The 72,089-nt window shown below is 38.9% G+C and overlaps 1 protein-coding gene across 1 annotated transcript; it reads left to right on the top strand.

The window, feature by feature from the left end:
• Positions 1-289: 289 nt before the first annotated feature.
• LOC126456564 (uncharacterized) lies at positions 290-26,400 on the top strand. Its single transcript, XM_050092310.1, has 7 exons — positions 290-321; positions 440-520; positions 637-821; positions 17,847-18,044; positions 20,653-20,803; positions 21,955-22,136; positions 26,069-26,400. Exons 1-7 carry the CDS (start codon positions 290-292, stop codon positions 26,185-26,187), a joined length of 948 nt encoding a protein of 315 aa, XP_049948267.1. The 3' UTR covers positions 26,188-26,400.
• Positions 26,401-72,089: the final 45,689 nt, after the last annotated feature.

Here is a 72,089-nt window from a genome sequence, read left to right on the forward strand (position 1 = left end):
ATTTTTTCAAGTGGTTACAGTCACAGCCAAGACATAAAGTACAGTTTTTATAAACAGTCTAGAGATTGTCCTAAAGTTGCTAATGCGATATATATGATTGTCAATCAAAGTTTTTAATCCACTGCTCCTCATCCATTTCAGTTGTTCAAATTTGCAAATGTAGTTAGGTGCCAATAACTCTATACAACTACTATGACACTGAAACATTTAGAGTTCAAATAAGCTAGAGTCCACTAGAGTACCTACTTATAATGAAAACAATTTGATGCAAAGAAAAGTGATAGCAATAATGAAAGTAGCACCACTGATTGAATACAAAGTGTATGATATAGTATAAAGTTATCTTTTTGTTTATTTATTTGAAAAATATGGTGCTACACAGGAGTAGTGTAAGATAGTGCTGTGAAAATTGAAATGAATCTGAATCAACTTGAAACAGTGACTGGCCTATTACCTGTCTGAACTATAGCCCACAACTGTTTGCCAATAATTCAACTGTCAAAATGTGCAACTTTTTTGGGTAAGTTGAGGAATCCATGCTTTTCTGTGTCATGGTTTTTAGCACACCTTTGAGAAACCTCCTCTTATGAAAAGAGACTATACACCAGTTTCATCACTTGGTATTTTCTTTTTCAGGTTAGACTTTGAACATTTTGAGATAGCACAACCAACAGCACATGATACAACATGCTATGGAGGATTGTGTGATCGAAGAGAGGCAGCACAGTGCCATATAGACAGCTTTAAAGTTCTCAGTGGTTTTGGGGGTATTTCCAGTCTTGGATTTACCAGTCTCTGTGGCTTTAATTCAGGACAGCACAGTTAAGTTCCATAATCTATTGTATTTTGTTATTAATGTGATATTGTAATTGCCACCTGAAGACTGAGATGGAGGCTGTTGCAATTTCAAAGAACTGTAATAAGACTTTCTTATGAAACTTTTAAATAGAGAATAATGATATCATCAGTTTATAAGACTGGGGAGCTTCTGATGGTAAATATATAATTCTATGTACAATATTCTCTTACCATGCTGTGACCTCCACGAGATGGAAATGGGCCACATCATGTACAACTGCAGGACAAATACACTACTGGCCATTAAAATTGCTACACCATGAAGGTGACATACTACAGATGCGAAATTTAACCAACCGGAAGAAGATGCTGTGATATGCAAATGATTAGCTTTTCAGAGCATTCACATAAGGTTGGCGCCAGTGGCGTCACCTACAACGTGCTGGCATGAGGAAAGTTCCCAACCAATTTCTCATACACAAACAGCAGTTGCCCGGCATTGCCTGGTGAAACATTGTTGTGATGCCTCGTTCAAGGAGGAGAAATGTGTACCATCACGTTTCCGACTTTGATAAAGGTCGGATTGTAGCCTATCGCATGATCATGACATTGCTGCTCACGTTGGTTGAGATCCAATGAATGTTAGCAGAATGTGTAATTGGTGGGTTCAGGAGGGTAATACGGAACGCCGTGCTGGATCCCAACGGCCTCATATCACTAGTAGTCAAGATGACAGGCATCTTATTCGCATGGTTGTAACGGATCGTACAGCCACATCTCGATCCCTGAGTCAACAGATGGGGCTGTTTTCAAGACAATAACAATCTGCACGAGCAGCTCGATGACATTTGCAACAGCATGGACAATTGGCCCGGCGACCATGGTAGCGGTTACTCTTGATGTTGCACCACAGACAGGAGCGCCTGCGATGGTGTACTCAATGATGAAACTGGGTGTGTGAATGGCAAAACGTCATTTTTTCGGATGAATCCAGGTTCTGTTTACAGCATCATGATGGTCGCATCCGTGTTTGGCGACATCGGGGTGAACGCACATTGGAAGAGTGTGTTTGTCATCGCCATACTGGCATATCACCCGGCGTGATGGTATGGGGCGCCATTGGTTACACGTCTCGGTCACCTCTTGTTCGCATTGACAGCACTTTGAACAGTGGACGTTACATTTCAGATGTGTTATGACCCATGGCTCTACCCTTCATTCGATCCCTGCAAAACCCTACATTTCAGCAGGATAATGCACGACCACGTGTTGCAGGTCCTGTACGGGCCTTTCTGGATACAGAAAATGTTTGACTGCTGCCCTGATCTGCACGTTCTCCAGACCTCTCACCAATTGAAAATGTCTGGTCAATGGTGGCCAAGCAACTGGCTCGTCACAATACGCCAGTCACTACTCTTGATGAACTGTGGTATTGTGTTGAAGCTGCATGGCCAGCTGTACCTGTACACGCCATCTGAACTCTGTTTGACTCAATGCCCAGGCGTATCAAGGCCGTTATTACGGCCAGAGGTGGTTGTTCTGGGTACTGATTTCTCAGGATCTATGCACCCAAATTGCGTGAAAATGTAATAACATGTCAGTTCTAGTATAATATATTTGTCCAATGAATACCCGTTTATCATCTGCATTTCTTCTTCGTGTAGCAATTTTAATGGCCATTAGTGTAGATTATGACTGAAGTTTCATATCCATCTTCATCCACAGGCTGGACCAAGATAAAGTTTTTTTTTTTCTGAATGAAACTGCTCACTGAGGTGAAACTATACCTCTTTCACCATGGAAAAAAGATTGCATTCAAATAACAACTTCTGATTTTATGCATTAACCATGTGCAATACTACAGCCTTGAACTCTTGCAAAATCACGATCTTATATGACTTCAGGTCAAAGTCGTTCAGTATATGTCCATGTGTTGTTTATGGTTCTCTTACATGCTGTGCCAAAACCTGTTGTAAACTTAATGGCTTTTCAACATATGTTTGCCTTGGACCTTTTCAAAAATCTTTACTCACACTTCTTATCGGGCATGGATACCATTGCCTCAAACCACTTCATGAGTTCATGTGTGCATGACTTGGTAAACAAATTACTGTTGACTGTGACATGGAATTCCTCTTTTAATTCTTGAACTCATCTTCCTTGATGATGGAAAGTCTATCCTCTTCTGTAAGCTATAATTATAAGTTTGCACTAGTGATTAGCATTATCTCAATTGAAGCTGCACATTTTCTCAACATATGCGGGTTTATTATGTTCTTCCACAGGTTATCAAAACGAAATGTAGAAAGCTGCAAAACATTTATGGGTCCAAATATACTCTTGAATAATTAAATCTTATAATCTGTTTGTCACAACTTACCAAATGGAAAAGATATTGACCAGGATACACGCAGTTAGAAAATGACAGTTAGTAGCTGAGCTCTCTGGTACTGGCCTTGCTTTGGAGAACAAATAAATAAATGCTAAACACACATACACACTGCAGTACTAAGTCTAAGTGTGTATGTGTGTGTGTGTGTGTGTGTGTGTGTCATCTTTTGCAGATCCATTGCCTAGAGTTTCTGTAACAGTGCTGAAAGGAGCAATCTATCTCATTAGCAAATGTATTTGCATTTAAAATGTCTATATTATGCAATAAAACTGAAGTACTAACCTTTTACATCCCTTTTATAGACAAATTAGCAATAACACTATGTACGAAATCAGGTATTCACACCCTAAGCAAATTACTCATGATGACACTGCATTGATACTAGCATGATGACTGTTCACAATCCTGCCATGTCATAAAAAGAGTGATGCAATAAAGTTAGCATTAGTTAATGTTCTGCAAAGTTAAGTATGAATTACTTTCCTCTGTAATGTAATGTGGTGAAAAATGATTTTTTGTGGTGAAGTTTGGGATGTGTATCATTGCTTAACACAAGAAAACAGAATACCACATCATATTATGGATATCCTCCAACAAATAAATAATACCTATCTTGTGTAATCTGGGATGCTGCTTCTTAATGCTGCCATAGGTTCATCTTGATGTTACTGCATTGTCACTCAGGAATCTCGCAATGGTAGAAATAAGCTTCAGGAATTCATATTCAAAATGAGTTTTATTTTGCACGCTAGATGTTCAGCAGCAAACTGCATGTAAAATTGGCTTAACACTGTCTCATGACTGACATCAAACTGAACTCCAACTGAGATATGGTGGCATATCAATCGCCTCTACTTATATGATTTTAAACAATTACTGACATTGTCACATATTAAATTTTTAGGTTTAACAATTAAAAAACTTTTACATACATCATTCCAGATTACACAGAAATTTATGTGAAATAAAAGTGAATAATTTCATACAAAGACAGGAAAGAATTTGTTTCTATTAAGACTATAAATTACATGTTTTATCATTAAAACAATATATTTAATTAATTTCCATATATCATTTTATTTACTTAAAAGATAATCACCCTATCATTTTCAGATGATCAGAGGGATTAGTTTTTTTGGGAGAAAGGCCTAGATTCAATTATAAATTTTGTATGAGTAAAATTTTACATTTCTGTATAGTCGTAATTACAATTCCATTCATGAGACTCTTAATCTCAGGGTCGTGGGTTCGAGCCCCACGTTGGGCGCCAATTTCGCGTTTTTTTTTGGTAGTAAATATATATATATACTCTTTTCTATTTATTTTGGTTTTGTTTCTGTTATTGCTCGCGTAATAACGCATATACGAAAAGAGCCGCGAAATACCTTTTAGTAATGCTGTGCCAATAATTTCTTTATAATCATTAATTTTCAACAAAACAGAATATATTGGGTTCTTATTGTTCTGTATCTGGCTTTCTATTAAAGGAACATTTTTGGTTACTGTAACTCACTATAAAAAAAACATATCTTCCCTACTTTATAGTTATTGAAAATGAAAATTACTTTGTTATGAAATACTGATGTTACAGTTCGCAAAGATTGTTCAACATTTTGCAGTGGATTTTTGTTAAGCGTAAAACACCAATAATTACCACGACTAGCACAAGAACATGAGACTATTGTCGGAGAAAAATACGTTTTCACTATAAGGTTTGCCAGACCAGAACTAAGCACAACAAAATTCCTATTATGTTACGAAGGTAAATTATCTCTTTTGTACTGTTAGCAATATATTATCAGCAGCCCGCGTCAACCTGCAAAACACATCATAAAATCTGCTGCTCTGCTCTGCAAGTCGGGAAGCTGAAAGAGATGATTTTATTTCACTATTACCTTCCCGCTTCTTTGCGGTATGATCGATTTCTTTTAATGCAGTTTGAATGCGCCGCGGCAGCGGCTTGTTCGTTCATAGCGCAGCTCTGCACCACGGATAATATTTAAATAACTGAAAATGTCTTAAAAGGATGGGATAATAATTTAAGCAAGCTACTACAAATAATAATGCAAGGTTTCATTAAATAACTCTATTCAAAACATTCAAATATGTTAACTTTTCTACAATACACACCTTTTTTAAAAATAAGTCGTAATAGCGTACATCGATTAACCATGACAAAAGAAGACTACGTTAGCATGTACAACTGCGACACAGGCTATCTTACTCCCGTAACTCCAAGAAGAAGACAAAGAAATTACTGTTCGTTCTGTATTATTTATACTAGGGATAATTTTCATCTCTGTATGATATTTATCGTCTGTGCGGTTTCAGTACTCGCTGACACAGATATTATCTAAAATAAATAATAAAAAAAAATACATAATTCCATACAATAACAGAATACAATGCACAATATTTTCTCTTTACTACAAAATATGTCTTTTGCTAAGGGACGTTACAAATTCCATTCACTAACACCAATTAAAACATGAGTATGCATAATTCTGACTGAAAAATTATCATGTCATATTTCTATTATGGATACAATTTGTTTTTTATTTTGAAAATATAAGATTAGGTTCGATGACTAGAAATATCAAAACTTTAATTGTTAATTACTCCATAATTACAATAGCAATTTTATTCCTACCATGTGACTGAGGTTTGTATAATGTACAAATTGTGATGGTACATCAGCTTTTAACCCAACATGTTTCTGTCATTCTGCATGTTGGTCAGGCCCAACGTAAACAACGTCAAAACGATAGCTTAAATTAATGCAAATTATTAATTTGCTGCAAAAGAAAATCTTTAGTGTATTCGAATCCAGATAACCAGAAAAGACAATATCAAAGCAGCATACTGACATTACACATATGCCCTCTTGGGAGAGTGAAGATGAGACTGGTAAAAGGATATAGGGTCCCAAAAGGTTGTGGTATTACACCTCGCATATCGTTACTCTTATTGTTTTATGAATGACACTGCAATTAATGCCTCAGAGGCAGATGAACACAAACAAACTTGCTCAAATCATAAAAATTCTCGAGCGTTGGGCTGCACTCTGCAATCTCTCAGTGAGATGCACTCTATGTCTATGAGCAACTGCTGGCTTTTACATGCCTTCACTGTAATGTGTGGATTCCAGATGCTAGATTTCTTTTATAGCTCTCTTGAGAGCTCCGGTAGCAATGTTCTGCTACTTTTAACTGAGCCAATCAGTGATCAATATATTCTTAGTGGTCTCAATAGAAATGCTGGTAGTGCTATCTTGATGCCAGCTTACCCACACCACCAGCTATGGAGCTACTATAATAATATAATTTTTTGGACTATGTCTTACTTCCCTAAATCCAAAACTGTTTGAGGGTGAACTTTTAGATGCTGTCATGATATGCTTCTTACAGTCTACGAAACATCATTACACCCAAAGTATTTAGTTTACAATAACCACTGCTGGCACAGTGTTCTTCAGTCCTTAGAGCTATACTGCTTGATAACACAAAATCTTAGAATATAATTAGTTCACATAGTTAATCTGCAATTTTTTTGCAAACAATCAGAAAAACTTAAATGCATATCGTTCCAAAATTTCGTTTTTGTAGTTTTATTCTCTAAAGCCTTTAAAATAAAAAATAAATGTATTTTTCATGCAAAATCTTGATATGATTGATCTCAAACTTCAGATTCCTTGATTTCAGAATAGGCTGTAACTGAAACTACAATAAAGTATTACATATTTAACCATCTTTACATTATTCTGGGACTGAGAAGTAGCTACATGTGGATGACTGAGGGATATAACCGAGGTCAGCTGCCACGCCTATTGGTGAAGAAGCACTGAACACAAGTGAGATCCACTGACTGACACTATTGATCAATTTGTTACTTCTCACAGCTAACATTGATGTCCTTTTAACATTGCCCCACAAACAATCATGCAAAGACTTTTTCATTTAGTATGATTACAGGTGCTTTTTGTCCATATCACAGCTGAATCATCTACCTCTCCCTAAATGACTATGATATATGTACAAAGTACCTTCATTTAATAAGAATTCTGAACATAACCTTACTTAAGGTATGGACCAGGTGAAAAGTTTTATTCAAAGCCTTAATTGGCACAGAATAAATCTCCAAAACTAAATTGTGAAAGCTCTATTACAAAATTGTGTAAATTGAATGAAACAACTTGAATATTTAAACTATCGAAAGTACAGGTTGGAATATCAGCAATACTACAAAAAGGATATAATATTATTCACCGTAAAGATGACATATTAAGTTGCAGACAGGAAAAATTAAAGACTGTTATACACTGAGCTTTTGGCCAAAGCCTTCTTTAGAACAGCAAACGCATACACATTCACACAAGAAAGCACACCTTACACACCCATGGATGCTATCTCCTCTGGCCAGAATGCACTGAACAAAAGCAGCAGTGTGAAGTGTGGTGGGGAAGGGTGAGGGACAACAGTGTGCAGGGGGCAGGGGGAGGGGAGAGAAGATAACTGTGTGGTGGAGTGTGCAGGGACTAGAATGCCAATAGACACTGCATCAGGGGGTTGTGGGGGAAGGAAGGGGGAGACAGGACGGGAAGCAGAAAAGGAGAGATAGAGAAGGGGAAAAACTGCTGAGAGTGTTGACAGAGACCGGCGCACAATAAGGATGGGGGGACGTGAATTGGGAGGAGATAATAGGACAGAGGGGACAGAAACTGTTAGATGGAGGGTGTAGGAATGGGAGATTACCATAGGTTGAGGCCATGATAGCTTTTGGAGCAGAGAATGTGTTGTAAGGATTGCTCCTACCCTTGCCATTCAGAAAAGTTAGTGATGGAGGGGAGGATCCAGACCACCAGGGTTGTTAAGCAGCCATTGAAATCAATCACATTATTTTCAGCTGCTTGTAGAGCCCGTTTGCTCTTGGCCACAGTTTGGTGGTAGCCATTCATTCTCGTTGACAGCTAGTTGGTATTCATATCAACATAAAAAGTTGTGCAATGATTGCAGCAGCACTTCTCTGCACACAACACTTGACCGTGTGACTGCGTGGATTGTTGGTACAGTATCTCATGCTACAAATTCTTCCCAATGGCAATAATAATTATTCCTTCCTCATCTTTGCATGTTTTCACATGTTCTTTTCCACACCTACCTGTGCCTCATGAACTTTTGAACCTCATCCTAACAAATCGCCCCCCTCTCCTCTCTCTCTCTCTCTCTCTCTCTCTCTCTCTCTCTCTCTATCTCTCTCTCTCTTTTCCCTAGTCTCAACGGGCCCATACTCCCGTACCTCATCCATTCTGTCCTCTTTTCCAACATTTTTCTGCATTTTTTATGTATTTGTGGGAGTTTGTATTTTTACCTATTTGTGCATATTTTTGCACGTTTGTACATATTTGTGCATATTTTTATGTTTTTGTGTATATTTTTGATTGTCTGTTATCCAGCTATCCTCACAAGCAGCTAACACCTTCATTTACCCACTTCTTGCATCAGTTACCACATCCCCAACACTGTCCCTGTAATGATGGCTGCCTGCTACATCTTTCTGCACCAGATCAGAAAAGTATCTCTTTCCCTGGCTAAAACCTAATCCCACATCCTACTGGTTAAATGCTGCCTAAACCATGGATCCCTCCACTCCATGGTCTGTTGTTGTTATTGAGGTCTTTAGTCCAAAGACTGGTATAACACTGCTCTCCGTGCTACTCTATCCTGAGCAAGTCTCTTCATCTCTGAGTAACTACTCCAACCTACATCTTCTGAATCTGCTTAGTGTATTCATCTCTCGGTTCCCTCTACAATTTTTACCCTCCACGCTTTCCTCCAATACTAAACTGGTGATCCCTTTGTGCCTCGGAATGTGTCCTACCGACCGATCCCTTCTTGTATCCAAGTTGTGACACAAATTCCTCTTCTTCCCAGTTCTATTCATTATCTGCACATTAGTTACTTGATCTACCCATCTAATCTTCAGCATACTTCTGTAGCACCACATTTCAAACGCTTCTATTCCCTTCTTGTCTACACTGTTTATTGTCTGTATTTCATTTCCATATATGGCTACACTCCAAACAAATGCTTTCAGAAAAGACTTTCCCAAATTTAAATCTATACTCAATGTTAACAAATTTCTCTTCTTCAGAGACACTTTCCTTGCCATCGCCAGTCTACATTTTATATCCTTTCTGCTTCAACCATCATCAGTTATTTTGCTGCTTAAATAGCTGAACTCATCTACTACTTTAAATGTTTCATTTCCTAATGTAGTTCCCTCAGCATCACCTGATTTAATTAGATTACATTCCATTATCCTTGTTTTGCTTTTGTCGATGTTTATCTTATATCCTCCTTTCAAGACAATGTCCACTCCATTCTACTGTTCTCCTAAGTCCTTTGCTGTCTCTCACAGAATTGCAATGTCATTGGTGAACCTCAAGATTTTTATTTCTTCTCCCTGTATTTTAATTCCTACTCCAAATTATCATTTTATTCCCTTTATTGCTTGCTCAACATACAGATTAAATAACTTCGGGGATAGGCTACAGCCCTGTCTCACTCCCTTCTCAACAATTGCTTCCTTTTCGTACCCCTCGACTCTTATAACTGCCATCTGGTTTCTGTACAAATTGTAAATAGGCTGCCACTCCCTGTATTTTATCCTTGCCACCTTCAGAATTTGAAAGAGAGTATTCCAGTCAATACTGTCAAAAGCTTTCTCTAAGTCTACAAATGTTATAAACGTAGGTTTGCCTTTCCTTAAACTATCTTCTAAGATAAGTCATAGGGTCAATATTGCCTCGCATGTTCCTACAGTTCTATGGAATCCAAACTGATTTTCCTCGATGTCGGCTTCTACCAGTTTTTCCAGAATTTGTGTTAGTATTTTGCAACTGTTACTTATTAAACTGATAGTTCAATAATTTTCATACCTGTCAGCACCTGCTTTCCTTGGATTTGGAATTATTATATTCTTCTACCTGTCTCATACGTCTTGCTCACCAGATGGAAGAGTTTTGTCATGGCTGGCTCTCCCAAGACTATCAGTAGTTCTAACAGAATGTTGCCTACTCCCGGGGCCGTGTTTTGACCTAAACCTTTCAGGGTTCTGTCAACTTCTTCATACAGTATCATATCTCCCATTTCATATTCATCTAAGTCCTCTTCCATTTCCAAAATTTTGTCCTCAAGTATGATACCCTCGTATAGATGCTATATAAACTCCTTCCACTTTTCTGCTTTCCCTACTTTGCTTAGGATTGGTTTTTCATCTCAGCTCTTGATGTTTGTACAGGTGGTTCTCTTTTTTCCAAAGGTCTCTTTAATTTTCTTGAAGGCAGTATCTATCTTACCCCTAGTGATATATGCTTCTACATCCTTACATTTGTTCTCTAGCCAGTCCCACTAAGCCATTTTGCACTTCCTGTCAATCTCATTTTTGAGACGTTTGTATTATTTTTCAGCTGCTTCATTTACAGATTTCTATATTTTCTCCTTTCATCAATTAAATTCATTATCTCTTCTGTTACCCAAGGACTTCTACCAGCCCTCATCTTTTACCTACTTGATCTCCTGCTGTCTTCACTATTTCATCTCTCAAAGCTACCCATTCTTCTTCCACTGTATTCCTTTCCCCTGCTCTTGTCAATCATTCCCTAATGCTCCCTCCGAAACTCTCGACAACCTCTGGTTCTTTCAGTTTACCCAGATCCCATCTTCTTAAATTCCTACCTTTTTGCAGTTTCTTCAGTTTTAATCTACAGTTCATAATGAATAAATTGTGGTCAGAGTCAACATCTGCCCCTGGAAATGTCTTACAATTTAAAACCGTGTCCCTAAATCTCTGTATCGCCATTACACAATTGCCACTGATCTACATCCCGGTTTTCTTCTTGTCACTGTTGATGCCACTTCCATATACACAACCATAAATCATGAACATGGTCTTGTCAGTATTTGACACTACCTCTTCCAACGTCCTTCAGACTCCAAATCCACTACCTCATTCGCCTCAATAACTCTATCCTAACACACAACAACTTCTCCTTTGAAAGAATGGTATAGAAACAAATCCATGGCACTGTAATGGGCACCAATATGGCACTCTTCTATGTCAACCTGTATATGGCCCATCTAGAGGAAACCTTCCTAGCCTCCCAGAACCACAAACCCCTGGTGGGTTCATTGATGATATCTTCATTTCCTGAAATCAGGGCCAATACCCTATCATCATTCCTCTACAAACTCAAAACCTTCCCCCACATCTGCTTCACCTGGTTCTCTTCATCCCAACATGCACCTTCCTGGACATTGACCTCCTCATCTCTGATGGCTCCATCCATGACTCTGTCCATATTAAACGCACCAACCACCAATATTACCTGCATTGTAACAGTTTCCATCCCTTCCATGGCAAAAAATCCCCCACATACAGCCTGCCCACCTGGGGATGGGGTATCTGCAGTGACAATGACTTCCTTGCCCAGTATGCTGAATGTCTCACAGAGGCCTTCACAAACAGGCACTATCCCCAGACCTAATCCACAAACAGATTTCATGTGCCATATACCCAACCCCAATCCTCCCACCATCCAATTACAAAGTGCCCCCTTTGTCATGCATTACCACCCCCGGAGTGGAACAACTGAACCACACCCTTCATCAGGGCTTTGATTATCTACCATAATGCTCTGAAATGAGGAATATCCCAAAAAATATCCACACCACCCTTCCTTCCATCGCCCAGACAACCAACATGCCAGTCCATCCCTATACTGCTCTCAACCCCAACCCCTCATTGCAGAGATCATATCCTTGTGGAAGACCCAGGTGCATGACTTACACAATCCATCCACCCAGTACTTCCTATTCCAATCCAGTCATTGGCTTAAGCTGTCCTATCAGAGGCAGGGACACCTGCAAAAGCAACCATTTCACATACCAGTTCTGCTGCAATCATTGCACAGCTTTTTATATTGGTGTGTTGTCCACCAGGATGAATGGTCACTTGATGAATGTGGCACTGAGTGTGAAAATAGGCTGCAGTATATAAACACGGCTTGAAGAATAATGACACATACACAACAGGCACAAGAACCAATCAATCAAATCCTTCAGTCACAACACATGCTAGCTGAAGGATATTCATTCAACATTAAAGGGAAAATATGTTATTCAGATTGAGTGGTTTTACTGGCTGGTATACTGAGAGAGGGTATAAGAGCTAGTGATAACCTTGCTAACTGAATGGGAGTGACTTCCACAAGGCATCATGTTGTTGGTAGTGTGCTGAGAGCACACTAATGGGGGTGATTTCCATGAGACACCATGTTGGTGGCAATGTGCTGAGAGCACACCTCACAAAAAGTCAGCTGCTGGACTAGAATCGCATCATGGTGCAAGGACTAGAACCCAGTAATATTCCACTGCTCACCCAATCTGTGCCTGTCTGTTGTAAGTCCTGATAACAATCCCATACTCAACAGGTTATTTCCCTGCAAATGCAACAGCTGGCTCACATGCTCATTCCATGTCTTTAACTGCAGTCCTGTCACAGGCATTTCCTATGCAGAAGAGATCGGATCATATACGAAATACCTTTGTGCTTGAGTAATGTACCGCCTTCAGCACAAGACTTAAGTTTTACTGTCAGTGTACAAGTTGTGTTTCGATCTTGTATCACGATCATGACTTACACTATTGGTTTTATGCATGGAGTTGTTCTTAATTACAAAGCATATAAGGGAAAGTATACACTCTGAGGCTGCAGATAATATTTTATGTTTTTTAAAAAGATTTCTGTACGAATGATTTCTACTAACTCTGCTCAGGATTCAGATTGCACTTTTCTAAGCAACAAATACTTTTTGGTCATTGCCTTGTTACCCCAAAATATAATGCCATAAGGCAACAACAAATGAAAATAACCAAAATAAGCAGCCTCAGCCGCATGGGTTATGCTATGACACATAGTGCATAAGTTCTGTCAAATTCAGAATAAGGCAAGACCAATTTAATTTATAGTGAATGAGAAAGCCTAAAAATTTTGAAGAATATACTAGGTGTACGTCTTGATCACTGTATTTTAATCTTATGTTTTCATGAACTTTCTGAAACACATGAAAATAATTTACTATTTTTTTTTAACATTTAAAGTTAGGCCATTGGAACTGAACCACTTTTGGATATCAGAGAAGACATAACTGACAGATGCTAAAAGGTTGCTGTCTGACATTTTTTAACTAAAAGAGATGTATCATCTGCAAAGATGTATCATCTGCATAGTGGGAGGTCATTAATAAAAATGAGAAAGAGCAAGGGGCCCAGTACAGAACATTGCGGCACTCCTGTACTTACTGTTACCCAGTGGGATGAAGCTATTGTACCCTCTCCGAGATTAAGTGATACGCTCTGTTTTCTGTGAGTCATGTATGATTGAAGCCACATTACTGTGTCAATTAAGCCATAAAAGACTGCTTTTGCAAGGGGGATTTCATGATTTACACAGTTGAAAGCCTTGGTTAGATCACAAAATTTCCCAACTGAAGCTAATCTATTGTTAAGTGCTTTTAAAATATTATTTGTAAAGGAAAATATAGTGTCATCAGTTAATATGCCTGTCTGGAAATTGAACTGATAATGATTAAGTGCCCTGTGGATGTTCAGGTGATCAACAATTATCTTATGCACAAGCTTCACCAGAAATTTGGAGGACCATGGTAAAAGGGAGACAATGTGGTTTGTGTATGAACATTTTGCATTGTGTGTGTGTGTGTGTGTGAGTGTGTGTGTGTGTTTTCAAGCATTTTGTACTTAGTTTGCATACCCAACAGATTTACTTGAGTCAAAGAATTTTCTGACCCTGTATATAGTATTTACTTAATAAAGTCGCCATTCTTTGATCAAGCCAGCACTTCTCAGACTTTTGAAAGCTTCTTTTTTCCTTCTTAGATCTATTAATCAGTTACAGTTTCAAAAGTAGCTCATTAGCTATCATCTTTAGGGTTTTTCTATAACATGCACTTTTCATATTTTGGAAGATCCACATGATGTTAAACGTATTACATTCATTATCATCAATTTTCTGCTATATTAGCAGGTCCTTGCCTTCTCCATTTTCTGCGATCCATTGCTTTCTTCTTAAGGCTGCTGTATGTTGTACTGTCCATCATGTCATCCAGTATCTGAAATCTTTTCCTTCCTTGCTTCCTTTTCTCTTCTACATAACCTTCTGAAACAGTTTTGATCAGTCTGTCATTTTTTCTTAATGTATGCCCAGTCCACTTTCTTTTTCTTCTTTTTATTACATTTAGTAACTGTCTTTTCTCTCCCACTCTTCTCAGTACCTCTCCATTTTTTACTCTGTCCATCTAACTTATTCTTTCCATCCTCTGCCATGTCCACATCTCAAAAGCCTCCAGCCTTTCTCTGTCATTCTTCCTCAAAGTCCATGTTTCAGTGCCATACAGAAGAACACTCCATACAAAACATTTTATGAGTCTTTTCATCAGTTCTCTGTCCAGGCTGCTGCAGAAGATTCTCCTTTTCTTACAAAATGCCTCTTTTGCCATTGCTACCCTTGTTTTAATTTCTGTGCTGCACTTCCAGTTGGTGTCTATCCTGCTTCCACAGTACTTAAAATTTTGCACCTGTTCTAATATATCTCCATTCAGCATAATTTTTATTTCTTTATTTCCCCCTAGTGCCAATACTTTTGTTTTCTTTGTGTTAATTTTCATTCCATAATTTTTTCAGTTAGGTTCTGTAGGGAAGCAGCCTACTCATGCCGTAATAAATTCACATCAGTCTTTCCATTGTGTGCCAGCCTAGTCCGCTGTAACTAGCTCTGACATCATGAATGTTGCGCAATACTTTAAAAATCAAGTAAATAACCTGAAACGTTTCTAGCGTGTCAGGAGTAATACTAAATCAATATGCGTTGAACAGCAGTTCAATAACTTTAACTATTTTTGAAATTTGGATGTTTTTCTGTAAAAATCATTGGCGCAACAGAAAAGAGCTAGAGACTTGAAAATTTATATTTAGATTCCTTTTTCATAATTATTTAATAGAAACAGTACTTTGGATCTCACAAATTAAAATTTTAGTTGAAATTCATAATTTTCTGGTTTTTGTCTTAAAAATTAAGGAAGCAGGATAGATTAAGTAGGCAAGTAAATAAGGCTAGGAAGTTTAAATTTAAGTAGAAGGGAGATCCGCTATAATCATAAAGATGTGAGAAATTTCAACTGAATGACTATAAAACTATAGCGATAGCGTATCTCCAAAGGGCAAGTTCAGAGCTCGTCTACTGCGTGTAGTGTAATTAAATTAATTCTCTCGCCCAAAATAATTGACTTAGCCACATCAGACTTTTATTATGATTACTTACCTGTGTGCTGATTGCGCATTTAAAGTGAGAGCTTCATCGGCCATCAGCAAAAGAAGCTATGATTTATTCGGTAACTTAAGGTGGTGCATTACTAGCCCAGCGGCTAGTCGGGAGAGCCGATTTGATCAGGCGTTCCCTTAGCCGTCCACACCGCGGCTTTATATATAAGAATGCTGCGCAAGGAAGCAAGGCCCCAGTTCTCTCCAGACGCTGAATAGCACACCATCTGTGTCGGGAGTCGTGTCGCATTGGTATCATTGCTATAAACAGCCTCGGATGCCGTAATAAGTTACTCGGGATATGCGTAACCATGAAATCATTTTCGAGTGAAGTGTTAATTCTGGGATGACTTTAATTATCTATCTCCAGTTTGTGTATGTCGTATTTTCACGTGCCGTCACGGGACAAACATTCTACCATTATTTAGCGTGGCGTTTGATGAACATTATCATCAAATTATGGCGAGCATTCACTTAAACATTTAATTTGGACATTTATAGTTGCATCAGTGCATTAGACTCTGAACTGCTCTGTTAGTCAGATTGTGTGGATTCTTTTTTTTTATCTGTGACTTTCAGAATATAGCGAACATTTTTTTTCACAATCGTTTTTGATTATGAATCCCAGACAATCTCCTAATACTTCATAGCTATAAGCTGTAGCTATAAGTGTATTTCTCAGATGAAGTGGGCGCTAGGAATTCTAATTACAGGCTTCACATTTTGCTAATCACTTTCTGGTAGCCAATATTGTAGTTAGAGAGCCAGTATTGAGAACGGCAAAAGACAGCATAAATAATAGGAACATTTTAAACAACATAATTCCACCCGCAGCCCCACATATGGTTAAACGGCAGGGAATTGCATCCTTTCTGCAGTTACATAACAATTCTACATTTTATATAAAACAACACTAATTTCCACCAGCCGCCCCACAATTGGTGCATTGGCCGGGAAATGCATAATTTCCACATTACATTCAACTATACTAAATAACAACAATTAATTCCACCAGCCGCCCCACAGTTCAATGGTGTCCACTAAATCCTGTAATTCTTTTTCCCCTGTGGCTAGAAGGACCAAATCATCAGCAAACCTCAGACACCCTACTCTTCTTCTGCCAATTTCTACTCCTTGGTCATCTAATGAGCATTGGTCAATCATATTTTCCAAGTAGAGGTTGAAAAGGGTAGGTGATAGACGGCATCCTTGTCTTACTCCTTTTCCTAGTCCAATCCAGTTTGTACTTCCTCCTCTCACTTTAAGTGAGTCTTTTTGATTCAGATAGAATGAGTTTACAAGTCTTCTGATTTTCCAGTCCACTCTCTTTTCCCTCATTATAGTCACCAGCTTATCCCAACCCACATTGTCAAATGCCTTTTCTAGATCAATGAAGCACATAGAGAGGTCTCTTCCTTTTTCAATAAACCTTTCTCCCAAGATTCGTAGGAGCCCTATTGCATCTCTGGTGTGACTAGGGCCCCCCTTTGGGTAGACTGTTTGCTGAGTGCAAGTCTTTCAATTTGACGCCACTTTGGCAACTTGCGTGTTGATAGGGATGAAATGATGATGATCAGGACAACACAACACCCAGTCTCTGAGCAGAGAAAATCTGTGACCTAGCTGGGAATCGAACTCGGGTCCTTAGGATTGACAGTCTGCCATGCTGACCACTCAGCTACCGGGGGCGGGCTGCATCTCTGGTGCCCATATTCCATCTGAAGCAAAACTGCTCCTCGGCAAGATTCTACTTCATTACTTTTTCAAGTCTCTTATTAATTATTCTTAACATCATTTTGACTTCATGTGAAATGAGGCTGACTGTCCAGTGCTCGCTGCATTTCTTGGTTCCTTGTTTTTTTGGTAATGGAATTATTACTGTTGTCAGAAAGTCCTCAGGCCATTCACCACTGTCACATATTTTATTACATAACCTCAATATTTCTCTTATTCCATCTTGCTTCAAGCATTTTAATATTTCTCCCAGTATTGTACCTTTACCTACTGCTTTGCCATTTTTCATTGCAGCTATGTGCAGACTTTATTTCTTCCATGATGACGGTTGGCCCTTTCTCGTCATCACTTAACTGTTGAGTGATTCAAGTTCCAGAGTTTATAGTTTACAATCTGTGTCATATAGCTCTTTTAGATATTCTTCCCATCACTGGAGGACATTGTCATGATCTTTGTACACTACACTAACATTACATAGTTACAATTATGTGTTTTTTATTCATATTCAGTAATTGTTTTCTGTGCAGTTTATGTACCAGTGAATGCCTCTCAAGGAGTGAACTCAGTTACCTTGAGTTTCCATCTAGCAGACCGCAATCTGCACAATTCCCTCATTCATCCTGCCTGGAGGATTCGTGTTACACAACTTGAGTGTGTCCCACAACAATATGTCTTATCAGGACAGAAACGAGTAGCCCCTTTATATGCAGATTTCAACAGTCTAGGTAAGATTACACTTGTAACATTGTATATACATTTTATTCATAACTGCTTCCATAAATAATTCAAATTTTTAGCACAGTCCAGGAATATTTTTCTCAAGGAAGAAAAATATTGAAGTTCTTCACTTAGATATGTACTATTTAGAGAAGAAAGATACTGAAATTCTTCACTTAAATATGTACCATTTTTTAAATTTGATTTTTGTTTTTGAACTTATCTTAACTCTTGCTATTAACCCCTTAACTGCCTGAGAATACTTGGGATTTTAATTTTTACAATTACTTAAAAGCCTGGGAATATTTGTCTATCTTGACAATACTCTGTTTAGAAATTTAAATCCCTGGAGAAAATTGTTGCAGTGAGTTACTTCAAATGTGGCCACAACAGAGCACAACAATGTTACTTTGGTCGGTTTCACAGATACTTGAAGCCCTCTATTGGCTAGCTGCAGTTGAGGTTAGAAGGGGAGAGATTCTAGTTTCCACCTGCTCGCACTGTGTAAAGATATTATAATCTGATTGCTTTTACCCTTCATTTTTTGTTATGGAGAATTATCAAGAGTTTGATATGGAATTTAGTGGATCAGAAAGTGATACTTTAGACACTGCTAGTGTTAGTGAAGTGATAACAGATCAAGAAAATTATTCAAGAGATGTTAATTTTTCCAACATCAGAAAATGGTATGAAATAGACATGAATGCAGAATTGCCTCCTGCACCTCCAAGATTTCCATTTACTGGGGTGCCTTCATACTAAATGGCTTTTGAAATATGGTGGAATACGTAAGTAAAATAATTGACTTTGAGTTAGTGAATATTGTAGTCTTTGAGACTAAAAGATACATTCAAGATAAGAATGTTGCTGGCTGCCTGACACAAACAGTGATGAAATAAGAATCTTCTTTAGTATAATACTGTAACACAGCATTATAATAAATCAAGCTACCAGATGTATTGGTGTGAACATCTACTACTTGCAACTCTAATATTTTGCCAGTTACTTAGCTACTTTGGACACTAAACAAATGCCTTCATTTTTCAGACAATTCAAGGCATGACTCTGCTAGCCATCCACAGGCAAAGCTAAATAAAATCTGGACCATTTTAAAACACATCAATAAGAAATCCAAAATTATTTGTATTCCTGAGACTGATGTCGTTACAGATGACAGTCTTATATTATATAAGGGAAGATTGTGTTGAGTTCAGTATCTACGTCTAAAGACAGCAAAATTTAGAATAATAACATGCATGTTATGTAAGACCAAGTCTGGCTACTTATGGTCTGTGATTATATATGGTAACATTTGATGATGAATGTAAAGATCTGCCATAGTCACCTCAAATAGTATTGACACTAATAAACCCCTTCTCAACGAAGGCTGCCTTACAGTCAACAATTTCTACACCTCTCCACAACTATCAGATCTCCTTATTGCAAAGAAAACAGATATATATGGCACTGTGTGACCTTCTAGAAAAGATAGGCCACCAAACTTTTGCAGAGAGAAATTGAAGACGAGAAATATTGTTACATTTCAGAGGGGTAAATTTACAGCAATGAGGTGGTAAGACAAGCCTGATGTGTGTATTTTGAGACTATCCACAATGCAGAAATGCAAAATGTAAATATAAGTGGTAAACAGGTAATAAAACCAGCAACAGTCATATCACATAATGACACAATGGGAGGAGTGAATAAAGTTAACCAGACAACCCAGTAACATGGAAAAGAGGGAAAAAATACTACAAAAATATTTTTCCATCTACTTGAACCAGCTCTTTAGAATCCATTCAACTTATACAAGAAATGTAAAGGAGCCAAAAATTCTTTTCCTGTGACAGTGATTGAGAAGATGGCAGGCAAACAACACAGGAAGGGGTTGGGGATGGGTTAGGTTGGGTTGATTTCAGGGGAAGAGACCAAACAGTGAGGTCATCGGTCTCATCAGATTAGGGAAGGATGGGGAAGGAAGTCAGCCATGCCCTTTCAAAGGAACCATCCCGGCATTTGCCTGAAGTGATTTAGGGAAATCACGGAAAACCTAAATCAGGATGACTGGGCGCAGGAACACAGGAAGGAATAATCTTCAAAATTAGTGTACTTGGGGTTTTAATATAGCATTTTTCAACATTCTCTAATTACCCTTTAAGTCAATAATTTGTCAAACTACTGTTTGGAATAACGTATAAACACAATAAAATTTATGACTAAGCAATAAAAAAACTGGAAATTTTTGTACCCACTTGTACAGAAAAATTGTTAAGTTAAGGGGTTAATATAATTCATATGTAGCATATATTGTCACTCTCACAAAAGAATTGTACCTTTTATTTTTATTTGTTTTGATAATTATTGCGTTTTATGTGCTTCCATTTTTGACCCCTACAGCAAGTTTTATACTCAAGTATTAGTTCCAGATAATTTGGTGAAACGTCAATGAAAGCTTCCCTTTCTCATACAGTTCTTATGGTATACATAGGTTCTGAATGAACATTTAAACTGTGAATGCCTCTGTACATCTCTTACATGTAGTTTACCTCATTAGCTAATGGAAGTTAAGTGTTTCAGAAAATTCAGTCTGGTATGGAGTGATGTTCCTTTTTTTAGCACCACCTGGCTGTCTACAGTATTACACTGAACGTTCTGGAAACTATCAGACCTTTAACTTCAATAGTGAAGAAGAAATCAAACAACAATACACTGCTGATATGAACTACGCAATATGCTTCCATAGACCTTCAGATGCTTGTGGAATAATGTAAGTAAACAGCATAGTACAAAAACATCTTGTTCTCAGCTCTGATCAAAATTAAACTTAGATTTCTTTTGGAAAACAGTATTTGTTAGGCTTTAACTTGACAATTTATTCAATTCCTGAATTACAAAAGACTGCAAAAAGTTTTGTTGCAAAAGTACTTGTAGACATGAAGGAAACTAAACTAATGAATAAAACACTTCAAGGGATTCTCCACATCTACAAAGAACTTCATAGGATCAGATACATTGTATTCAACACTTTTCGAGAGTTAAAGAACTTTATTTTGGGCAACTACATCTACGCTGTTGAAGAGTATCTTCACAGAAACTTTTAAATTTAAATTTCAGTTTATTTTGTAATTAGAGTTAGCAATGTAATGCAGTAATCATAGTAACATCAAGTCTTCCAATTGCTTTGCATGCAAAAGCCCATAGTCCAAAAACTCCAAGTATTACATTTTCCAAGTTATTACATTTGTATTTGATAAAGATCAGAGATTATTTCCTTTTGGACACACGAGTGTGCAACACCCCCTCCCCCAGAGATTACTTGACTGCAGTGATTGGTTATGTTGAATACAGTGTATGGGTGAAAACATAAAAAATGATAGGAAGTCCTCATTTCAGTCTACAACAGAAACTCTCACTAGGATTTGCTTCAGAAGTTCCAGTTCAAATTCATATTATTTAATGGAGGACATGGTCCTAAGTGATTCATTATTTAGTGTAGTTGGAGTGTTAGAAGCACAGGAGGATATGACATGGGAAACTGTTAGTGGAGCTGAACTCAAGGTATAATACACTGCTGCGAAGGTATTTCACTCATTCTTTTTATCCAATGGAGGGGCAAGAGCATTTTTTATGCAGAGGTGCACTGTCTTCTGCAACTCAGAACAAAGTGCGCTGAGATACTTGGCAACTGTAATAAAGATAATAAAGACTAATATAACCTCTGCTGTTGTTCTGCTGGGGAAAGAGGCAAATATTGATTGACTGGCCTTTATTTTAGTTAAATAGAGAATATTTATTATTCTCCTGATCTTTATTATATCATTATGTTGTAGTTATTGATTATTTGCATTCATGTGGAAAATATTTTTGAAACAGTCTACTCAGAAATGTAAATATGCAATACATTGCATTCTATTGCAGGCATATAGCTGAGAAATTTGAAGTTGGTTCATACCACAGACAAGGTGGCAGTGAAACAGATCATCATTGTGATTCTTACAGTGTTTCTGATTACCTTTTCATTCCTAATGGCAAGACCAGTGACAGAAGACAAGCTGACAAGTATTGTGGAACATCATTGAATCCCAATATTTCTGTTACAGGTATATATGACTAGAATAAAATAAAGATTTTGTAGGCTGTAATATTTACATGTTTGGTTGTGGGAGAGAACACAATCAGTAGTTTTAGTATCTTATACAGGGTGTTACAAAAAGGTACGGCCAAACTTTCAGGAAACATTCCTCACACACAAATAAAGAAAAGATGTTATGTGGACATGTGTCCAGAAATGCTTAGTTTCCATGTTAGAGCTCATTTTAGTTTCGTCAGTATGTACTGTACTTCCTCGATTCACCGCCAGTTGGCCCAATTGAAGGAAGGTAATGTTGACTTCGGTGCTTGTGTTGACATGCAACTCATTGCCCTATAGTACTAGCATCAAGCACATCAGTACGTAGCATCAACAAGTTAGCGTTCATCATGAACGTGGTTTTGCAATGTTTACAAATGCGGTGTTGGCAGATGCCCATTTGATGTATGGATTAGCACGGGGCAATAGCCGTGGCACACTACGTTTGTATCAAGACAGATTTCCAGAACGAAGGTGTCCTGACAGGAAGACGTTCGAAGCAATTGATCAGCGCCTTAGGGAGCATGGAACATTCCAGCCTATAACTCGTGACCGGGGAAGACCTAGAATGACGAGGACACCTGCAATGGACGAGGCAATTCTTCGTGCAGCTGACGATAACCCTAGTGTCAGCGTCAGAGAAGTTGCTGCTGTACAAGGTAACGTTGACCACGTCACTGTATGGAGAGTGCTACGGGAGAACCAGTTGTTTCTGTACCATGTACAGCGTGTGCTGGCACTATCAGCAGCTGATTGGCCTCCACGGGTACACTTCTGCGAATGGTTGTTAACAGCACATTAAACAATAGTAGCAATATGTGATACCAGAGAAAATGAGCCCTAATTGCATTCCAGGAATTATTTAAAAATTAGATCAAATAAACAATGAGACTGATGTCATAAGAGTAGAAATGGTCTCACTTCAGTATGAAGTAGCAGCACTCACTTGGACAGTCGAAAATCCAGATTGAAGTCATATAACCAGTGGATTCTCTCCTAAAGTAAAAAGGACCATAGTTGTAAATTGTTTTCCTTACCTTTCTTATGGGTCATGTGGGCCAAGATGTGTCAGGATGGCTAGCCTAGCTGATACCTTGTGATCTGTATGGGTTTCTCATGTTGGCTGATCTTGGGGCACAGCTGCAACTTCAACCCTATATGTGGTAGTGGTGATGGCAACTTCTGTTAGGTATCTATAGCTGAACTCAGCATGCTGTGGTCTAAGGTTAAATGGACTAAGTCCAGCTAATAACTAAGAAAAAAAAAACTTCAACAAATTTATTCAATATGAAACTGAGAGACAGATTTTCTGTCTCAGTACTTACATTCAGTAGGTGAAATACCAGTACAACTGATAGATTCATATAAAAGTACACTACCATTTGAAGCTAATAATCTTCCTTGGGGAGGAGACAGGGATACAATGGGGGAAGGTTAAGAAGAACATCACACAGATTTCAGGATGAGGGGGACAAAAACTGTTTTGAGGATGAGGGGAAACAAAGATTACAAATAAGTCTACTGATGGAAATGAATTTTCATCTTGTGAAGGCAGATAGTGGACAACTATTTGGTTCTTTGTAATTTTGTAGTTTTATCAAGTGATTTTCCTTTTGATACATATTATTAAAACATTTGTTTTAGATGTGTATTTATGGAAGAAGGCAAGTTTCAAATCTGAGATACAGAATTTGGTTTCTTGTTTACATGGCTTCAGTCAAACAGTGGAAAGTCCAGGTTGGAATAACATCAACATTATGAAAGGGCTGATTGCTACTCACCACATAGAAAAGACAACACCATCACCTGCTCCAGTCCAGTCACAAGCATCTCCTATCTTGTCAAATGCAGGGCTACCTGTGAAAGCAGTCATATGATCTATAAAATAAAGTTGAAACCATTTTCCTCCTTTCTGCATGGTCATGACAACCAACATACTGGCTGTCAACATAAATGGCCACTAACAAAATGTGATCAAGAGACAGTTGTGCCACTCAGTTGCTGAGCAAGCAGCCCAGCACAATGTACAATGGTGGTTTGAAAGTCCTCAGAATCACCATGAGAGGTCGGTGCTAGTGCAACGAGTTGTTCACATGATATTCATTGGACTGTTGCCTGTAACCATGTGCCACGTCAGTGCTCTTGGAAGAGAGCTGTGGTGGTGACATGGCTCTGTTGTTGTTCCCACGTAGTGATTTGCGAAGATGGGAAAAATCGAGATTCAAGCAGTGATTAAGTGCTTCATAAAGAAAGGTATGAAAGCAAAGGACATTCATGCCGATTTGCAGAATACACTGGGAGACTCTGCTTCTTCATATGCAGCTGTTGCCAAGTGGATAAATGAATTTAAATTTAGTCAGGAGAGCTTAGATGATGATCTGCGCAGTGGTCGGCCAAGATGTGTCACTACTACAGAAATCATTGCAAAAGTGCACAAAGTGGTCATGGAGGATCACCAATTGAAAGTGCGTGAAATTGCTCATGCTTGTCACATGTCATCTGAAAGAATATAACACATTTTAACTGAAGAATTAAAAATGAAAAAAATTATCTACAAGATGGGTATCACGACTGTTGACGCTGGATCAAAAACATGCCATCGCCATGGCAAAATTACACGAACTAAGGTATGAATTGTTGCCACACCCACCTTATTCACCTGACATGGCTCCATCAAGACTTCCATCTCTTCCCAAAACTCAAAATTTTTCTTGGTGGATGAAGATTCACTTCCAATGAAGAATTGATAGCCGGAGTTGACAACTATTTTGCAAGCCTGGAGGAAACTCATTTTCGAGATGGGATCAAGGCACTGGAACATCTTTGGACCAAACGCATTAATCTACAAGGAGACTACATTGATAAATAAAAAAAGTTTCAGTGATGTAAGCACTTTTTTTCTATTCCATTCCAAAGACTTTTCAAACCACCCTCATACTTCACTTCAATGACTGCTTCACAGCCTGCATCATCTGGACCCTTCCTATAAACACCAGCATTTCTGAATTATGCAGCTGAGAACTCTCCTTGAAATATATCCTATGTTCCCATAGTGCCCCTGGCCTCAACCATCACTAGTCCCTATCTTTCACCGATACATCCCCTTCCCTGCTCCCACTCCAGTAATACACAGTCATCTGTTCCTCCAACATACACACTAGTCTTTCTCTCCTTCTCTGTTTCTATTGTTTTCCGCTCCCCTTCATCCTCTCCCACTCAAACATACTGACTGCTCATAGCAGCTCTAACCTGTTTCCACCACATCCCTGCACACTCCCATAAAGGAGCACTACACCTTCTCCTAGCCTTACCCTCCTATCCCTCCACTCCAGCCTCCCCCTTACCCTTACCACCCACAGACTGCTTCTCCCATCAGGCAAAGTTGCAGTACTCAGTCAGTGGCCAGAGACAGTGGTCCAGTGTGTGTGAGTTGTGTTTGTGTGAATGTGTGTGTATTTTCTACATCAGAAGAAGGCATTTTGACCAAGAGCTTAAATGTGTAGCAGTCTTTTCAGTTTCTGTCTACAACACAACATCTCCTCTATATGGTGATAACAATCTTTCCTTTTCATAATACTGGTGAGTAGGTTTCCTTTTTTATTCCACTGTCTGTATTCCATGCAGGTCTTTATCAATAGTAGGCTGCATATGAGGTTTCTACAATGTCTTTTCAATGGTAGGGGCTTATCACAAATTTACATTACAGCATTTGTTCGCAGTATAATTATATTTTTTTAAAGTTGGTTTAGTTGCACAAATAACTTCCAAACTACTACTGAAATCTAATTTCTTACCCTGAATGTGACACTAAGTCTTAAAGTATGGAATATTGGTAATGCCTGTTCCTCAATGATTAAGTATCATAATGATATGGGAAGTAAAACAATGTATTTTATGTTCCAGCAATATCCCCAGGGCCACTGTATGTGATCTTCAGAAGTGACAGTGTCACACTCAATGATTATATCAGCAGTGAGAGAGGCTTTAAGATGAAGTATCAAATAATGAACAACTGCCAGTGAAATGAGGTGTTCAGAGCACAAGTGGCGTAACTCCACTTACAATAGTTTTGAGTAAGAGGAGCATTCATTAAGAAGTGTATAAACAATTATTAATGTTAATAATTTATATGTATTGATGAATACCATATAATATCACTAAAGTCTCTCTAAATATATTAACAAAACTGAATATCATACAGGAAGTGCATAGAAAATGACTTGTTAAACAAAAATGGAAGGATTTACTTAGTTTGTGCATTGAACACTTATCAGTCATCCACTGTAACTTCAAGTACATTGTGTAAATACAGGCTTGTCATTTTCCTCGAAATATGATCCTGGGAATCTGAACATTGAGTAGACACCTTCATAGGCAAGTTCTTGAATAATGCATGAGACACAGGAGGAATTAATTTTAGAAGATCAAGCATATCCTTCTGCAAACAATGGTGAATCCAGGATGGAACGTAACAAAATTATTAGAAGGAAAGTTACTACTCACCATATAGCAGAGATGCTGAGTCACAGATAGGCACAACAAAAAGACTCTCACAATTAAAGCTTTCAGCCATTGGCCTTTATCAACAAAAGACACACACACACACACACACACACACACACACACACACACAAACATGCAGCTCACAAAAAAGCAAAAATTTGAGAGAGAGAGAGAGATAGAGAGAGAAAGATTAGTGTACCAAACCAGTATAAGAGTTTGATGAAACAAGGGTCCAAAACCTTTGCATTTTTATAATGTGATTAACTTTGGTGGCCAGAATTTATTAATTACAAAATGCAAACTTTGGTGGCCAGAATTTATTAATTACAAAATGCAGATTAAAGCTGGAAACATTTCAAAAAGAGAGGAATTTAAGGAACAGGGACATGGATGAGATGAAACAACAAGAAATTGTAGGGCGTTTCAAATGTAGCATTAAAAAAATGACTGACTGGGCGCAAATGTATGCTGATATTGTACCTACAAAACACACAACTAGGATAAGTTTACACACACACACACACACACACACACACACACACAGAGAGAGAGAGAGAGAGAGAGAGAGAGAGAGAGAGAGAGAGAGAAATGTGAGCGATGTCAAAATCATAATTTAAAAAGCATTATTTCAGAAGGTAAAAGAGAAGACAAAATTCAGTATCTTTCTGCTCAAATAATGTTTTTACAGTTTAAGTATTTTATATTATCAGTAACCTCTTATGGATTTTGCTGCATGTATTCATATACTGACAATGAGTGTCCTGTTTTGTTCTTTCACCTTTCAAATATATTTACGAGGGGAGATCAAATATAAACGGGATTTTTGTTCCTGAACATCAACAATTGGTAGGACTGGCCCCAAGCTTCTGCTATGCTTAGTCAGGACTGTTAGAAGTGATGGGAGCATACTGTTAGTTATTTCCCACCGTTTCATCAGTAATGCTTATGATGTCTGATGAACAGGTGCACCACTCCATTGCGCAATGCATAATTATCAAATTTCTTGCGCATGAATGAGTTACAGCACCGGAAATTTGCCAAAGATTAACTGTAAGTTCGGTGATAAAACATTATCAAGGATGCGTGTGTTTGCCTGGCACAAAAAGTTCAAGGAAGGACAAGAACGTGTGGAAAATCAGCAACATGACTGCCATCCTTGGACCAGCATTACAGACAAAAAAATTCGTGCTGTTAAAGACATTATTGATGATGATCAACGGGCGATAGAATCAGAAATTGCACAAAAAATCAGAATCAGTTATGGGACCCATCAAGCAATCATCACAAACAACCTACAGTTCTGTAAAGGGTGTTCCAGATGGGTCCCTAAACTTTTGACTGAAAATCTCTAGTTGAGACATTTAGAGGTCTGTCAGAGGCTTACAGCAAGGTTGGCGGAAGAAGGTGATGCATTTTTGAGTCAGATTGTCACCTGCGATGAAACATGGGTTCACCACTACACTCCAGAATCCAAACAAGCCAGTAAGGAATGGCCGAGGAAAGGCGAGGCAGCACCAGTGAAAGCCAAGACTCGACTTTCAGCTGGCAAGGTTCTTTCAACCATTTTTTTTCGATCAGCAAGGCATTTTGCTGATGTATTTTTTGCATGAGCGATGCATAATCAATGCTGCTTACTGCTGTGAACTGCTGACCAAGGCGATAGTTGCATAGTCCCGCAAAAGACGAGACCAATCGATTCAACAGGTCATCCTCTTCCACGACAATGCGCGACCCCATACTGCAGCTCTTACTGTCTCCAAGCTACAGGAAATGTACTGGACTACACTTGATAATCCTCCTTACAGCCCAGACTTATTGCCTTGTGATTTCCATTTATTCAAATTGCTTAAAGAAGCTCTATTGAAGGTGACGATTTGAAGATGACGAGAGTGTGGAAGACTTCATGCGCAACTGGCTGGTGACACGAACCAGTTCTTTATATTATGATGGCATAAAAAAGCTGCTCATACACTGGGACAAATGCATTTCAAAGCAGGAGACTATGTGGAAAAATAAATTATAATTGCCTTAAGTTTTTCAATAAATGAATTTAAACAACAAATAAAATCCTGTTTATATTTGATCTGCCCTTGTACATGTAAAGCAGTTGTCAGGCGAACATGGGAAGGGAAAGACAATTGATTTTGTTTCTAAGTTCCCATTTCATACTTTTGAGGACATTATGGGAGAACTTAGCAGGTATCATTGTCAATTAGAACTCATGTGTGGAAATTAATTGTTTCTGTGCTACAAAGACAAACAAGAAAAGCAATGTATAGCACTCACAGGTATCTACTGGATGAGAAAGCAATAATTCATAAAAAAATATTATAACTAGTTTTGGTTGTTACTGACATATCAATGACAACCAATTTGTTAATAGCCTGAGCACACAATAAAATAACACTGTGGACTTGCAGAACAAAACTTTATGAGTGTCCACCAAAGGAATGAAGTGGCACTCAAGACTTAGCGAATACAGATCGGATAAATACACAGTCTTACATAGATAAATGTATCTCTGAGAAGAATGTTACTCTTACTAGGCAAAACTACACAAGAAAAATAATACAACAACAGAAATATAATGTCTTGAAACAGTATGTATGCTCTGTGGCAGCTGTGAAATATTCAACGCTCATTGCAGTGCTCCTGGTGTCTGACACAGAAAGCCCACTAACAGCCGTGACTGAAACAAAACCATACTGATGCACAACACATGCAACACTTCACTGCACAGACAGGAAGTGAACTTTGTCGCCACAGCAGCCAACCTGGTGGAAGCAGAGCACCATACAGGTAATGCATAGGGAAGCACACATGCCATCCCAATCTCATTCTGTGAGGTGATGGTGGTACTGCACCAGTGGTTTTGCAACAGCTTGAGGTGGTTCTGCAACAGCTGGAGGCGGTTCTGTGACAGATGTAAACAGTTCCAGTGCATGAGCAGGCAGTTGTGGTCATCAAAGGTTGTAAGCAGGATCCTTGTGTGAAACGTAAGCTGGTTTCAATTTATCAATTCACACTGTGGACGACTTTACATTTAGCAGTATTCCAAAGGTGGATTCCCCTCATTGCAACACCTTGCGTGGGCCAGTGTAGGGCAATTATAGCGCAGGTCTGACACCATCTGTTCAGAGAATGACATGTGTGCAGGACACTAAGTCACGATGAATGTAGGTAACAAGAATGTCATGTCTTGAAACTTGGAGAGGGCTAAGATGAGCAACGTATTCCCTGAGCTTAACTATAAAGTTGTTGTGATCCTGACCAAGTGTCTGTGACAGTGGTGCTTCAAGGAATTCTCCAGGAAGGTGCAGTGTCTCACTGTATACTACTTAAGCAGGTGAAGCATCTAAGTTGAGTTTGTACACCATCCAGAGACCCAGTAAAATCATTGGTAATGCAGTAGTCCAGTCTGATCCATGGCACATGATCTCTGCCTTGCGTGTGCGATCCCAGTGTTCAACTAAATCATTACTGGTTGGATGGTAACTAGTAGTCCGATGGTGCACTGTGCCACAGAACTTGGCTAATCGAGAGAAAAGTTCCCACTCAAACTGATGACCACGATCTTTCATAACATGTAGTGGGCAGCCAAAATGAGAAATACAGTTTGAGGTAAACACAGAAGCTATTTTTTCTGCTGTTATGTTGTCTACCAGAGCTGTCTGGGGCCAGAGTGTCAGGCGATCAATCATTGTTAGACTGAACCTCTGTCCATTGGAAGGAGGCAGTGGGCCTACAAAGTCGATGTGGAGATGTGTGAATCTCACATAGGTCACAGGAAAGTTTGAAATTGGTGCATGAACGTGATGATAAATCTTGCTTTGTTGACATTTTATGCAAGTACATGCCCATTTTTGGCAGTCTTTTTGCACTCCGAGCCACACAAATCAGTTGGAGAGTAGGTGAACTGTTGCCCTGACACCAGGATGACTTAAGTTGTGTAATTGGTCGAAAGCTGGTTTACGAAAACCTGCCAGCAAGAATGGTCTTGGTTTTCCAGAGAAGGGATCACAATAAAGCTAGATGTCGGAACCTGGTACGTCTACTAACTTTAACTCGTTTGTTGCTGCTAGATCACTGAAAAAGTTGAAAATTTGTTGATGTGTTTTTTGTGCCTTGGTGAGTCCTGTGAAGTATATTATGCTCAAGTTGTTCATAATGGCAGAAAAATGGGACAGGCAGTCCGCTACCACATTGCTAATTCCAGATACATGTCTGATATCACTACTGAACTGTGCAATAAACACTAGTTGGTTGTGCTGGTGTGGTGAACAGTTGTTGTTGTTGTTCTCTCTGAACACATAAGTCAATGGCTTATTATCAGTGAAGACAGTGAATTCTCTAGCTTCCAGTTGAGGTCAAAAATATTTTGCTTCCTCATATATCGTGAGGAGTTCATGATCTTATGAACGCCACGAATGTTCAGACACTGACAGCTTGTGTGAATAAAATGCCAAAGATTGCCACACAACTTCATGTAATTGTTGAAGTGGAGCTCTGATCACTGTCTGGATCATGTCCACAACTAATGCAAGTGGAGAATTTAATACAGGGTGAGTGAAGATCACTGCATATGCTATGCTGCATTTTGCCACTTTAAAGACTCAATTCATGTCATTCGTCCATTGAATCAGTGGTGTTTCCTTGACTTTCAGACCAGCCAGTGCTGTAATGAGTGGTTCTTGTATTTCAGCTGAGTGTGGCAGATGTCGACAGTAGAAACTGAGCATATCAAGAAACTGATGTAGCTCACAAGCTGTGCATGTGGTTGGTAATCTGCAATATGGCTTCCACTTTTTCTGGTAGGGGAAGTGAGCCTTTGGACAAGATTCTGTGTCCTAAAAAATCAACCTGCAACTGCTCAAACACACATTTGGCTGTATTTAACACTACACCATTTTTGTTGTAACTGAAGTTGTTCAAGTTGCTCTGCAGTCAACGAAGAAATTAAAATGTCATCTAGATACATGAAACAGCATGACAGTCCTTGTGGTACTGAGTCGATGAAACACTGCCAAATTTGTGTGGTGTTCCTCAAGCTGAATGTCATGTAGTTGCTTTCAAATAAGCCTAAAGGGGTGACAATTGCCATTTTCAGAATGTCTTCCTCTGCAATTGGTACCTGTATATATGTCTAAGCACAGTCCAATACAGTAAAAATCATAGTGTCTTGCGGTTAATAGTAGTCACACAGTAGAGGCACAGGATACCATTCTGGTACTGGCCAGGCATTGAGATCATGGTAATCACCACAAAGGTGCCAGGCACCACTTTTGTTAGGCACGATTTGTAAGAGAAAAGACCAAGGACTACTAGATGGTTGTATGATACCTTCTCTCAGCATAACATCAAATTATGATTTTTGCAATAGCTAACCAGTCAGACGTTAGACACCAAGGGCGGCAAGAGAATGGTGGACAATTTGAAGTCTTGATATAATGTAAGATGTGAGGTACCTCTTTGGTGCTCCTGGGGACCACGTCACAGCTGGAAACCATTTGAGTAGGCAGGCATACTTTCCAGAATCTGCTTGTATGACTTGGGCAGAGTGCTTGGCTGTGGAGTGGCAAAACCCAGAAGTTAACAGCCTGGTGATGCCATCGACCAACGACTCATTCCTGTTGTCAGGTAGTAAGTTGCAGTGCACCAACAGTTTAGCACCGATGATAGGCTCATAGACAGTAAAATCCCACATGAATCCTCGGCATAGTACCACTTCCAGTTCCATGCACCAGGTGCTATTGGTTTTGATCAATGAATTGTTGGCAGCAAACAGGTAGAACAACATTGGGGTCAACAACATTGTAGAAGTCTCTGGGGGAAAATACATAAATCCAAGCCGGTATCAACTAGATATTTGCAGCCTGTCTTACTGTCACTGACAAAAAGGAATTGGGATGATGTTTCGCAATCAGAAAAAGCCACTGATGTGTGATGTCGGTAGGTGTTGGTGTACATGCAAGGAGATGTACACTCATGTGCCTGCTTTCTGAATTTCTTATGGTACCAACAGAGTTGTTCTTGTCCTGTGGTGGAAGAGGTACTTGAGGAATGGGTTCTGGACCTCCTGAAGTACCATTGCATGTTGCTATTGTTGTCTTGTTGAGAGTAACTTCTCAATTCATTTGTTGAGGTGCTCGACTTTTGCTGCTAGATTATCAAGATCCCAACGCATGGCTGTTGCCAGTGGTAGGCTCAGATGTGTCACTACCAGTGTACTAGTCTGATCTGTGGAAAACATGTCTTTTGTTAGGTTATTCGACATTGTCAGTGCACCATTGCATGCTATTGTTGATGTACTAATTGCAGCCTGGCATGTAGCATCCACTGTACCAGGGGCCTGTCAGTCTGCAAAACTATGAGGGCTTGTATGTGTGGGGGCAGATGGCATCTCCACTATGTACGCAGCAGGCTATCTGGCACAGTACCAATATCCACCTCGCTGTGCAAGTGCCCTAAAAACTGTGATAGTTTGCAGTCTTCAATGTCTTCTTGGGTTAACATCTGTTGTATACGCTCCTCTTCTGATACAGAAATTTGTCGTATCAGCTCTGCCTTCAATCTCTTATACGTGTTGACTGCTGGGAGTGCATTTATTACATCTTGTACTTCCTGGTGTAACAATGGTCTTGTTGACTGGCGATCAGTGCAGATTTTGAGGAGTTCCTTCGTAATACCACTGCAGATGATGCTGGCTTCAAATTGCACAAAACAAAGTCCTGGATTGTGTAGCCAGAAAGGGGGTAAGTGCACTGTGAGTCTCACGACTGTCGGAAGTATTTCTTCTGATGATTCTGCCTTGTTGTATCCAGTGTAACTGCACCTCTTGGTGTTCATTCAGGCTTCAATCAAATCAGGGTCACCATTTTGGCTGTTACTGATGCATCAATAATGACTGGTTGTCAATAGCCTGAGGCTGCAAGAAATTATCACTGTGGACTTGCAGAACAAAACTTTATTTCTGTCTGCCGAAGGAATGAGGCAACGCACAAGAATAAGTGAATACTGTTCAGATAAATATATAATCTTACATAGATAAATGTATCTCCGAGAAGAACATTACTTTTACCAGACATAACTACAAGAGAATAATATTTGACTTGAAATAACAACAGAACTATCATATCTCAAAACAATGTGTAGCTCTGTGGCAGCTGTGAAATAATCAGTGCCAACTGCAACAGCCCTGGCAGCTGGCACAGAAAGTTAACTGACAGCCATGATGTAAACAAAACCATGTTCATGCACAACGCACATGACACTTCACTGCACTGATGGAAAGTGAACTTTGTCACTACAAATAAATTTATAACCATATGCCAAGAAATTGATTAGAAGATTTTCAGATAAAGATTGGTCTGTTACAGTAGTTGTGAAAAATACATGTAATACCTCCCTAAATAGGCAATACAGGTAACAATATTTGAATAAGTATGAAAAATGATATCATACTCTTATTGTGACAAATATTAAAGAAACACATATTCATACAAAACTAATGAATATTATGATACACGTTAATGTATCTGTCAGTGGTGGCCATAGATATCTGAAGTCTGGAGTTGCATCGAAGTTTTAATATTGCATTTTTATGTGAGATGCTTACAAGGGAGAAAATTCTTTATCTTGGTGCTTCGCTTTGTTATGATGTAATGATTTATGAAGATCACAAAATTTAATTTTTTAAATCTAGTTTACAATCCCATGAAAAGTTGGAGAAAAATATTTGTGGCAAAGAGCAGGCTGACATTTATAGGCAATTTAGAAATACTATTATCATTACATAATGAGCTACATTCCTAATAGAACTGAAATACATGCATCATTTAAAAGACTGTAAACAAGAGACAAATTACACATTATAAATACACTTATTCTTATCTCATTGTATAGGAAATTTGCCCTGCTGTTTTTTATTGATTCGTACTTGTCAGTCACCCACTTATTGATGTCTGTGGTCTCCATCACAAATTCTCCTTCAATAGAAAGCATCACCAAGGCTGACAATATTTCCTGGCTCACAGAGTTGCATAAGAAGTACTTTATTCTCTTCAAACTGGGAAAGCACTTTTCAATTTGACAAATGTCACAGGAATTGTAAGGATTAGTTTCAGCAGCTCAGAGCACTCAGCGAACATCTTCCCTAGGTTGTTGGTTACTATCAACAATACTAGACTAACAGCACAACACAATGATCTAAATCCCTGTGGTAGGTAGATAGATGAACTTATCCAAAAACATATACACTGAACATACTTCCATTAAAATATCTTCAGTAAATTTAGAACAGTACATGAGGAACTTTGCTGGAAGATACAATGTTGAAGCTACAAGATGACTTGAGAAACTAAAACAGTCTTTAGCCTCAGAAAATATCACATGACACACCTCTTTTGCTTCTCTTTTCACACAGTCTTGTCCAACTTCCTTTTCTTTATCTACATCTACATCTACACTCTGTGAATCACTACAAACAGCATGGCAGACAAAACGTCCCACTGTACCAGTTATTAGGGCTTTTTTCCATTTCATTCACTTAATGAGCACAGAAAAAATGATTATTTAAATGACTCTGTGGCTGCTGTAATTGATCTAATCTTATCTTCACAATCCCAATGGGAGTAATATGTATGGGGTTGTCGTATATTCTTAGTGTCATCATTTAAAGCCAGTTCTTGAAACTTTGATAGTAGACTCTCTTGAGATGGTTTATGTCTACCTTCAATTCTTTCAACACCTCATTTTTTCATGGGTCAAACAAATCTGTGCCCATTCGCATTTCCCTTCTCTGTATACGTTCAGTATTCCCTGCTAGTCTTACGTGGTATGAGTCCCACACACTTGAGTAATATTCTAGGATGGGTTGTGTGAGTAATTTTTAAGCAGTCTCCTTTGTAGTCTGACTGCATTTCTCTTGTATTCTACCAATAAACTGAAGTCTGCTATTTGCTTTACCCACAAGTGAGCCTATGTGATCATTCCACTTCATGTCCCTACTAAGTGTTACACTCAAGTATTTGTATAAGTTTACAGATTCCAGTGACCCATTAATATTATATTCATAGCATACTATGTTTTTTTTGTTTGTTTTGTTTTGTGAACAGCAAAGTTTTATATTTTTGAACATTTAAAGCAAGCTGTCACGCATTGCACTACTTTGAAATCTTATCAATGTCTGATTAAATATATCTGCAGCTTCATTCAGGCTGCACTTGACTGCAGATAACTGCATCAATGGCAAAATGTCTGAGGTTACTATTAATATTGTTTGCAAGATCATTAATATGCAACATGAACAGCTTGGGACCCAACACACTTCCCTGGGGTGCAATGAGCAATCAATAGATTAATTACCAATGGTGTTGTCAATGGTTATTTAAAATGATGAAATGGCTTCATGGGCAGAGCAGTGCAACTACATGATGTAGTTGAACGAAGAGAACTTTGACTAATGGCATAACTTTACTGAAGAATTCCACCAACAATTAAAGCTACAAGTGGAAAGAACTTTTGTATGACCAAAGTCTGGCAAATTGTACTTTCATTTATTACAGAGTCACCTTCCAATATCTGATACATACACTCAATAATGTCTTTCTTGAACTCGTGAACTGTGATTATGGATCAACATTGAAAATTTCATGTAGTAGGACAAAATAGAGGCAAAAACTTTCTCATCACATTATCAAGGATCGTGGTTTACTGTGGGCTGTCTGAGAAGATAGCACATATTCCCTACAAACTTGGAAAAAATATGTTCACATTGTCGTTGATTCAGGCCACCTTCCTCGTTACAATATTAACTTGATGGGTACAGCAATGTGCATATTCTGTATAGCATATAATTTTTTTTTTCGGTAACCTTTATCCCAGTAGATGAACCAACCATTACAAATATCCCATCATAATATCAGGCAATTAATTTTTGGGGAGGGTCATTTACTTTTTGTTGATCTAATCTTCTATAAGTCTTGCAGCTAACATCTGCGCATCATGTTTGGAAGGAGACAGGAAACTCCAGAACCTTTCTCTTGGTTTACATCTCCGTCCGAACACGCCTTGGAAGGCCCAATGGTACCGACCGGCTACCATGTCATCCTCAGCCCACAGGCATCACTGGTTGCGGATACAGAGGGGCATGTGGTCAGCACTCTGCTCTCCTCGGCATTTGTCAGTTTACAAAACCGAGACGCTACTTCTCAGTCAAGTAGCTCCTTGGTTTGCCTCACAAGGGCTGAGTGCACCCTGCTTGCCAACAGTGCTTGGCAGACCAGATGGTCAACCATGCAAGTACTAGCCCAGCCCGACAGTGCTCAACTTCTGTGAGCTGACAGGAACCAGTGTTACCACTGCGGCAAGGCCAAATGGTATACAACAGTCATCTGAAATACATTTGATATATCACTACTTTCATCTGCTATAACAGCTAAAAATTCTGAGTCCTTTATTTGCTTTGAAATTTCTTCTTGCCATACCTCCAACATAATTTGCACACATTCATTTCGAATTGTTTTGTATTTTCCTTTGAAAACAAATGTATTATCCAAATGATCTTTTAGCATTGCAGCTAATTCAGCACTAAAATTAATCAGTCCTCTGAAGACACCAGGATTTGATGACAATTGAGTTTTGTTGTGACACCTTGAGGCCAGTACAAAGGTACCACAGAAATGAATACAGTTTATTAAAATAATTAGCATGTACGTATTATGCCTAACTCCTTTGATACTCTGCAATTCTCATTTTGTACATACTATCCAATTGTTCAACTAGGATGACAGTTACAAAAGTGCCAATCTTAAACAATTTTGCCTCTTCAATTTGGTACTCAGATGATTTATGTGTGTATCTCACAGTTTCATCCCCCAAATGACAGGCATGGAAAGCAGAATAACATACTTTTCACTTCACAGCTCTCTTAAAATGTCAGTTTTCTGTAATAATATACCGCACAATATTTGAAACGTAATAATCATTGTATTCTATTTATAGCGAGCTTTTCTCATCAAAAAAGTGGGAAAAGTCTGTACCTAGCAAATTACTTATGCTATTCATTTTCACTCACACTTCACGATCTAGGAGCTATGTGACAATCTAGTTCTCAATGTACAGAAGATATCAGATATAGCACTGCATAAAAACTAAAGTAACAAGAAACAAAATACTGAATCACTGTGCGACATCACAACACCTATACACAACTGATAATTGTTGTTTTTTATGATTCTGTGGCTAGCTGTAGGAGTGATGCTCAAAAGCTATTAAAAGACTTTTTTAAGAAAAAGGAAGTCCTTAGAAATAATATTCACACACTTGATCAACATTACGGCTGTGGTGACACCAACAATCATAATATTCTAGCCGCTTCCCCAAATGTGACAATGTTAGCATTAAATCTATGCTTCCTTTATGATTCACAAAAATATAAAATGCAGTTATGCTAATGAGAAAAAAATCCTCCAAATCTCTATTCTCAAAAGAAATCTGTGAATGGAACAAAATTATTATAAATACTATTGAAATATCAGTAATGGTAATATTGTGGGTTACAGAATGATGAACCACAGGAGCTTGGATAACAAATTAACATTGCAGGAGGACAGAAAGCTGGGAGAATGTCCTCTGTAGAGTGGTTCCACCTAATGGGACATCTGGAACTGTTTCTCATCAGAGAGTTTGTATGTGACTGCAACACCTTGTGACATCACTGGCAAGAATGCTACCTGGTGGTACAGACTCATCCCTTTTCAAAGTACAATAGGCCATAGGAGTAAAAACCACTGGAGTTTGCTTTGAGGTTAGCAGCATTTTTTGGTCCATTATAAGGCAATTGGATGTTGGAAGACCAAAGATTGTTGATTGTAGCATATTTCAGAGTACATATTAGGCTTCCTAAACAAAAAAAATATAGAAGAAGGAGACATACAAAGTATAAAATCATTGGGAGATGTGCAGTGCTGTAACAATATCACATATCACAACTGGTATCTCCAATATTTTATACTTCAGTTTGCCAATTGTGCTCACTAAATTATGCAAAAACTGGGTAATTATGGCCTGAAGGTTAGTTGAATGTTCTAAAAAGTTGAGATATTGGTTATATATGAAAAAGTGAGTACTAGTGTGAGAGCAGATGAGGATATGAGGTCTATTTTTCTCTTTGTGGTTTGCAGTGTCTGGTGGGGAATTGATTGTCTTATACTCCATGATATGAGGGCCTTATCTTCGGTCAGCCACACTCAGGAAATTTTCAGGCATTTAAGTCAGTGCACCACCCGAATTTACACAATGACAACAGGTGAAGGGACTTAAAAGTAGCTGCACTTGAGTTCTCTCTCTCTTTCTGCTTGCAACTGAGTGTTACCAGATACTGATGTAAAATTTAATCATGCCTTCTTTGAAGTGAGTATGTTAACTTGTCAAAGAAAAAAACTGGGTGAGTACAATGGGTGAGAAGCACTGTAAAGGAGAAGGCCTCCCTGTCACATGTGGTGTTAAGGTATCCTCTCACTAAGCAATACACAGTAAACCCATCATGCAAGTATGCAATGTATGAAATGTTTCTTATATCAACTGGTATTTACTGCTTCCTCACCACAGTACACACCACAATCACATACAGAATCCGATAGTGCTCCGGAACAAAGTCCAGCAGCAACACTCACTCATATATTACACAAGATGTCTATAAGTAGCGTCTGTAAGGGAATCCAGGGCATGGTCTAATGTCAACAATTGTTAGTTAGTCTGAAGGTTAATCCATAAACATACTTCACATCACAGCAACAAAATGAATGTGAGCAAGAAGAGAATCAAACACAAAGTCCTGTAGCTGAGTCTGAAAGGGCTTCATGTACAACAATGGACAAACAGAAGCAACCAAGTCACATGGTACATCTAATTTGGTTTGGGAATTGTGATAATTGGTGGCACTCTCCTCTTGGCTTGAGACGTAGTAAGATGGGTAGCCCCCATCTTTTATGTTTCCCTCCTCCAATAACTAGCATTTTTTCCAGCCCTTTACATTTCTAAAATATAGACACATGAAACCTTCAACTTTATAGCCAGGCTTAGTTCAGTGTAGCTTTATTACTCAAATCATACATCTCATTATTCATAATTCATTGGCATAATTAGTTTGGCTAGGAAACATACTAATTAGAAAATATCTTTAACTGAAAATGTGCATGTAATATGACTCTGCAGATTTGGGGTGAGCTAGGAGACAGATTTCAGTATTAGGACCTATACTACTCAACAATGCAATAATCCAACTTCACAGTAATGAATTTTATTTGTCCTGAAATTAATTATCTTCCATGTTAATTGAATCTGAAGTTCAGAGAGACTACCACTTTTCATTGTAAGTTCTGCCACAACTATTATGAGTTTCCAGACTTTGATTACATATTTTTGTTGCCTGAATTTCTTTAAATAATCTTTCATACACTATTAATTAACTGGAGCACTAATTATCAATTTCATGAAATTTTCTATAGCTCATATGTGTAAACAAGGGTTTTCACATTGCAGAAGAAAACTGGTGTCACATACTTTTCAAAATTTCCTACTCATGCTATTTTCATATACTAAATTCCAACTGTGATTTACAGTTCACCAAAAACAATAAATTCCAAACTAGCAAAATTTTAAAGCATTAAGTAGTATTCAAAATAACAATTTATACTTCTGCCACTCTTTGTAAGACCCACCTCTACCACAAAAGAGTTAGTCTGTAGTGAGTTTTTAATGGAGTAACACTATGTTTTGTTACATTAAAAACATACGATAGCCAGTCCAGTGGATACGTTGAACAAAAAAAATGTACCATGTTCCTGGTGTATTTCATGTCTTGATGCTTGTTGCTCAATAATTCAGAGACAGTTCTTGATACTTACTTTTAACATGAACATGTATGTGATACCAATGACAGTGTTGATATCTAACAGTGATCTGTAAAGACAGTGTTGATTAATGAGGACAAAGTATCACTGTACTTTTTTAACTAACATTCTATAGAAGTGGAAGGACAATGTATTGAGCAATTTCTTACGTGACTGTGTTGATCATTTATTTACCACATTGAACAACTGTGATTGACAACATCAATATTATGTCACTACACTCAGACCAAATTGTAGAACATCAACCACCTGTGGTATGTGGCTAACCATTTAATTCTACAAAACCAAAATATGTGAGACCTGGCTGACCATAAACAGCAGTTCAGATAGCATAAAGGTGCATTCAGAGTGTTTTAACTTTAATCTTTGGTGTCGACTACACTACTGACAATAGCCTACTTTCCCCACCAACTTTTCAGGCAGTTTTCAAAGAAAGTGTTGACTACTGGTGACACCTGTGCAGGTAAAATCAAGTAGGTTACAGGCTATGTTCCATAGTGTGTGAACTAACGCAAAGTTACTGGCACCCTCCATGTTGTTGTCAGAAATTTCCATAACCAGCTCCATTTTTACTCGTGATGCCACAGCAATACATACTTTGTTGTTGTGGTGCATCACTGGAACTATCTCCACATACCTTTCTTCTGTTTCCAGCTGGGATAAAAAAAAGCAGAAGGAGAAGATGAAGCTCAGCATTGACTAAAGGCTGGTGGGGGATGAAAGAGCTATGAAGGTACTACATGGTAACAGAAACAAAGCATTTAGGCAGCACATTATATATGAGAACATGAAAAACCTTAGTGTTTTAAGTCCAAGCATACTTGGGTCCACTACCAAGTAGGAAATTAGGAACAGTATTATATACTGTTTATGTTCATAGGAATAATGGAATGGGATCTTACAAGTGATCATGTGAAAGATTTTTATGTTAAATGAATACATTACTCTTTCCCACAACTGAAAAGAGACAATACTAAACAAAATTTATGAAGCCAAACTTATACTTGCCAAACAAGCTGCTCATAAGAATTAAATACATGGAGCTCCGAACAAGTGTAAGGCTGCTTGGGATATTACAATACAAGAATCCAATTTTGTCCAAACTCAAGACATTCTGCTTGAGCCAGAGGAGTTCAGTATAAATTTAACTACCACAGTAAATGAATTAAGATCAAAAATTAACCAGTCAAACACATCAGCAACTGATATACTTGATGACCAGGTTCCAGAGTGTGTGGATTCCATTGGATCTTGTCACACCCAGGAGATATAGTAAATGCTGTTTCAAAATATTTGTGCTTGAAAATCATGGAGTGCTACTGGGTATCTAACGACACAATAAAAAGGACAATATGTGTTGTCTGCAAACTGCTTGCTTGGAGATTTCCATGTCCGGCTCAAACTTTCAAAAGTTGTGCCTATACACAAAAAGAGGAAAAAGCATCTCTCTGACAACTACAGTGTCTATTTTTACAATTTTTTCTAAAATATTTGAGGCAATTTTTCGCATACAGCTTAGTAACCACTTTGAAAAACATAACCTTTGTAATAAGACAGTACAGTTTTTGAGAAGTAAAAAATACCATTTCTTCAAGCCCTGAAATCAGACATTAATAACATCTGAAAATAAGAATATAGTCTCTCTTGAGCTATGCGACTTGAGAAAGGCATTGGACTGTATCCTCTTTGACATCTTACTAGCCAAACTATAGCATTCTGAAGTAAATAATACAGAATTAAAAGTTATTAATTTTTATATAAATATCAGCACACAATTCGTGTCACTCAAAATAGGCATTTTACTTGAAGAAAGGCTCTGGGCTCTGATCTTTAACCATTCTTCTTCATTGTTGCAACGAACAATTTGCTACATTATTTTGGACTTCAGTCAGTTACATGCTATGTGGATGATGCAGCCTTAATCACCAAGAAACAAGATATGTTACACAACAAATCACAAGACTCTCTCCCATTAACATTAAAATGGTTTTTATTTAACAAACTGCTTTGTAATGTACTTGATAGATTAAGTATCTGCTCACCAAGCAGCGGCTGGAGAAGACACGTATAAAAAAAGGTATTATGTATGCAAGCTTTCAGAGCCAGTGGCTCCTTCTTCTGGCAGAATGGTTCAAGGGGAAGGAAAAGGGGTGAAGGAATAGGAACGGAGAGGTTTAGGAAAATGGACAGAATTCAGAAAAGTCACCTAGAACCCCGGGTCAGAGTACACATATCGAATGGCATGAGATGGAAAGACTGTTTGTTGGGGACTGCATCGGATGAGATTTGAAAACCTAAAAGCTTAAAGGTGGAAGATAGGGTAATAAGTAAGGCAGAGATTACTGCTAAAACATCGTGCATGAGTTAATTAGAGTGAAAAGCTAAGTGCATTATGCGTAACAGAGGTGGGAGGGGACAGTGAAAAACCAACAGGTCAGGAAATGAATGATCCAGAAAACTAAAATGGAATGAGGAGAGTAGTAGTTACTGTGAATAAATGCTGAGAATGAAGAAATTAATGTAAATTAGGGCCAAGTGGGTGGCAAGAACCAAGGACATGTTGCTGCACCAGTTCCCACCTGTGGAGTCCTGAGTGTGTGGCGTCTGAGGGAAGAATCCAGGTGCCACATGTGGTCAAACAGGCACCTAGGTTACAACTCTCATGTTATAGTGCATGCTCTGCAACAGAATATCATGTATTGCCAGTATACATTCTCAGCCTGTCCTCATTCATCCTAACTGGTAATCTGGTGGTCATCACACCAACATAAAAGGACAAACAGTGTTTGCATAACAGCTAGTATATGACGTGTTGTTTCACAGATGGCTCTCCCTTTGATAGCATATGTTTTGCATAGGGCAAGTCTTGCAGAGGGAACAGTCACGGGGTTAGGAGCCATAGGTTGGGAAGATGGATGCAGAAGGAGTGTAGGATCTTACAAGGATATTGTGGAGATAGGGAGGGTGACAAAAAACTATTCTAGCTGTTGTAGGCAAAATCTCAGAAGAGTGGACCTCATTTCAGGGCATGAGTTTGGGAAGTTATAACGCTTTTTTGGACAACAAGGGACAGTGCAGTGTTGGGTTGCATGACTCACACGTCTCTTCCAGTTGACTTACACATTGTGCGTACAGCCGATCCTTTTCTTTGGGTTTCAGTTTAAGAGGAATATTATTAACCAGCTATATATTCTTGCAATAAATTATGTACTCATTAGCTCTTGTCAGTTAAACAATATATTTTCAACTCTCATACCAAAGTAACAATTATTATGTACAAAATCCAGCAAGCTAACTGGTTCCTGGATAAATGTTAGAATCTACTATACATTCATACAGTCACATCTGTTCTGCCTCATGCAGAGTCAAAACATAAAGTAAGAGTCTCTCTATAATACAAGCTTCATCTGTCTCTGTAACAATTCTCATGACATCAAACACCAAGGCACATTATGCAAACATTCTTTGACTTTTTGATATGACTTCCAAGGTACTGTTGGTAACCACTTGTCGGGGCTGCATATCTGACGCAACACCTGGCTCCTCTTGACAGCTGTCCTTTCTGCACACATAGACATGTGTGGCAGAGTAAAAAGGCTCTCTTACCCTTGTCATTGAAATATCGGGTGTTCAAGATGGTGGAGAGCCAAGTGTTTCTAGAAATTCTAGAAGCATTACAAAGTCATGACCTTGTCGAAGTAGTCAATCAATACATTCAATACCAGGAAAATACTGAGTGACAAGAGGTGTACTCGTAAGTTGTTTTTTTGGAGTTATCAGTAGTTTGAGGATTGGATGCGGTCGCCCAGGGAATCTGCTTGTCAGCTATGCTGGAGGGGTAATTATGTCCAGTGAATGCTGAGGTGAGAATGGTAGTGTATTACCGTAAAGAGCCTACATCTGAACAAATAAATTTGCCTCAAATGCCAAGGCTGTTTGGGAGGGAACGTTTGACATGGAAAGAATGGCAACTGTCAAAATGTAAGTTCTGTTGTTTGTTAGTTGGTTTAATGTGGATGGAAGTGTGTAGGTGGCCTTTGGTGAGGAGATCAACATCAAGTAAAGTGGCATTGGATCTGGAATAGAACCACGCAATGTTAATTAGGAGAATGTGTTTAGAGATACCTGGAATCTTAACAGGTCAGCCTCACCATGAGTCCATCTGGCACAGATGTCACCAATCCAGTGCCGAAGGCTTATGGATCCCAGGAAAGCCCACTCCAAGCCATGGAAAGGTTGACATAGGAAAGAGCCCTCCTGGTTCCCACGGCTGTACCCCAGATTTGGAATCAGGTGGAGGCTGACTGAGGAAATGTTCAACAGCTGACAGACCATATATGTGGGGGATGTTAGTATAAAAGGATGTGGCATCAGTGATGACAAGCAATGTGTGTGGTGGGCATAGTATGGGTACAATCTGGGAAATCAGTACAATGAAAAACAAACCAAAGTTGCAAATTTCACAGTTTTTATTCACTCAATGACTAGGTTTGGGCAGGAACCCATTTTCAAATCATCATAACCGATAGTCAAAATGGTATTTCTGAAAATGACAAAACCATGTAAAAAATCTGCAAACAAACAATTAGAGCACATACAGATAACTGTTCATTTGCACATTTCTGACATGGTTTTTACATTTTCGGCAATATCAGTCTGACTATCTGTTATGATGATTTGAAAATGTTTCCCGGCCTGAAACTGGTCACCGAGTGAATAAAAAAAGTGAAATGTCCAACTTTGGCTGGTTTTTTGTTGTACTGACTACCAGATGCTGGAAGTTCAGTCTGAGAAATGGTTGGTGTCCTTAGTACAGAAGGGAAGTCTGTGTATTATGGGTTGCAGGTGTCGATCTATTAAGGCAGATATATGTTCAGTGGTTGCTTTGAAGCCAGCAGCTATAGGACAATCAGGACGACTGGGTTTGTGGATCTGAGGAAGAAGGTAAAAGACAGGGCTGTGTGGTTTGGCTGGGGTATGTCCTTGTATGGGGCCTGAGGTTTTATGAGGGACTGCATATCAGTTTGAATCACAGGAATGAGATCTCACTGACAGATGTATATAGAAGCATCAGACAGCTGGTGTAGACCTTCACTAACATACTACCATTGGTCAAGTACCACAATGGTAGATCCTTTGTATGCTGGGAGGATAATGATGGGGTCATCAGGTTTTAGGGAACAAAGAGCCAGAAATTCTGCAGAGGACAGGTTAGGATCACATCGTAGGACCTGATGAAGGGGGGTATAGCGATGCTGAATGTGAGGAATTCTTGGAAAGCTTGTAAGGGATGATTGTGAGGTAGTGGTGGTGGATCAATTTGGGACTGTGGTCGGAACTGTTCAAGGCAGGGTTGAATGTCAGGTTTGGTGTTGGAGAGGATTTGGGATTGGGTTGCAAAGCAATATATCCAGTTGACATTACAGAGATTGACTTAGACAAGAGATTGAGACCACTGTACTGTTGTGACTGGTTCTTGTGATTATGAGTTATTACTGGTCTGGAAGGCAATGGTGAAGGCTGTGGGAGGGAGAGGAGTGGTGGTTGATGGCGTGGCTGTTTAGGGAGCTGCAGAGGGACAGGAAGGGAAACACCACTGTTCAGGTAGTTTAGGAGAAGGTGGGATAGCTTTTTGAGGTGAAGCCTGGCATGTTGTTGCAGTTTGAAGTTGTCTTGGCAGATTATACCATCCAAGGAAAGGTGAGGGGAAGATAACTGCAGGATTTTGTTGAATGAGAGAAGTCTGCTGGAATTATCACAGATTAGCCAGATAAGTACAAAAAAGAGGGACTTTCAATGTTATGCCTTTGGGAGTAACTCCAAGGGACAAGCACATTTCAAGAAACAGAATGTGGGACCTTAGGTTTGATGGTGCAAAAGCATGTTTTCAAAAGGAATGGATGTGACATGTGGTAGGATTCATCATGGCAAGAAGGGACAGTTTGGAGTGTTAGAGATGGTTGGGATGGAAAAAAGAGAAGTGGAGGGCAGAAAAAGATAGAAAAACAGAAGAAAAGCAAGGAAAAAATTAAGCAAAATCAGAAAAATTTGTACAAAAATCATGAGAACAGACAAGGGTTAACAAGAGGACAAGGATAGTGACTGGGTGAGAAAAATGGCCTATATGATATGAAAAATTATTGGAAAAGAAAAAAATAAATAGGGAGATTCATGAAAAGGGACTAAATTTTAAAAAAAATTGAGCAAACAGAAGAAGGAAGCCATAGGAGAAAATGTAAACTACTTTGCTTGACAAATAAAGTAATGTAGGAGACAGGAGTAAAAGTTGATCAGAACAGTTTGGCGGAAAACAAACATACAAAAATGCAAAAGAATTATGTATAAACAAGGTAAATGGAGGGTGAGAAAGGAAATAAAAGTCAAATCTGCAAATAAATTGGTGAAAGATGACAGGGAGAAGGCCCTGCAGTGTAGTGAACCGTAAACAAATTGCTATATGCAAATTCGTACATAACAATGGACTCATCTATGTGCACAGAAATCGGTATGAGAAAAGATGTAGGTGCAAAGTGTTGATTAATCTAGGTGGTACAGGTAAATAAACGAGTGGATGAGCACATAAGGTAGACAATAAACAACAGTTTCAACAAGACATGACAACAAAGACTGACAATATGGTTAGATAAGAAGGAATGATGGCCACACGAGCTAATGTTATCAATGCAACTAATCAATTTTTGAAAAATATAATGTAACTGGTTAGATAAAAAATCTAGTTACCTAGCAGTAGCAGAAGAACACACATATAAAAAAAGATATTATGTATGCAAGCTTTTGGAATCTGTGCTCTTCTTCTGGCAGAAGGGTGAAGGGGGAGGAAAGAGGGGTGAAGGAAAAGGAATCAAGAGGTTTAGGACAAGGGGTAGGGTTCAGAAAAGTCATAAAGAACCCTGGGTCAGGAGAGATTTACCAGATGGCATGAGAAGGAATTACTGATTGTTGGGGATTGTACCAGACAAGATCTGAAAACCTGAAATGTTTAAGGTGGAAGATACAGTAATATGCAAGACAGAGATTACTGCTGAAATGTCGTTCATGAGTTAATAAGAGTGAAAAGATAAATCCACTGTATGTGATATAGGTGGGAGGGTGATGGCAAAAAATAGATAGATCAGAAAATAAAAAATGTAGAAAACTAAATGCAAGTGAAGAAACGTGTAGTCACTGCGAAGAAATCCTGAGACAGAAAAAATTAAACATAAATTGAGACCAGGTGTGTGGCAAGAAGAAAGAACATCTTATGACACCAGTTCCCATCTGCAGACCTCCATTACCATGCCTCAAGGATCTACTCATGTCTGGAAAGTAGTGTGGGCTTGTAATTAATATATGGTTCTCTGATTTAGAAAAGAAACTGTATAGGTTTATTTGCTCAAAAAATGGCTCAAATGGCTCTGAGCACTATGGGACTTAACATCGATGGTCATCAGTCCCCTAGAACTTAGAACTACTTAAACCTAACTAACCTAAGGACAGCACACAACACCCAGCCATCACGAGGCAGAGAAAATTCCTGACCCCGCCGGGAATCGAACCCGGGAACCCGGGCGTGGGAAGCGAGAACGCTACCGCACGACCACGAGATGCGGGCGTTTATTTGCTCATTGGGATTACATCAAGAAGATTGCCATGGGGATGATTGCAGCTCCAAGAGCCCTATCTCACAAGTCAGGTGATCCTGCAGCATGATTTGATTGACAGGGCACCTTTATGATGATGATTCAGCCTACTCTGGCATCAGCTGGTCAATTGTAGTCATATCAGTGGAAAGGCAATGTATGAAAAGGTGGCACCTTTGTAAAATTTAAATGATAAAAATTTCTCGCATTTGGGGCCTGGGGCATTTACATGTATTTACTATTAAAAACAGTCTTGATCACGATTTATTTATCAAGGTGACCGGTTTTGACCACTACTGTGGTCATCTTCAGACCATTGAGTAGGAACCTCTTTCTGTTGGGAACTTCCGACACTATCTACTAGGTCATTTATATATATTGTGAAAAGCAATGGTCCCATAACACTCCCCTGTGGCACGCCAGAGGTTACTTTAACGTCTGTAGACATCTCTGCATTGATAACAACATGCTGCGTTCTGTTTGCTAAAAACTCTTCAATCCAGCCACACAGCTGGTCTGATATTCCGTAGGCTCTTACTTTGTTTATCAGGCGACAGTGCGGAACTGTATCAAACACCTTCCAGAAGTCAAGTAAATAGCATCTACCTGGAAGCCTGTATCTAATATTTTCTGGGTCTCATGAACAAATAAAGCGAGTTGGGTCTCACACGATCGCTGTTTCTGGAATCCATGCTGATTCCTACATAGTAGTTTCTGGGTTTCCAAAAACAACATGATACTCAAGCAAAAAACATGTTCTAAAATTCTACAACAGATCGACGTCAGAGATATAGGTCTATAGTTTTGTGTATCTGCTCAATGACCCTTCTTGAAGACTGGGACTACCTGTGCTCTTTTCCAATCATTTGGAACCTTCCGTTCCTCTAGAGACTTGCGGTACACGGCTGTTAGAAGGGGGGCAAATTCTTTCGCGTACTCTGTGTAGAATCGTATTGGTATCCCGTCAGGTCCAGTGGACTTTCCTCTGTTGAGTGATTCCAGTTGCTTTTCTATTCCTTGGACACTTATTTCAATGTCAGCCATTTTTTTGTTTGTGCGAGGATTTGGAGAAGGAACTGCAGTGCGGTCTTCCTCTGTGAAATAGCTTTGGAAAAAGGTGTTTAGTATTTCAGCTTTACGCGTGTCATCCTCTGTTTCAATGCCATCATCATCCCGGAGTGTCTGGATATGCTGTTTCGAGCCACTTACTGATTTAATGTAAGACCAGAGCTTCCTAGGATTTTCTGTCAAGTCGGTACATAGAATTTTACTTTCGAATTCACTGAACGCTTCACGCACAGCCCTCCTTACGCTAACTTTGGCATCGTTTAGCTTCTGTTTGTCTGAGAGGTTTTGGCTGTGTTTAAACTTTGAGTGAAGCTCTCTTTGCTTTTGCAGTAGTTTTCTAACTTTGTTGTTGTACCACGTTGGGTTTTTCCCATCCCTCACAGTTTTACTCGGCACGTATCTGTCTAAAATGCATTTTACGATTGCCTTGAACTTTTTCCATAAACACTCAACATTGTTAGTGTCGGAACAGAAATTTTCGTTTTGATCTGTTAGGTAGTCTGAAATCTGCCTTCTATTACTCTTGCTAAACAGATAAACCTTCCTCCCTTTTTTTATATTCCTATTAACTTCCATATTCAGGGATGCTGCAATGGCCTTATGATCACTGATTCCCTGTTCTGCACATATAGAGTCGAAAAGTTCGGGTCTGTTTGTTATCAGTAGGTCCAAGATGTTATCTCCACGAGTCGGTTCTCTGTTTAATTGCTCGAGGTAATTTTCGGATATTGCACTCAGTATAATGTCACTCGATGCTCTGTCTCTACAACCCGTCCTAAACATCTGAGTGTCCCAGTCTATATCTGGTAAATTGAAATCTCCTCCACCCATAATAATTCACATGAACTATCCACTTCTACTTCACTACAGGATAAACTACTACTAACAGCGACGAACACTCCACCACCGGTTGCATGCAATCTATCCTTTCTAAACATCATCTGTACCTTTGTAAAAATTTCGGCAGAATTTACCTCTGGCTTCAGCCAGCTTTCTGTACCTATAACGATTTCAGCTTCGGTGCTTTCTATCAGTGCTTGAAGTTCCAGTACTTTACCAACGCAGCTTCGACAGTTTACAATTACAATACCGATTGCTGCTTGGTCCCCGCATGTCCTGACTTTCTTGACAATATGTTCACATCTTGACGTGTCAGGTATTCTGCCAGATATCAGCTTTATTCTTGCACATTATTTTGACAACATGACACATTATCTTCACCAGATGCTGCCTGAGACTCCTCGTTGAGTGCAAAGGGTCCAGTATTAAACCTATGCTCTTCCACCTCCATCGTTGGTTCTAGGCATTCTACCTGTGGTCCACTCCAGCTAGTAGAATCCTTAGGTATTTCCTCTTCAGTCTGGAGTGCTTGTCTGTGGGTTGGCATCCCATCTCTGGTCTGCTGCAGCTTCAGGTGTTCTCTCACTTAAAACATTCTTAGGCATTCCCTCTTCAGTCTGGAGCACCAGACTGAGCACTGGTTTCGTATTTGGTATCATGAATCCTTCAGCATGCTGGCATCCATTTTCCCTACCGGTGCGATTCTAGGTATTTCCTTTACAGTCCAATCTCGTTATAAGTGCACTGCGATGTTCCATCTACATTCTGGTGCACCTGGTACTCTATCTGGTCCAACACCATTACTTGTTTTTTGGAGTTCTGCTACTGCCCCTGTTGTGTTTTCAGCAGCTCCAGTGCTCTACTGGGTTGGTATCCAGTGTTGCAGTTCAAGAGGTTTTCTGTCATTGTTGTCTCTTTAGACTCTCTTATAACACTGTCCCAGTATCTGGGGGTCTGTGCCAGAACCCTTATTTCAGCACACTTCATGGAATGATTGAGTTACAGACAGTGCTTGGCAATGGCTGATTTGGCTGTCTGTCTTAGTCCGGTGTGCCTCTGATGTTCATTGCATCTGATGTCCACTTCCTAGTTGTTTGTTTGGCATGCTACATTCTCCAGGGATATTATAAATTCATGGTTTTCGTAGTCCCATGTCATCTTTCACATTTCCCAGTAACTTTCTTATTGTGGTAGGAACACAGAACACATATTTGATGTTGTGCTTTCCGAGAAACCTGCTGTTTTTGGCAGAATTAGATCGTGCATAGGGCAGGTAGACCACACTCCAAAGACTAAATGTAATGTCAAACTGAGTCTGTTCCAACGCACACAAAAATACATTGTATGGTTTACTCTGCCAGCAGTCACTCCCACAAGCTTTTCCAAATAACAAGAAATGGGAATATTTTACAGGATTAGAGCTATTGGGTGCATACGCCCAGTAGATACTGCATGAAGAATCCAAGAAACTGATTGGATTGCTCAAATAATAGAGACTACTATTTGGCACAGTAAATGCTCTTGCAATATATATTTGTGGAACAAATCATAAGTATCAAACTTGGGTGTCCAATTACTTGAATGCTATAATAGCCAAATGTACAAATACTGATGGGCATTTGAAGAACTTTGACATGTCTTTCACACCAGGAAGAACATGGTCTTGGGTGCAATAGGAAGAACTGCGAATTCATCAAAAACAAAAGTGAAATGTCTGAGCCATATCACTGATCAATGCATAAGCAAACCATCAGAAGCCAATGTGGAAAAAATAACAAAAGCTGCCTCATTCAAGGAATATACAGAAACTAGCATCTTTCAGTGGAAAAAGTGAATTACTGCAACAAATTCACTGCAGTACTTGCTGAAGTCACTAGACCACTGAACGTACATCAAAATACAAACATACAGTTAAAATGGACCAAGCAAGAAGAAACTGTAATTTCGAAGTTCAAAAGGGGAAATTAGCAAGAAAATTAAATTGGTGCACTTGGACCCAGCTCAGACAGTGGTATTAGCTAAAACTCCATCATCATGTAGAATCAGAGCAGTACTGCCTCACAAAATCCAGATGGATCAGAAAAGCCAGTCACCTTTGCATCTAAAACTTTAACTATCAGCCAAGTAGAACAAGACTGAAAAGGAAGCATTGTCTATCATTTATGGGGTTCATCAGTAACCGCATGACAGAAGGTTTGAACTGATCACATAACACAAGCCTATGGTTCATCATTTCAGCCAAGCAAACAGCTTCCAGCAATGGCAGAGAGAGCTAGCTGGATTTCACATGATCAGTGTTTTCAGAACACATGATGATTTCTAGAGAGAAGTTTTTTGGTCTCCACAAATGTCATAACATGTGAGCATAAAACACCATAGCTAGGGGCTTATAGTTTTGTTAATTTGCTTGACAGCCCTTCTTGAAAACAGGATCATCTGTGCTTTTATCCTACCATTATGGATGTTTTGCTCCTCCAAAGAACAACTATGTTTTCTGTACCAACTCCTTGTAGTAGTTTGTAGTTTTCCTTGTTTTCTCTTGAAATTATCACAGAATAAATAGGATGGTAATTTTGCTCCTGTCAATATGGTGTGCATTTATTCAGTTGATTACTAAGTCAACTTTATATTCTTGTAAGGAAGTGACTGGAGTCAGTATCCAACAGATTATGGGCCCAGGAAGAGATTAGTGAAGTTTCCACAACTATAAAGTACCATTTGGTTAAAAACAGGTAAATAAAGCTGCAACTGTCTATGTGGAATAAATGATGTCACTTTTCCTCATGAAATACCATATTTTGTGCGAGTTTGACGTGGTGATATCATATTCTTTGTTAAGAAAAATTCGAGATATTTTTACTGAACTAACTGAATGTATCTAAGATGACTTTGAGTGGATTATCACTGTTTAATTTTGAGAAGTTGACTAGTATGGCTAACTATGACTGAAAATTTAAGAATTTAAATGTACCTACAACATGAGGGAATGTGGAAAACAAAGCAGACACTGATGATGGTATGAAGAATGTGCATAAAGGGTAATCAGAAATACGTTGAACTGTAAATTCATCTGTACATCCAAATCTTTGTGAAGCAATGGCTGCTAAAGAAGCATAGTAAAATTTATCTTCAGAATTTGAAGATAACTGTCAGTTTATTTGGACTGCTGCAATGCTTCTGAGAAAAATACGAAAGCATATTTGTCAAAAATTATGTCACTTGCTCAACAAATTTGTAGCATTGGTAAGAAAATGGATGATGATTTGTCATGCTACATAGATTTTTCAGGATATTTCCAACCCCTGACTATGGCGATTGAGAATTCAAGTATCAGTATTACTATTGGTTTACTAAGTCAGCAGTTAATTCATGAAACATTAACTGTCAGTTTACTTTGACAGATGAAACTACAGATTTGGCACAGGCCACTAATAAGCAGAACAGTTAACACTAGAACTTGAATATCAATCGTAAAGCACAAAATTCCAAGCCAGTTAAATGCTATAAATGTTGGAAAATTGGTTCTAAGATGAGTGAATGTAGAACTAAGAAGACAACAAACAAATATTCAAATTATGTGAATACCATGAAAACTAAAAACAAAAACATATTTATGGCAATTACTGAATTTTCGTAGCACATTGATGACTAGTATGTAGATGCTGGATGTACACAACATATGAGGAATAAAAGAGGCTTCTTCCACAGTTTCATTCCAACCACAATTACAAATGTTGCAGTAGCAGATAACTGCAATATTGAGGCAATCACAGAAGGCAGTATTCACATTAACGTTAGAGTCCACCCAGAACATCATGACCGGTAGATGCGCAGTCAGCAGGGCACCTGTGGGGAGAGTGGTACTGGTGGGGATCACGGGCATATGCTGTAGGGGAAATGCCAAGTGCTGAAGGGGAAGTGCCATCCTAAACTGAAACCTACACTCACATTTTTTATAAATATTAAATTGAGCCCCTCCACACCCACATCTGCATGATGACCATTCAGAAAGATCTACTGTCACCTGTGTTTTGGTTACTATCTTAAAAGAATTCCTCTGAAAAATTCAGTGATTTATTTTCGCCTGGCACGCCAACCATTTGCAACTTTCAAAGAACAGTCATGAGTGGCAAGTTTTGAGTAGAACCTACACATTTCTCTTGTTGTCATGTTAAAATTTGCAGCTTTTTCCAAAACATAGTGGATTGTTCACAGTGTCACCTCATTAACATGTTGTGCAGATGCAACTGCAAGAGAATTCTGAAACAGTGGTTTATTAAATTCACTAGGTGAGGAACTAAGTAAAAGTAAGGTCAGTAGCTTATAAAAAAGCACATCCTCAGTACAAAACAAACATGCAAGGTCTTCACTCATGGTGTTCTAAATCCCATAGCATTCTCATTTCGCCAGTTATTGATGGCCCCTAAAAATTACATTCTTTGATCAAAAATGTCTGTAGTTAGTGGAATAACATGGCAGATAATGAAGTTTTGCATAATAAACATACATCTAAATACTCTCTTCTCTGCATGTTAAAATCTCATTTCGATTTCTCCAACCATTTATAAAATATGAGGTATGTTTTCGATATTTCACTCTGGCTTTATTGCTCGCACAGGATTGTCACAAAAGGCTGTGCTACGTCAGATCAGTTTTCTCGAGATTGGTGACACATAGAGACCTCCACATGAAAAATTCAGTACGGAAAATCCAGGACTGAATGTAACAATATTATGAAAAGGAAAGTTACTGCTCACTATATAGTGGAGATGCTGAGTCACAGATGGGCACAACAAAAAATGTGTGTGTGTGTGTGTGTGTGTGTGTGTGTCATCTATTTTTGATGAAGGCCTTACAGACCAAAAGCTTCATTTGTAACAGTCTTTTTTTTTTGTGCCTATCTGCGACTCAGCATCTCTGCTATATGATTAATAGCAACTTTAATTTCATAATATTTAAAAATTCAGTATCTTAGCTAAATTTCATACACAGGAAGATATTATGTAATATGCACCAAATGCAAAATCCTACCAACCTCTATTTTTCATTGCAAAATTTTTTGAATTTTGTACAGTGTCTTACTTTCATGTAAATATCACAATATGTGTGACAACTAACGAGATGATGGGCACATAATCGTGAGCCTGGCAAATTTATTTATTTATTTTCTTTTTTTGCAGAAATTTCTCATTGCACATCTATCACCTTATCCTGTGCAGACTCTCCCAGAGATGACAAGAATAAGCAAAAAATAAAATAACTATGATGTTACATATGTTCCAGACCTTTCATGCTATTTGCTGTCAGTTAATCAAATAACAAGATTACCATATATACATGTTTTATGGTGTACAGCATGATATACTCAACAAAGTTGATGTAATTGTCTTTGGAACACCAATAGCAAACACAACTCAAGTAGGTGGCATAAATCAATTACATGAAATTCATCAACATGAAACTGGTGTAGAAATTTAAAAATTATGATTTGTGGCACCAAAGACTGGGATTCATACAATTAAAGGATCTGATCGTGTGTGGGGGGATCAAAGGGGCCTCAGTGGAAACATTTTGATGGTTACAATCACTTTTATTGACCTCAATACATTACATAGTGAGACAATCACACCTCTTTCTGTTGTCCGTGGCTGGTGCCGATCTATGTACGACGGCTTCCTCCCTGGCAACTGAGCCACCACCCTGTGCTGCTGACGGAAGGCCTGTGGGAAGCTGATAACCTATAGATGCCACAGCTGTTGATATCAGCAGCGCACTACTTGCCTTAATATCATGGAGCCCACACAGCCCTCACTCCACTTAGCAATGGCTGCTGCTGCTAATTCCCAGACATATTGCTGTCTGCCATAGCCCTGGAATTGTGGAGGTACTCCTGGTTTCCAGTAACAAGAAGTGATACCCGTTTAAAAATTTAGACTTTATTATATGCTTCTGATGCACCTTTGTTTCATTAAAACCCTGCACCCAGTCACATCACCCACAACAAGTGACTTGTCCTGGTGTGGTGACATTGCCCCAGTGGCTACACGGTACTACTGTAGAGTACAGTTTACTGGTGTGCTCAGCTATCCTGGTTTCGCAAGCCCACTGCATATTTATTACTGTGACCAACAAGTCATCACACTTGATTAACAGTGATCAAAGATGGGCTGTATTTTTAACAAGTTGTCTCTTCATTTTTTTTGAGGCCTCTCTTCTGTAGTTTTTGTTTTACAAGTAGTATGGAGGTTTAACAATTATTTATGAGTTTACACAGCTGCAAAAGATGGCATAACCTCTATATTACCTAAGATTTTAAGTTAGTTTGGGCAGCGATTTCATGGGATTCAAAATACCAACTAACTATTGCTCTACCAATTACAGAAACCATATACACAGCTCTATTAATCACACTGCATCAAGCAATAGATCATCAAAGATTGCTATGTGAATTGTGTCTTAAATGCACAAAAAAAAAACAATTAAGTTTGTTCTGTGATTGGAGAGATGCTGTTGCACTGAATGACAACAGTGTGTAGCAAGCTGGAACAGATCACAGTGATGTGAGGTGCCATTATATCGTGAGCTAAGCAGCCATGATGTGGGAGTTTCAGAGTTCACAGACTGACACCTTGGGAACTTTTGCAGGTGTTGGGGCCATGAACTGTGTTTTCTTAGATGACATGTAATAGTAGTTTCTTGTTTTCATCTTTGGTTTCTCTTGTGGTTATTATGAATTAAATACTTTGATAATCTGTGTACCTACATGTAAGGAGCGTGAAAATTTAATGTATTACCAAGTCAACTTTATAATCTCATAAAGACTGCTAATACACTCCTGGAAATTGAAATAAGAACACCGTGAATTCATTGTCCCTGGAAGGGGAAACTTTATTGACACATTCCTGTGGTCAGATACATCACATGATCACACTGACAGAACCACAGGCACATAGACACAGGCAACAGAGCATGCACAATGTCGGCACTAGTACAGTGTATATCCACCTTTCGCAGCAATGCAGGCTGCTATTCTCCCATGGAGACGATCGTAGAGATGCTGGATGTAGTCCTGTGGAACGGCTTGCCATGCCATTTCCACCTGGCGCCTCAGTTGGACCAGCGTTCGTGCTGGACGTGCAGACCGCGTGAGACGACGCTTCATCCAGTCCCAAACATGCTCAATGGGGGAAAGATCCGGAGATCTTGCTGGCCAGGGTAGTTGACTTACAACTACTAGAGCACGTTGGGTGGCACGGGATACATGCGGACGTGCATTGTCCTGTTGGAACAGCAAGTTCACTTGCCGGTCTAGGAATGGTAGAACGATGGGTTCGATGACGGTTTGGATGTACCGTGCACTATTCAGTGTCCCCTCGACGATCACCAGTGGTGTACGGCCAGTGTAGGAGATCGCTCCCCACACCATGATGCCGGGTGTTGGCCCTGTGTGCCTCGGTTGTATGCAGTCCTGATTGTGGCGCTCACCTGCACGGCGCCAAACACGCATACGACCATCATTGGCACCAAGGCAGAAGCGACTCTCATCGCTGAAGACGACACGTCTCCATTCGTCCCTCCATTCACGCCTGTCGCGACACCACTGGAGGCGGGCTGGACGATGTTGGGGCGTGAGCGGAAGACGGCCTAACGGTGTGCGGGACCGTAGCCCAGCTTCATGGAGACGGTTGCGAATGGTCCTCGCCGATACCCCAGGAGCAACAGTGTCCCTAATTTGCTGGGAAGTGGCGGTGCGGTCCCCTACGGCACTGCGTAGGATCCTACGGTCTTGGCGTGCATCCGTGCATCGCTGCGGTCCGGTCCCAGGTCGACGGGCATGTGCACCTTCCGCCGACCACTGGCGACAACATCGATGTACTGTGGAGACCTCACGCCCCACGTGTTGAGCAATTCGGCGGTATGTCCACCCGGCCTCCCGCATGCTCACTATATGCCCTCGCTCAAAGTCCGTCAACTGCACATACGGTTCACGTCCACGCTGTCGCGGCATGCTACCAGTGTTAAAGACTGCGATGGAGCTCTGTATGCCACGGCAAACTGGCTGACACTGGCGGCGGCGGTGCACAAATGCTGCGCAGCTAGCACCATTCGACGGCCAACACCGCGGTTCCTGGTGTGTCCGCTGTGCTGTGCGTGTGATCATTGCTTGTACAGCCCTCTCGCAGTGTCCGGAGCAAGTATGGTGGGTCTGACACACCGGTGTCAATGTGTTCTTTTTTCCATTTCCAGGAGTGTACAATTATTTCTGTTAGCCAGAAATGGACAAAGCAATCGAAGATGTGGTTTCACAATGTGATTCCTGCCAAATGTTAAAATTAAATATAAAATCAAATCCCAAAACATATTTTCAAAACTGGCTCCAAGCAACAGAACCATGGGAAAGATGTGTACTAATTATACTGGACCATTTTGGAAAGCATCTTGATTCATATATGTGTGAACATGTATTCACAGTTTCCTTATATATACGTTAAATGACCTCAACAGTAACAGAATCCTCAATGAAAGAATCCCAAAAAAACTTTGTCATAGGACTCCCCATGAGCATAGTTTCAGACACTGGGGCACAGTTTGTATCAAAGGAATTCTGTTGCAATAATGGTACAGTATACTAGACTACAGCTCCATTTTAGCCTGTCTTAAATTGTGAAGCACAAATATTTATCAGAAGTTTAAAAAAAAACTATAAAAATACATACTTACAAAGAGAGAACAAACAAGACACCTCGCAGAAAATGCTATAACTTACTGCACAACTCCAAATCATCCATTGAGCTACTTCATGGATGTCAGCCAAAAATCAGACTGTCATGGTTCTTTGCATCAAAAGAGGAGGCAAAGCCAAAGAAGAGCGGCCAGCCGGAGTGGCCGAGCGGTTCTAGGCACTACAGTCTGGAACCGCGTGACCGCTATGATCACAGGTTTGAATCCTGCCTTGGGCATGGTTGTGTGTGATGTCCTTAGGTTAGTTAGATTTAAGTAGTTCTAAGTTCTAGGGGACTGATGACCTCAGAAGGTAAGTCCCATAGTTCTCAGAGCCATTTTTTGAACCAAAGAAGAGCTCAAAATTCCAAATTGTTGAAAAGCTTACACCAAAAATTTCTCAAAGAATTTGTCAAGAGCATCAACTTGGATCACTGGCAGTGTAATCAGACAATATGAATATGTACTGTAATTTGTGAAACTGTCTTATGAAACTGTCAAAAGTCATAAAAACTAACCTGAAGAATAATGGGCAACACAGAACTGAAGATGAATGGCACTTACTTTCACTGTGTCCTAAACCAGCAGCAGAATAAGGCAGAAATGGACTGCAGCAAGACAGTTCAAGGACTAGATCAAAAAGTATACACACTGCACAGGTACCTACCAAACCTAGCAGATCAATATGGGTTCATCAAAAAGTGGTACACTGCTATCCATTCTCAAATTAACTGTTTTTTCTTAAAAGCAACAGAATTTTTTCTACTTTTTAATAGAATTTTTATGAAAATACTGGAGTGCCATGATTACAGTATTATGGAAAGGGTAGACTGCTGCTCACCATATAGAGGAAATGTTGAGTTGCAGACAGGCACAACAAAAAGACTGCTAAACATGTGGGCTTCTTATAAAGTAGAGGCCGCTCTCAAGGGCCAGAGGCAGTGATCATGTGTGTGTGAGTTGTGCTTGCATGAATGTGTGTGGGTTGCCTACTTTAAAAGAAGGCATTTTGGACAAAAACCCTTACATGTTTAGCAGTCTTTTTCCTTCTGCCTGTCTGTGACTCAACATCTCACTACATGATGATCAGTAATCTATCCTTTTCAAGAGATTCTCTTTATTCATCTTGTATGATCATCAGTTTTGTGTTCAGATGCTAAATTACACACACACACATTCCATACTGTGCTCTGCATTATCATAACAATAAAAGTTCATTGTCAGCTTGCACACTTCATGAGATGCCCATAAACACACTTGAGATAAATAGCATTTGGCAAACTATAAAAAAGAAAAACTGCCAACATGTAACAGAGCTTCAGGCCTTTCATATGAATCTTGTTGCTTTGTACATTCTCATGATTTTAGCAAGTTTCAATTATTTTGGTATTTGGGTTAAGAAAATTCCATTTACAATGTTATGTAAAAAAAGTTAACTCTCTCTTATTTGAAACACAGGAAGATTATTTTGCAAAGATTATGTGACAGAGTTGTATATGCCATACCTCGATTCATGCACAATGTATCTTGGGTTCTTCTAATTGGAAAAGTCTATATATATATTATCAAAACATCTAATTTTTCAGTGGTGAAATACTAGAATAATAATGGACCTTATAATTAAGTCTATTCTATTTATTGCAAACATGTGAATGAAGAGAATATGCCCAAAGAAATACTTTGAGAAATAACATATGCTGTTGTTAATGATTTCAGACCAGACCTCATCGACAGTGTCAGTGTTGGGACAGGGATTAGTGATCATGATGTCATTAGACTATGGTTACGAAAGTTAAAAAGTCAGTCAAGAAGGCTAGGAGAGTATTCTTACTCAAGAGAGCAGATAAGCAATTGTTAGCATCCCACGTAATATATGAATCGACTTCATTTACTTCCGGTACAATGGACGTGGAAGAATTATGAGCAAATTTTAGACACATTGTAAATCATGCATTGGACAAGTATGTGCCGAAAAAGTGGGTTACGGATGGAAAAGACCCACCGTGGCTTAACAGCGCAATTCAGAGAATGCTCAGGAAGCAAAGGCAGCTGCACTCGCGGTACAAGAAAGATCGGGAGAATGAGGACAGGCAAAAGTTAGTAGAGATTCATGATGCTGTGAAAAGAGCAATGCGCGAAGCATTCAACCACTACCACCATCATACCTTAGCAAAAGATCTTTCTGAAAACCCAAGGAAATTCTGGTCTTACGTAAAATTGGTAAGCGGGTCAAAGGCTTCCATCCAGTCACTCACTGATCAGTCTGGCCTGGCAACAGAGGACAGCAAAACGAAAGCTGAAATTTTAAATTTAGCATTTGAGAAATCTTTCATGCAGGAGGTTCTTACAATCATACAGCCATTTGAGTCTCGTACAGATTCCCGTATGGAGGACATAGTGATAGACACCCCTGGGGTTGTGAAGCAGCTGAATGGATTGAAAATAAATAAATTGCCAGGTCCTGATGGGATTCCAATTCGGTTTTACAGAGAGTACTCTACTGCATTGGCTCCTTACTTAGTTTGCATTTATCGCGAATCTCTTGCCCAAAGTAAAGTCCTGAGCAACTGGAAAAAGAACAAGTGATGCCTGTATATAAGAAGGGTAGGAGGATGGATCCTCAAAATTACAGACCAATAGCCTTAACATCGGTTTGTTGCAGGATTCTCGAACATATTCTCAGTTCGAATATAATGAATTTCCTTGAGACAGAGAAGTTGCTGTCCATGCATCAGCACGGCTTTAGAAAGCATTGCTCCTGCAAAACACAACTTGCCCTTTTTTCACATGATATCTTGAGAATCATGGATGAAGGGTATCAGACGGATGCCATATTCCTTGACTTCCAGAAAGCGTTTGACTCGGTGCCCCACTGCAGACTCCTAACTAAGGCATGAGCATACGGGATTGGTTCCCAAGTATGTGAGTGGCTCGAAGACTTCTTAAGTAATAGAACCCAGTACGTTGTCCTCGATGGTGAGTGTTCATCGGAGGTGAGGGTATCATCTGGAGTGCCCCAGGGAAGTGTGGTAGGTCCGTTGTTGTTTCCTATCAACATAAATGATCTTTTGGATAGGGTGGATAGCAATGTGTGGCTGTTTGTTGATGATGCTGTGGTGTACGGGAAGGTGTCGTCGTTAAGTGACTGTAGAAGGATACAAGATGACTTGGACAGGATTTGTGATTGGTGTAAAGAATGGCAGCTAACTCTAAATATAGATAAATGTAAATTAATGCAGATGAATAGGAAAAAGAATCTTGTAATGTTTGAATACTCCATTAGTAGTGTAGTGCTTGACACAATCACGTCAATTAAATATTTGGGCGTAACATTGCAGAGCGATATGAAGTGGGACAAGCATGTAATGACAGTTGTGGGGAAGGCGGATAGTCGTCTTCAGTTCATTGGTAGAATTTTGGGAAGATGTGGTTCATCTGTAAAGGAGAACGCTTATAAAACACTAATATGACCTTTTCTTGAGTACTGCTTGAGCGTTTGGGATCCCTATCGGGCTGGATTGAGGGAGGACATAGAAGCAATTCAGAGGTGGGCTGCTAGATTTGTTATTGGTAGGTTTGTCATCATGCAAGTGTTACAGAAGTGCTTCAGGAACTCGGGTGGGAGTCTCTCGAGGAAATGAGGCATTCTTTTCGTGAATCGCTACTGAGAAAATTTAGAGAACTAGCATTTGAGGCTGAATGCAGTACAATTTTACTGCCGCCAACTTACATTTTGCAGAAAGACCACAAAGATAAGATAAGAGAGATTAGGGCTCGTACAAAGGCATATAGGCAATCATTTTTCCCTCGTTCTGTTTGGGAGTGGAACAGGGAGAGAAGATGCTAGTCGTCGTATGAGGTACCCTCCGCCACGCACCGTATGGTGGATTGCAGAGTATGTATGTAGATGTAGATCAAGTAAATTGTCCACTTACACTTTTATCAGTCAATGGTTTTGTGTCCAATGTTAAAGTAGCAGTGTCTTACTACTGTTCTTTGGGTACTGACAGAGTATAAAATGGTGCCTTGTTAACAATTATCAAATTATTGTTGTCATATCCTGTGACAGTTAATTCTTGCTCCTTCAAATGTGCTGAATGTGGTCATTATATGCACATACATTATACCCACATTTGAAAAATTCTATATTGTTTGAAAAAATGAGAATACAGATAGTAATAAGGTTTGAACTGGACCAATATTGTGTATAACTACCAGAAGTTAGTGTTTTTATTACAGTTCTTCCACATGTTTCATTGCCATGCACAGAAATAAGCATTGTCCAGCAAAAGTCTTCTTCATGTTCTTGTATAATATCTCTCTGAGTGCTTCTTTTTCATTGTTATGCACAAATACTTGCACATACTTATTTCCTAGTCTTTCTTTGTTTGCACATAGGCAGTGGTGGGAGTTCTGATGAACTGTCAAAACTTTCATTTGATGATGAGATGTAACTGGTTGACAAGTCACCTCCTGCACGTAGCCTACCATACATTTCAACAAGCTTCCTTTTAGTTGCTTTTACAGCTTCTTCTGAACCAAGTATCAACAAACTTTGCTCAGAATTTAGTAGATCCAGCATATTCTCCAGTTGGTCTTCAGAAGACAAACTCTGACCTCGTAACATTCGAATGAAACTTTGATAAGCTCCAAATCTGAAAAGATAGAAGCATAATAAGAATTAACCTTACAGTAAACAATCTTAAATAGCTTTAATTAAGATTGTTTGAAAATTGTTGGGCATAACAGCTTAATCAGCAGCCTCTAAGGATTAAGATGTATGATTGGCAAGGGAAACCTGTAAATGAAACAAGACTGCATATCACGAGAATAAGAAGACATTTGCCATTTCTGCTGAGGTTATAGAGACAGCACTACACTTTGCCTGGAGAACAACTACTTACTGATGCTTCATCTGCGGTAAGTAGCACATGAGTACAATTCTTGCAGCTGACAACTATGTGCCTTGACACTGATCATCAATGTCAACAGGTTAGCTATGATCAATAACAATTTCATGCATAAAAAGTGAAAGATTGTTGAGGCAGTCTATAGTTGTTACGATTTTAGGAGCAGACCACTTCATATTATATTTCTGAATATACTATACACTTCAAGACAAAAAGAAGAAGAAGAAGGAAAATAATGATGCACCATGAAGGAATTATCCAAATGGGATGGAAATAAGTAGATGTGTTTTGATTGATTGATTCAGTGATTTCTTTATTAATCCATGTAACAATTTACATTGTGTGGATTTCGTCAGGAAAGTCATATACAATACAATATACCTACAATTTATACATATAAAATTAATATTTACACACATTTTTAAAGTACCTTAAATTAGTTTTATATCCTTATGTAATTTTCTTATAGTACTGTACAATTCTGTATTTCATATTATAATTATTTCCTCATGTATTACAATGCAGGCTACTTTAATTATGTTACATGTTTTAATTCAGGTAGTCCATTACTGCGTAATAACTTTTATTTAATAAAAAAATTTTTAGTTTTGTTTTGAACTGTCCAATTGTGTCAATATCTTTTATATTTTGTGGTAATTTATTATATAATTTAACGGCATTGTACAACAAGCTCTGCTGAGTTTTAACTTTATTTTTCCTCTCTAGATGCAGATTGTATTGGTTTCTAGTTTCATAGCTGTGTACTAAAGAATTTTTAACATAGCAGTCAATATTTCTTTTTACATAAATAATACTTTAAAAAAGGTATTCACAGCGGACATTTAGGATTTCCAGCTTTTGGAAATGTTCAAGGCAGTGAGCCCTACTGACACTCCTGGTTATTATACAAATTGCTCTTTTCTGTAATTTGAAAACTATTTGAATATTTTTACTGTTGACTCTCCAAAATATTATTCCATAGGTAATAACAGAGTGGATATAAGAAAAACATACAGATCTGACACATGTAGTATCACACGCTGCAGTCAGAATTCTAAGAGCACAGCATGCAGTAGCGATTCTGTTAGTAAGTATTTTAATATGTTCTTCCCACTTTAACTGACTGTCAACATGCATACCAAGAAATTTTGTGTAGTCTAAACAAATGATCACAATTTGAGAAAAACTGGATGATTTGTTAAAGAGAAAGAGCTTCACAAATTGAGCAAGTCAATAATGTGTTGGTCCACCTCAGGCCCTTATGCGAGCAGTTATTAGGCTTGGCATTGATTGACAGAGTTGTTGGATGTCCTCTTGAGGGACATCATGTCACCTTCTGCCCAATTGACACATTACATTGTCAAAAATCTGAATGAGTTGGAGGGCCCTGATCATAATGCTCCAAACATTCTCAGCTGGGGAGAGATCGGGTGACCAAGGTTTGGCAAGCATGAAGACAAGCAGCAGAAACACTCTCCAGATCCAGGTGGACGTTATCTTGCTGAAATGTAAGGCCAGGATAGCAACAAAACAGGGCATATCGTCGATGTATAGCTGTGCTGTATGGTTGCTGTGGATGACAACCAAAGGGTTCCTGAAATGAAAAGAAATGACACCCCAGACCGCCACTCCTGGTTGTCAGGCTGTATAACAGGCAACATTCCAATTGGTGTTCCACCACTGTGCAGGGTATCTTCAGACAGATCTTCAGCCCAGGATGACTAGAGTAGAATTGCCTTCAGTGAAGAGTTTCACCTTGAACTGGGCACTGATGTCCAATGAAGATGTGTCTGGAGATGTCCTGGACAGCAGTGGAATACCAGCATGGCTATTGGCCGCCATATGGCCTGACAACCAGGGCTGGTAGTCTGGGGTGCCTTTTCATTTCATAGCAGGACCCCTTGGTTGTCATCCACAGCACCCTTACAGCACAATAGTACATTGATGATATTCAATGCCCCATTTTGTTGCCCTTCAGGGCAGGCCATTCTGGGCTTACATTTCACAACGATGAAGCCCACCTGCATGCAGCAAGAGTTTCTACTGCTTGACTTCTTGCTTGGCAAACACTAACTTGGCCAGAAAGGTCACCGGGCTTCTCCCCTACTGATAGTGCCCAGAGCATTATGGGGAGCGGTCTCCAAACTTCTCAGAATTTTAATGCTCTCATGTGCCAATTTTGCAAAACATCCCTCAGGGGGGCATCCAACAACTCTTTTTATCAATGCCAAGCTAAATTACTGCTTGCATTAGGGCCAGAGTTGGACCAACACATTAAGGATTTGCTCAATTTGTGAAACTGTTTCTTTTTAATAAATCATCGAGTCTTTCTGAAACTGTAATCATGGCATTTTTTCTACCCCCCCCCCTCCCCCGAGTATATATCAGATAATAACCCCCCCCCCCCTCCCCCGAGTATATATCAGATAATAATTACAAGTAAAGGTCACTGTTTTAATGTGTAGGTGCCTGTCTCAGACTGCTCCCCTTCCTGGGTGCAGCTGTTATAATTAAAATAAGTTATTTTTAACATTGCAGAAAACCTGAATAACATGATGATAAGACAATGTGAGAAGTTCAGTCATGACTCTGGGATAAAATGGCTAGTTAACAAGACAAATATACTGCTCACTGATCTTTACAGTTGTTCACTCTTATTACTGTACCAAAGTCAAAGTTAAAATAATATGCAATGAGTCAGATACAATAAATGCAAAACATGCTTATTTTTGAGGTGTCTTGGGACTTGCAGCATTTCTGTCCTGTCTTTTACAATCTCTACTCAATAGTAAAACTTTGGTCACCTTGAAGCTGAAAGTCTAAATTGCTACCGAGTGAAGTGATGCAGTGGCAAGCAAGTGGAAGAACAATGGTTCAAACCTGTGTCTGGCCATCCTGATTTAGGTTTTCTGTGATTTCCCTACATCCCTTCAGGCAAATGCTAGGATGGTTCCTTTGAAAGGGCTCGGCCACCTTCCTTCCCCGCCCTTCCCTAATCCTATGGGAAAGGAGACCTCGCTGTTTAGTCCCGTCCCCCGAATCAACCAACCAATCCAAACGAGTGTAAAATGGTGTTTGCTAAAGACATTTATTTCTCACAAGGTTCAGTTATTAGATATGTTGACCAGCTTATATATATTATGAAAAACTATTGGCACATAGAAACAGATCAGCACCTACACTTATCAACAAACAATTCAGTTGCAAAGTTTATTATTCAATTTTTGGCAGAAAACACAGTTCACATTTACATGAAAAAGTCACATTTCAAACTTAGCTCAATCCTCTAGTAATTTATCATAGAAAAATACACTGTGATAGTCCATTTAATTCTATCAATAATGAGATTAAGCTTGTCCAACAGTAACTAACTCTGATGACAGTAACCTCGCACACATTCTTGTTAATTACAAAGCAGTTCAGTTAAAATGTTCATTCACCTATGTACAGAAATCATTCAAAAGTTATTAACATAAATGTTATTGAGTTTTGTGGATGTCAGGGCACATATTTTCACATACAGGAAATTCATAGTAGTGGTATTAGTCAACACTGGGAGCGCATCGACGTACGTCTTATTTGAGAGCTTTCAAACCATGAACTGCGAATTGTGGATGATGTCTGACTACTTAAAGCCACGCATAAGAATAAACTGTTATTTTGTAAACTTCACTATGCTCTGAAAATCAGCTGGATTGGATTTTACTGCTTTTGATGAACTCCCAGAACTAATGTGACTATAGCTTATAGAAAATATTACTGGTCAGAAACTTAGAAAAAAAAAACTTTGGCAGTATTATTCTGATATGATGTGGATTCCCTTTTTTACACATAACAGTGACATATCGGAAATTCAGGGCAAATTATTTGAAATTATTAATTAGTGAGTTAATGAAACAAAGCTGTATGTCATGACAATGGATAACTGTATTGAAAATGAGATAAAAATTAGCAAAAAAGTTTGGTTATTTTTGGGAGTAGGAAAAACATAAAAGTTGGGAAAAATCCATTAAGCTACGTCAAAAAAAGAAAGTATGCAATACAGATTTTTCGTGATTCATAAAACAATAGTCAAGCAAAAGCTTTCTTAACTATTCAACCTCACTCTGCGGCTGTAGTATATTATTACATATAGGTAAAAAAAAGAAAAAGGAAAAGAAAAGGTAGGTGCTGTGCTGAATAAAGGGTTGTCCTGAATTAAAGGGTACCAACACGGAAATGTTTCGATTTCAAAACTAAATAGAGAACATTATAGTACATAGGGTATTATTTGGGGAAAAGGATTTGGAAAGGGCAAGGGAAATATTATTTTAAAGGGTAAATGATTTTTTAGGATTATTCTGGAATACATTATTGGGCAAGGATAGGGTTTTGGCTATCCAAACGGTCACCTTAGCTAATGAAGAAAAGGCTGAACATTTCACTAAGAATACCTAGATATAAAAATTAAAAATGTTCCTATGCCCCTTCTTGAAATAATATTCTTTTTATACCTCTTCAACACTGTGGTGACATGCTGGTGTTTCCCTCCATTATTACTGGTGTCCTTGCAGGGCCTCAAAATCGTCCAAAATTGTTACAGTGGATTTTGGTGGACTGACAAATAAATATTTGAACAACTTTTTTATACTGTCTGGAATATATTTGCACACAAAATCTTTATGTAATACATTCCCACTGTTACTCATACTTGGTGGACATACACATGCGTCCAGTCTCTTTCAGGTCCTAACACAGACAGAAAGCTACTAATTAATTAGTACACACTTGATTGCTCATTAGTAATCATCTCTGATGGCACTATCTTTCACTGTTGTCACAGATGGTATCCCTATCTAGCAGTCAGAGAGCTCATCTTTTAATCAACTTAAAACAAATTACCACCACAAGGAATATATGTAATACAGTACAGGTAGTAGCCATCTTTAATAATACTTCCAATGATTTTAACAGAAAAATCATAAGCAATGAAACAATGGTTCTGTGAATCAAGTACACTTAAGCAGTTAAAGTACACTATGAACAGTTGTGGAGCACTGTTCTCCTATACTGAGAAACGTATTCTGTGCTACGCAAGGAGATAACTGTTCATCCATCTGTACAGTAATACTGCTATCAAGTGTCAGTGGCACTCTGTATCTATGTGGTAATACCACTGGTATGTGTGACAGAGAGGTATCGTACTGTTGGTTGGCACACTGAAGAAATAAAATGACATCAAAATGGCATGTACGCATCTTATGGATGATGACATATGAAGTAACACAAGAGCAACACAATGTCTACATGAAGAGACATGTCCACACAAACTTCATCCAGATATCAGAGATTAACATCTGTAGACAGCTGGTATCACAAGAGTTGATGACTTCTAGCAAACAACCATGAAACCACTGTGCAGGGCAACATTGGACTAACTTGTTTGAGGAGAGTGTTTGAGTATGCCACTGACGTGCCATCAAGTTGTACACTTGGAATTGCTTGCAAAATACCAAACTGAGAACAATGTTGGAAACTCTGTAAGTTAAATAGTGCAAGCCTTACACCCAGCTGATTTTCATTCGAAAGTTGATTTCTCTCATTGATTTCTGCCTCATAGTGAGACATACCTAGCTGTATTTCACATATTCTGTAGGCATATATGGCTGCTTTCAATCATTATGCTATTATTCACATGCAAAACTGGAATGTATAGAATTATGCAAACCTGCATACAATTGCTGAACACTGACATCAATTGATATTAGCTGTCACAGCTATAATAAAATAAATTTGTGACTGAAGGATGACAATGACCAAGAGGGGAGGGGAAAGAGAGGGAGGAGGTTGTATTCCTGGCTTATAGGCAGCCTTGAACAACAGCTGTGGATAAACTGCAAAAGAAACAAAATTTGTACAACAAGCTTCCAATTATCCAGGTGTAGATTGTCCAGCTTTCATATTATCTGTTTGTAGTTTGGAAATGTTCAAACAAATTAAAAGACAAAGTGTGATGTATTCAGTTTTAATCAGCAAGAATGGTTTCATTTAGAACAAAAATTTATGGTTACAAAGATGTAAACCACAAAAATATGCATATTGTTAAAAAGCAGTGCTTATCAACCAAGATTTGCGCAGTTAAGTGCTTCTCATAGTGTGTATGGTACAGAAAGATAAAGATAGCAAAGATTAGGAACCTGTTATTAAGCTGACCAAGGTACTGAAATGCATTTTTTTATTGTTTTAGTGTGCAGGGTGAAACCTGTTTGGCTACATCTTAATTTTCAACTTGAGAAAATGGGAAATGCTTTCAGGAAAAGTGAAAGAAAAATAGAAACAGAAGAAATTGGATAATCAATTCCCAAAAGTAAACTGAAAGCAGGCAATGTGAAAAGCAGTAAATGTTACTTGTAACTTTGTTAATAAGTTGTCAACTTCCAGCAAATAATACGTAAGTAATGAATGCAGTGGCTCTCGCATGTGATGTGTAGCAAGTTTTGTAAACACAATAAATAGCATGTTCTAGGAACAATCTGTATTTTTAGACTGTCTTGTTTTTTGCTTTTCCATATAGTCTCAAGTGACAGTAACCTGACTAATCAAAGGCTTGTTATAATTAAACATTTTTGTCATCATCATCTTTATCAATAGTGAGGAGAGCAACAGTAGTTGTAGTAGTAGGAACAGCAGCTGTGGTAACTGCAATGTGTGTATCAGTATTATAATTACATTTTTAAAAGTGAACACCAGCCATAAAAACAGTAAATACCACAAAATAACAATGTGCATCATAAATGAGAAAATTTTTTTAGATGTGAACATCACTGAATTTTTGTTACAACAGCCTATGCCACCAACGGATGCACAGCACTGACATAATAAAACAACTTCACTGATGTCTTTGGGATCACAAGGGCCACTATCAGAATATTTTCTCAGTGTTATATTCCACTAATTATTCCCAACTTCCATTATTGCTTCCTTTGAGTGTATCACAACATAATGTCACTTCAGTGATGGCTCATCGCATCTTATTGTCTGGATACACCTGGGCTGCATTTCGTGCAGCATTGCAAGGCGAATAGCACCGCATTCATCAGGCAGCTTTCAGGCATGAGAAATCCATTTGCACCCCTGCCAAATGCTCAGGGACGGTGCTGCGGTCATTCTTGAGCTCACAGAATGACCGAAACTTTGTGTACAGCCACAGATTTCTCCCGCACCTCCCCAGTCACTTGAGTTACAGAAGTGCGCCACCACTGATTTACAGCATCCCTTGTCAATTGCTCTATTCTGTCATTATATTCTTTTCTTCTTCTTCTTCCTCATATCCATGGCTGGCACCACTTCTCCGCCACCAGTTACTATCTTCTTCTGTCTAGACTTTCCTCAATGTTCATGTTCCTTCCTTTCATTGCCTCCTCCATATCATTTTGTCAGTTGCATCGTGGGTGACCCCTTGTCTTTCACTGGAATGGTATCCATCGTAGTATCCTGTTTGGTATCCTGCCTTCATTCATCCTATTCACATGGCCAAACCACGTAAGCTGTTTTTGATGAAAGTTGTCACAGATATTCCTATCTATTTTCATCCTTTGTTGAATTATGTCATTTCTTATCCTATACCTCATAGTACAGCTTGAGCTTCATTATTGTTTTCACCCTAGGCTTCTGCTCCATACAAAACTACACTCTTGACTTTAGTCTTATACATTCTTTTCTTCGCCATTCTTCTTATCTTTTTGTTCCACAGAATGGAGTTCATTGACCATGTTGCAGCTTGTCTTTTATTAATCCTATTAGTGATTTCATCACTGCTTGTGCCCTGTTTACTAAATAATACCCGGAGATATTTTACCTTTTCCACACCCACAGTTGCTTCTCCATCTATGCTCAAGTTATTTAGTTTTTCCATTCCCAATTCCTCATCTTCATCTTCCGGCCAGCTTACTGCATTCCTCTTTGAGCTTTCTTATCATGTAGCTCAGATCATCTTCATCTACAGCTGGTACAACTGGTCATCTGAAAAACACAAGCTAAATATCTTGTTGTCCTCTGCTGTCATTTTCTATGCTAAGTCTGTGGCACTGCTCCTAGATACAGCTTAAAGAGGGTCAAGCAACTGCCCACATCCCTGCCACAGACCCTTATTCATCTTGAATTCTTCTGTCCAAGCCCTTACTCTCACTGTGTTATTTTCATATAATTTCATAACAGCCTTTAACAATCTTTAATCTAACTCTTCCCCTTTCATCTCTTCCCACAGTTTGTTGGTGGGTATGTTATCATATGCTTTTCCTAAAATAATCAAGGCAACACACATCTCCAGCCCAACCTTTGTGCCTTTTTC

This window comes from Schistocerca serialis, chromosome 2 (genome assembly GCF_023864345.2).
Source record: "Schistocerca serialis cubense isolate TAMUIC-IGC-003099 chromosome 2, iqSchSeri2.2, whole genome shotgun sequence".
Classification (NCBI taxonomy): Eukaryota; Metazoa; Arthropoda; class Insecta; order Orthoptera; family Acrididae; genus Schistocerca; species Schistocerca serialis.

Coding starts and splice junctions, on each gene's coding strand:
- LOC126456564 (XM_050092310.1), top strand. CDS start 290: ATGAAAGTAGCACCACTGATTGAATACAAAGT. Junction 521..636: donor AAAATGTGCAACTTTTTTGG/GTAAGTTGAGGA, acceptor TTTCTTTTTCAG/GTTAGACTTTGAACATTTTG. Junction 822..17,846: donor CTTTAATTCAGGACAGCACA/GTTAAGTTCCAT, acceptor TTTTCTGTGCAG/TTTATGTACCAGTGAATGCC.